General features: G+C 39.9%; 1 pseudogene; it reads right to left on the minus strand.

Moving 5' to 3' along the window:
* Window positions 1-5385: 5385 nt before the first annotated feature.
* LOC118836851 lies at window positions 5386-18210 on the minus strand (annotated as a pseudogene).
* Between the last annotated feature and the right edge of the window lie 53879 nt (window positions 18211-72089).

Consider the following 72089-nt stretch of genomic DNA (forward strand, 5'->3'; position numbering starts at 1 on the left):
GACTAGGAATTCAGTGATTTATCAGGGGGAAAAAGAATATAAAAAGAAAGAAATGAAAAATGAAAATGAAGTTAGTTCAAAAATGGGGGGCCCAGAGAACACAGTGGAAAAGTGACAGAATTGGAGATACTTCCTTGAAAAAATTAGCGAAAGGGACTGGAGATATTTGACCTGGTGAAATGATTTACAATGAACAATACAACTTTATTCAAAATACTTGAAGGGCTGTCATGTGGAAAAGGAATTAGATTCATTCTGTTTGGCCCCAGAGAGCAGAACTAAGACAATGGGTGGAAGCTGGAAAGAGGCAAATTTTAGCTTGCAAATTTTTCTAAAAATCTGGCCTGCTCAGAAGTGGATACGATGTTTAATATGAATGTATATGTAGAGCTTGTATCAGATTGCACGCTGTCTTGGGGTGGAGGGAGGGGAGGGATGGGGAGAAAATTTGAAACTCAAAATCTTATGGAAGTAAATGGTGAAAATTAAAAATAAATTTTTTTTAAAAATAGAGTTCAATTTTACAAATAGAAGTAGATGTGAGTTATATCCATCTCAGGCTGGATGATGCAGGAGAAGAGAGGGATATGTTGCTGAGGGAATTCCTGTAAATTACAGAGTGGTCTAGATGATTTTCTGAAGTCTCTTATAACTCTGAGATTCTGGGACCCTGCCATGTAGTCACAAATATCAGGTCAAGCTAGTCAGAGAGGCACATGCCTATATTTCCTACCTACTATTGGGGAAGCTAATGCTAGTTGATCATCTGTGTTCATATTAATTAAGATTTGTGCCAAAATGGTAGGCCTCCAGGAGCAAGGGGACCATCAGACTGCCTAAAGAGAGATGAACTGATCTTAGGTCAGAAGCAGAACAGGTTGAAGCTTCTGTGCTGATCATTATTGAAATTGGGCCTATGAATTTCAAGTCTAGGTGAGATAGGGAACCCCAGTTTAAAAAAAAAGTCAAGCTTAGTTTCTTTTCTTTGTTCTGACTAGGCCAAGGAAGTGGGGCCTTTTCCTGAATTATCCAAGAAAACTTCACTCTCATTAACTGCTGTGGAACAGAACTGACTTCTAAGACTATTAGTGCTTTAGAAAAACTGGAAGGAAACCAAGGTCCAAAGTTGGTTCATTCTAGGTGAGCCTATAAAACAGATATCCCATTTCTGTGTTCCATGTCGAGATCCTCCTCTAATGTCCTACAGTTCATCCAGTTTTCTGTTTTCAGGGAAATCACCACTGAAATAATTTGGATTATTTTATGTATGGGCCACCTTGTCCCCGCAGGAACAAGGGTGTGTGCACTTTGTTGTTTGTACCTCCCTGGCCTTGAGTATACCTGTCTGTGGTTTCATTACAACCTTCCCCATAAAAGGGACAAAAGAAAGAGAGGAGACAGCTGAACTGACAGTTGGAGGTTACTCTGACACACACAATATGGCCCTTTTCTGATGAGTCAAAGAGTAAATATCATAAAGTGTACGTTACATTCCTGGTAAGAGCATGTAAGTCCTTGGCTTGGGGTGGGGATGGGAGCAGGGGAGGGCAAGGAGAAAGGGATGATTAATGACACACCTGAGCTTTCTTTTGGCTTCAATCATGACTTAAGGGGGTGTGGAAGGGGTAGGGGACTCAATTCTCTTCCATGCCTCAGTTTCTTCAAGGAGTTGGTCAACATTCATATATAAATCAATGTTGGTGGTCTTCTGATTTCTTCCCCATCTACCACATTTAAAAAATATATATATTATTAAAAGCTACTTCATAAGGCTGAATTCATAAGAACTGAATAAATTGGCCTGCAGAGACACTGTTTTCCAGCAACAGCAGCAGTGGGGGAGACGGCAAAGATCACAGGTGAGGTGGTCAGCAGAATTGGGGCATTTACAGGGCTATAAATGAAGTAGCAGCCAAAACAAAGATTTCCTGAATTATGGTAATACCATCTGATGTTCAAATAGCCCTCTAAGGTTTGCAAAGTACCTTCCATACCTCATCTCATTTGTTCCTCACACCTCTGTGGGTTAGATAAGGCCATCTTACAGGTAAGGAAACTGAGACTCAGAGAAAGCATGGTCCTGCAGCTACTAAGTGTTAGAGGCAGGATTCGAACCCAGGTTAAGTCCATACTACCTTCTATACATACTTCCTCTCAAACCATATTCTGTAAAACAATACTACAAAACTACAAGATATCCTGCTCCATTTGGGAAGGATACATTGGAAATGAAAGTGGGTCATAACGACCTAGTTTGGTCCCAAAGAAGAGAAAAGTGAATGCACCTCCTTTAGAGAAGTGAGGTGCTATGATTATGGAAAACTCTACCTAATGTTAGACTTGGGTTATTGTTTTGTTGAACTAGTTTTTAAATTCCTTCTTTATTATAAAGGTTACTTCTCTGAGAGGCATGGGAGAAGGAAAAGTTGAGAAATATGGGTGAGATAAAAAACAAAAGACATCAATAAAAAAGTAAATAAAAATAAATGAAAGACACAGTCCACACAATTTAGTTCTTAATATTTCTGAGGAGAGGCATCCCACATGAAAGGATATGAGAACGATCATGTCTGTCCCTTCCTAGTCATTTTCGCTCACCTAATTCAGATCATTATTACCTATCCCCCTCTGAATTAGTTTCCTAACCACAATCTCACGTCTATTGGTATGAAACAAATGGACAGAGGTGAAATCACCCAGCTGATTTGGAGGAAGGGTTAGTTTAAAAACTTGGATTCAGTAAAGGGAATTCAGGGAAGGGATTCATTTTTGAGGAGTAAAGGGAAACATGGGGGGAGAGGTAAGGGATGCAGAAGAAGAAGTTTTGGGTATCAAATACCTTAGGAATCTCTTAGGCTAGGGGATTTGGATACAATGCAGCTAACAATACAGAATCATTGTCCATGGTCACTGCAGGCAGTCAGACCAAATATCATAGAGAGCCTCCTAGTCAACCTAGTTTGGTTCATGCTTCCTACATTCCAGCCACTGTTCTAAATGCTGAGGATATAGAGAAAGGCAAGAATCACAGTTGTGCCCCTAAGAAACTTACATTTTCCTGTGAGAAACAAGTAACAACTAGTTTGAACCAAGACAGAGAAAGGTGAGGGAAAGTAATTTCAGAAGAAAAGGTATGAGCAGTTGGGAGAAGAAGGAAAAGCCTTTTCGATCAAGTAAATTTCAGCTGAGTTTTGTGTTATATTGATCATACTTCATTTTTCCAAAGAGGAACAATGAATTGGATATAAGTAAGGCATCATCTCGCAGTCATCAGCCTGACTTGAAATCCAGCGGTGAGACCAAAGTCAAGACAACTGTCGATGACCTGGGATGCAGTGGATGACCTCAGGGTCTTTGATGTCTGACCAAGCTCTAAGCACTCCACAATTCCTGCTTTAGTTTTCTTCATGGCCATTGGAACCAGCTGTTCTCATCCATCCATTCTACCGGGGATAGTATTTACATGCTTGGGGTAGACATCCCCCTAACTCACCAACAGGTTTAAAGCCCATTGGTTATCCTCAATCTGGTTTAGCCCTTCTGCTGAGATGGCTTTTACTGGAGTGTAGCTGCTGCACATACTACAGCTTCTTGGAACCATAGGTGAGAATTGGGTGATAGGTGGACAACCAAGGTGGATGAGCAGCCTTGAAAGGGGCTCAGCAAGCTCTTACACCAGAGTCACTAATCTTCCCTGAAAAGTAGTTCAAGGAAACTGAGAGGCAGAGGTAAGGGGGTAGACCATGCTAGGTGTGGGAGACAGCTAGTGAAAAGGCACAAACATACGTAGTGGTGTTATGTTCAAGAAACTGCCAGTGGTACTGGAACAGAGTACTTGAAAGTGAGTAGAGTAGCTAGGTTCTGAAGAGCTTTAGAAAGTCATTTTATCATAGAGGTACTAAGGAGATACTGGGGTTCATTGAGTGGGTGGGGGGTGACATGATCAGACCAACATTTTAGGAAAAGAAAATCACCTTGTAGCTAAAGGGAAGATGGGTTGGAATAGGGAGAGAACAGAGGCAGGGAGACCAACCAGAAAGCTGCTGCAACCGTCCAGGTGAGAAGAGATTAAGGCCTGAACTAGAATTGTGGCTGTGCGAATGGAGGGAAGAGGATATATGATAGCTGCTGTAAAGATGAGAATGTCAAGATCTGAGAATAGATTGGATATATGGGGTGAGTGCAATCATAACTAGAATGGCCTATAGGGATTTATTACATTTTGCAAAGCATCTATTGCTAAATGAAATTGGATTTTTGTATTGTAGGACGTAATGAATATAAAGACCAGTTATGTTTTAAAAATAGATCAAATCGATGTCAGTGTGATAGGGGAGTACATTTAGCAGAGGCTTTTGCTAATTAGCAGTTCCTGTGTTAATTAAATTCTGTGTTGAACAATCACTGAATGTGATTTACAAGCATTATAACATAAGTAACCATTTATTCTAATTCTTTAGTCTGGTGTGGAGGAAATTCTGGCTTGCTGAAGTCTATACCAATAACATATAAGCTAAGGCTGTTCCTGTGCCAAGAAGAAAAGACTTTAAATATGGGTCCAGTTGGCAGATTATGTCTGTTGCCAGAAGGCTAGTGATGGTGAAGGAAGCTCTTTACCAGTAATCTGACCATGAGCTGCTAATATATTTTAATGTTCAAATTTCAAGTGCATCATCTCAAAAGTAGGGCTTTAAGAAAATTAATCATTAAGGTCATGATTATGTCAACACACCTTAGATAAAATGAAATATCCACTCATCTCAAAATGCGTCTATAACTGTTTTTAAAAACACTTTTTTAAACACTAGCATCTTTATCAACCTGATGGGATTTTTAAAGTTGCATGCCAGAGCACGTGCTTTGACACAATGAATACTTTATTCCAAGTTCCCCATTTTTTTCTGTTTGAAGTTCACCTTAAATTTCAAAGTGTGCACCTTTTATTTTCTATTTTGAAAAGTTATTTCTAGGGTATTGAAATCTCAGAAGACATCACAGTACCAGCACATTAAATGCTATTTTAGAAAATGATGGTAAAACAAAAGTTCAAAGGTGGTGTCAAAGAAATGATATTCAGAAAGCAAAAAAAAAAGCTGATTCTAAATCATCCTCTGAGGAGAATTGTAACAATTATTACACAAAAGATAAAAATGCACGACTACAATATTTTAATTAGTGGGAAGACACACAATGCTTTAAAACATGAATAGTAAATATAAAATATAGTTAAAATGGGTGATGAATAGAACTGAAGAACAAATTTCAAGTGGAGAGGACTATGTAAATATTGCATTCTTCCTTTAGTATAGCACCCCTGAATCACATTGCTCTTTGTTTTCAAAATGTCTTCTCGAAAATTCTCAGCACTGTATTGTTCTGGCAAAACTAAGTGAGGGTTATCATACGATTAGGATTCAGAATTTCAATCCAGTAGCCATCAGGATCTTGAATAAATGTCAGTCCTTTCATTTTACTTTCATCAGATTTCTTCACAGACTTTACTCGTAATTCTTCAGATCTCTTACAAGCACCTTGTACATCAGGAACAGCAATTTCTATGTATCCAAATCCCCAAGGGTCTGAGGTGCCATTATGGTAGCCTCGTTCTCATTATTTTTAGTGCCCTAGTTGTGTGTTAACTCAGGTAGGTTACACAATGGATAGATCACTGAGATAGGAGTCAGGAAGACCAAAGTTCAAATCTGGCCTCAAATACTTACTAACTGTGTGATCCTGGCCAAGTCACTTTACCCTATTTGCCTCAGTTTCCTCATCTGTAAAATGAGCTGGAGAAGAAAACAGCAAACCATTCTTTGCCAAGAAAACCTCAAAAAAGAATCAGGAAGAGTCAGACACAATTGAAAAATGACTAAACAAAAACAACCTTTCCTAGAAAAAAATCCAAGCTCTTCTTTCACTTTCATATTTTGGGATGTCATTTTTATCCTCAAAAGCCAAGAAACAGAGTGAAAACTCCATAATGGGAAAATCATACTTTTACATTAGTATCATTCCAAGAACCCTCACACAGAAATCCAGTAACTTTATTCTTAATGTTTTTTTGTTGCAGCAGGAAGTCCTTGGTGGCCTGGGGTGTGGGTCAGAGCAGAAACTCAGGGCAGCCTTTTCAATAAGGGCCTTGAATGCCTTTGGAGGCTCAACAGGGATGATGTGGGTGATTCCAGTGGTGCAGGGTCTAAGAAGAGAACATGCCAGAGTCTTATTAATTTTTAAATTTATTTCCTATTTAATTTCCCAAAGCATTTTTACCAAATCATTTCCACTCTTCTCAAATGCCCAGTCCTAACCCTGTCCACTCACGCTCAAAATCTATGACTCCTCCTTCTACTTGAATGAAATTGGAAAGGCTGTGTTGCGTTATTTCCTTCAACTCTACTGCTTCAGAACCACTAAATGTCTTTGACCATTCTTTCCTCCATCTCTTCTGTGAGGAGGGGTCCCTCCTCTGTTTTTTCAATGCCTTCAGCTGTACCCTTGATTCTATTCTCTAAGACTCTATTTCATCTCTCTCTCTCTCTCTCTCTCTCTCTCTCTCTCTCTCTCTCTCTCTCTCGGTCTCTCTCTCTCTCTCTCTCTCTCTCACCCACCCCGGCATTTTATCCCATCAAACTTAATCCCTGCAAGCTAGTTTATACATACACCATTCTACTGAAATCATATTCTTGAAGGCCACTACTAATGCCCTAATAACCTAATTTAGTGGCCTTTTCTTTTCAGTCCTCCTCCTTTGACGCTGTTGCTTACCTCTCTCTTTCTCAAAATTCTTCTCCTTGCTTCCTAATCCTCCTATCTCTCCAGCTGTTTCATTCTGGCTTCCCTCTTCTTCCTCCTATCCTTTAGTTATAGTAACCTTTTCTCCTCTCCTCTTCTATCCTCATCTCTTCTCTCTTCCATAGAGATATTTCCTCCTTCCACAGCTTCAATTCTCCCTTCTTTGTGAATGATTTCAAACCTGTTTCTTCCTGAAGTCCAAGCACATATTTACCTCTATCTGGAGAATTTGTTAGCAACTTAAACTTACCATGTCCACAATGGAACTCTTTGTACTCCTTCCAACCTGTTCTTGCCCCTGACTTCCTTATTTCCCTTGGTGGAACCACTGTGGGCTTTTATTTTTTTTTAAATCACCCAGACTAGAAATTGCAATGTCATCTTTGATTCTTCTTGCTCTCTATCTCTTCTGCATTTAGTTATCTGTGAAGTGTTATCTATTCAATATCTGAAATACCTCTCACAACCATTCCCTTCTCTTCACTCCCATGTGATTGTTCATTCAGGCTCTTATTACTTCTCACCTGAAAGATCACAATAGACTCCTAACCATTCTCTCAGTCACCCTATTGCCCTACTTCCATCCGTTGTGCCATATTTATCTTCCTAATGAAGAGCTCTGATCATATAAAACTTTTAATGCCTTCTATTAGTCATTTTTCAGTTATATCCAATTCTTTCTGACCCCACTTGGTGTTTTCTTGTCAAAAATGCTGGACTGGTTTGCCATTTCCTTCTCCAGCTCATTTTACAGATGAGCAAACTGAGGCAAACAGGGTTAATTGACTTGCCCAGGGTCCAGACTAGTAAGTGTCTGAGGCCAGATTTGAACTGAGGAAGATGAGTCTTCCTGACTCCAGGCCCAGCACTCTATCCACTACACCACCTAGCTGCCTTCTGTCTGCCCACCAACTAAAGACTAGATTTCTTAGCTTAGTCCCCAAGGGCCTTTAACCCCTAAATCCTAATCTATCTTTCCAATTTTTTTTCTCATGCTACTCCTTTACAACATTCTGGTCTTTTACCAATCAAATTATTTACCTTTTCCCAAACAGGTCTATAACCTTCTCCTATGTCCACCTATTGAAATCCTTCCCAGTATTAAAAAAAAACTCACATTCTACTTCCTTCATTAAAACTTCCCTGAGCTCCTAAGGCAAAAGTAATCTCTCCTTCTTCTGGAATCTCAAGGCCTTTGCTTTTACCTCTCTTGTATGACTATCACATTTTACTTTGAATTAAAATTGACTTGTGCACATGACTATTTTTTTCTCACCTAGATGTAAGCTTACTTTGAGATTACCAGAGGAAAAACTATCAAATTACCAGAGGAAAACTATCAAATATGAATAGAATAGAGGGAAAGGTAGGAAATAAAGATGAAGTAGTATAGAGGATAGAGTGCAAAACCTAGCGTTCAAATACCACCTGAGACTCTTACCCCTGTGTGACTCTAAGTAAGTCACTTAACATCTCTGTACCCCAGTATCCTCATACATAAAATAAGAGGTTTGGACTCAACAACCTCTAGGGTCTTCCTGTGTAAATCCATGATGCTATAGGATCTTAGAGGAAGAAAGGACTTTTTTAAAAAAAAATCATCTAGTCCACCAATCATGATGAGGAAACTGAGGCACAGAGAAATTGAACGACTTGCCCAAGATCACACAAGTAGAAGTTAAGACTAGAAAACTGAGTTACAATCCCCCATTCTTACTCCCTTTTCACATTGAAGTTGCCAGTGAAGCTGGCATCTACATGAGAGAGTAACATGGGGGAATGAGACCAGCTGTTGGGGGATACGTAGCAACATTCCCAACAATAGAAATTCCATTCAAACTCTTCAGCCCATTTGTCATCAGAGGACAGAAAAGACTTCCTTTTTTGTTGCATTAATTTAAGATTCCCAAGAACACACCAAAAACATAAAAGATTAAAAAAAAAGAATAAGGCAGTGCTTTCTGAGACCCATTGACCTCCAAAAATATACACACTTATCTCCTTCGGTTAATCTCTTCTACCTCCCTGATTTTCTTTATTATATTGAAACCCCAGCTTTTGTCCTGATGGCCTCAGTACAGACTAGGCCATTAGCAATTGAACAGCAAAACATGTGGACAGAGGAATTGACAGAGTGAAGTGTGTTAGACTAAATATTGTTTTAGAAAGAAGTCCCAATGCAATTAATCCCCACACTCTTTATGTAAACAGTTACTCTTTCCCTGACTTTGCCGGTACAGGTCTCTTAATACCACTTAGCAGTTCAGGGCCTCAATGGAAATGGCCTTTTGCTTTCTTATGGTTTAAATTTGGTTCCTTAGAACTTGGAAATTTCTCTGAGCAACCATAGCCAACGAGGCCTCTTTAGATGGATGTTGGGTTCTTTAAATAGCCAGGCTAGCTCATTGGGTGCATGTGGCTCTCTTCTTCCCAGAAGCAGTTTTCTGAATAAATCTAGCCAAGATGCTGAAGTGAGGTTAAAAAAATAAAGAGTAAATTGCATTTTTTCCCTCTTCCTCACCTCAACTATCCCTCTCCCTCTCCGCCCACAACTAACTCTAAGTCACTCATGAAATCAGTATTTCATTTTAGAAAGGACCATGGAGATCATATAGTACAATGTCTTCATTTTAGGGAATCTTAAGATCAGAGATGGTTATTGATTTGCCTGAGAACACAGAAGAAGCTAGTTAGAATGCAGGTCTCTTGACTCCCAATCCAGTGTTCTTCCCTTTTCTTCTCCACTTTCTACTTTCCTCCAAACAGATCCAGAGAGCACAAAACAGGATACTCAATTACCACCTAGTTATCTAGTTGGAGTCAGAAGACGTGAACTTTAATCATTGCTCTATCCCATACTAGCTGTATTACTTTGATCCTAGATCTATACTTTTTTAAGCTTGAGTTTCTTCACCTGCAAAATAGGGATAATAGAAATTATACCCACACCCCAAAGCATCCTAGATTTAGAGCTGGAAGGGATTTTATAGTTCATCTTGTCAAACCTTCTCATCTTACAGAGAAAACAAACCCAGAGAGGTTAAGTGTCTTGCCGAGGATTACATAAGTGAATGAAAGAGTCATGACTTGAACCTAGATCCTCTACTCCAATACCAGGCCTTTTCCTTTCTGTATTTCTTTTCTTTTTTCTTCCTTCCCTCTTTCTCTTTCTCCTCTCCCTCTCCTTCTTTCCTTCTTTTTCTTCTTTCCTTTCTTCCTTCCTCCTTCCTTCCCTCCTCCCTCTTCTCCTCATGCTTATGTTTACAGAACTATTACAAGATAGGTCTTTTTAAATTTTTTTTCATATATGAATTTCAACACTTTCCTCCCTACAACACTACAAACTAAGTGTTTCTGGATGACAAACATGAGACCCAGAGAGGTTAAACATTCCTTGTCCAGGATCACACATATGGTAAGTGTGGGAGCTTGGATTTAAACCTAGCTCCTGCCTGACTCTAGTACGGTGTTGTCTTTCCACGGTGCTCTTCCTGTAAAAGACATGTAATCACTTGTGGTAGTCTAGGAGATGATTTAGGCTATGATGTGGCACCAGGCTGATGGCATTAACCAATAAAGAAATCTGTCAAGGGAGATGACCTCAGATTCAGGTAGCTTCAGGTAAGTTATAATCTGATATAGAGGGATCTCCTAAGGGCCGTGTTCCTCTCTGCTAGTAGACTTCTTTGACTTGAGAGAATCCCTGTATACCCATTTGGGCCGCCTCTACCTGGGCTCACCAAAGGAACTTTCTCTGAGGAAGAGGAAGATTTGGGGAAGCTCTGCTTACTCAATGTCCTCATGCTGCTCCTTGAGCCATGTAGAGTTTGGAAACTCTAGTAAGGCAAACTCTTGTTTCCACACCTAGACTTCAGGTACTTCATTATAACAGATCTTATCCCTTCTTGAAATACCAGTACAGTAAAAAGGAGAAAGCAAGGTGCACATAACGGACATTCATATATAATTCTCATTTTTTGTTGTTATTCTACTGTTTGGGTGCAAGAGCTTACATTACTTAAGTTAGTTTTAGTTCAGTTAAGTTCAGAATTTAAAAAAAAAATTAGATCTCACCCTCTTCATCCTAGGTTTTTGTGACACTAGTCTCTCCTGGTTTTCCTTCTGTCTGTCTGACTACTCATTCTATATCTGCTTTGCTGGCACATCATTAATATCCCATCTTTTCTTTTTTGGAGTGGAGAAGGCAAGGCAATTGAGGTTAAGTGACTTGCCCAAGGTCACACAACGCATAAGTGCCAAGTGTCTGAGGCTCTGACTCCAGGGCCGGTGCTCTACTCACTGCGCCACCTAGCTGTCCCAATATCCCATCTTTTACTCCTAATTCCCCTTAATTCTAGTGTCTTCCCCTGTGTTAATCATTTCCTATTTATCCTATATATATAGCTTGCTTTGTATATATTTGTTTGCATGTTGTCTCCCCCATTAGGTTGTAAGGAGTATCTTTTGCCTCTCTTGGTATCCCTAGTGCTTAGCACAATGCCAGACACATAGCTGGTGCTTAGTAAATGCTTTTTTGATTGATTGGTTGGTTGATTGATCATTGGCCCTGAAAAGTCAGTGCCCTGCATGGTTCTGTCCTAGACTTTCTCTTATCTCTCTATATTGTCCGTCAAGGAAACCTTCTATGGTTCCACAAGTTTAATTATCTCCTCTATGGTAATGGCTGCCACGTCTATACATTCAGCTCCAAGCTCAGGCCTACATTATCAGCTTCCTGTTGAATATTTCAAACAAGAAATCCCAGACACATTTCAATCTCAGCATGTTCAAAACTGAAATCATTGTCTGTCCCCACCTGTCAAACTCTTTCCTCTTCCAAACTGCCTTAGTTCTATAGAAGGCACCATCATTCTTTCAGCATCCCAGGCTTATACCCTCAGCATTATCCTCAACTCCTCCCTCTTCCTCATACCACAAACCCAACGTGATTACTAAATCTTGCTGTTTCAACCTGTACAACAGTATTTGCATCAGACCCCTTCTCTCTACTTACACAGGTACTACCTTAGTTCAGACTTTTATAACCTCTCATTTAGATTATTGCAATAATCTCCTAATTGGTTGCCCTTGCCTCAAGGTTCTGATGCAGCTTAAATACTTGCTCACAGTCACACAGGTAATAAGTACCAGTCAGTGAGTCAACCAATATTTAAAAGCACCTACTATGTGTAGGGCACTAGGTAAGACACAGAACTTAGATAAACGATAGTCCCTATTCTCAAGGAGCTCAATGTCTAGTGGTAGACACAATGTGCAAACAACTATTTACAAATAAGATATATACAGAATAAATTAGGGGTAGTCTCAGAGGGAGAACACTAAAATTAAGGAGGACTGGCAAAGACTTCATGTAGAAAGTGGGAGTTGAAATGAGACTTGAAAGAAACCAGGAAATCTAGGAGACAGAGATAAGGAGGGAGATAGCTCCAGTCATGGGAGATAACCAGCAAAAATCTGGTCAGAGATAGAGTGTCTTATGTGAGGAATAGCATGGAGGCCAATATTACTGTATCACAGAGCATACACAGGAGGTGTAAGGTATAAGAAGACTGGAGAGGTAGGAAGGAAGCAGGTTATAAAGGGCTTTAAAGATTTTTAAAAAGGATTTTATATTTGATTTTGGAGGCCACTAGAGTGTATTGAATGGGGGGAGAAGTGGGGAGGGATAGAGACGACATAGTCAGACCTAGTCTAGAGAAAGATCAATTTGAGAGCCGAATAAAGGATGGATTGGAGTAGAGCTAGACCTGAGTGAGGCAAGGAGACCAACCAGCAGGCTATTGTGATAGTCTGGACATGAGGTGATGAGAGCTTGCACTGAGGAGGAGTAGGGAAGGGGTGTGTGTGTGTGTGTGTGTGTGTGTGTGTGTGTGTGTGTGTGTGTGAGTATCAGAGGAAAGAAGGATACATAAGAAAGATGTTATGAAAATGAAAATGACAGAACTTGGTAACAGATGGGATTCGTAGAGAGAGAGGGAGAGTGAATAGTTGGGCATAACACCTAGGTGTAAATCTAAGTAATGGGGAGGACGGTGATGCCCTCCATAGTAAATGGGAAGGTAGAAAGGGTTTAGAGTGGAAATTTTTAAAAGTCCAAGTGTCTATGCCATAAGTCCTAAAATCAAAGTTAAGCTTTCCGTTGTGGTCTGGATACAGTATCCTAGAGACAGAGGAATAGTCAAGTGGAATCCTATATATTTGGGGTTTTTTGGTTCCCTTTTCTTGGCCAGTTACATTTCCCTTACACCATCATATTTTTAGCTCTGTGTTCTATCCCGTGATCTCGAAGAGCCTGTGATCAATTTTTAGAAATAGGGACAATCCATTGATGGCCTTTAACTGATCAACTCCTTCCTTTTTACTCTGAAATCAACAGCAGTTATGTGAAACAATTCTTTCAGGTGGCTATGACATAGGTTTAACACTTCAAAAGACATCATAAGCACGGACACCCTCTGAACCAATAGACCACAAGTCCTTCATGCTTTGGTGGACAGTCATAATGAGTTGTTGTGGTCAGGAAAAATAAAATCATAACTTAGTGGCCAACCTTCTGATGATAAACCTCTACAAACTTAGCAAGGCAGGTTCTCCCACAACAGACCCACAAGCCATTGCTGATCCTGCACCTAAAGTCTTTCCAGATGGATAGGACCAGACAAGGCTTGGACCCTAAGCAATTAACAAGTGTTTATTATGTGCTTACTATGTTGCAAACACTGTGCAAAGCACTGGGGATTCAAATAAATAGCCAAAATAGTCCCTGCCTTCACGGAGCTTACAATCCAGTGGTGGAGAGACCATATAAATACATGAGTATATGAAATATCAATACAGAGTAGATGGATGATAACTTTAGAGGGGAAGGCATTAGCGACTGGAAGGACAGGAAAGGTCTCCTGTAGGAGATAACACCTGAGCTGACTCTTAAAGGAAGCCAAGCATTCTAAGAGAAGGAGGTTAGGAGGGGGAGTATTTAAAGCCTGGTAGAAGGGTCAGTTCACTATTTCTGAGACTCAGTTTCTTCATTTGTAAAATGAAGGGATTGAATCTATCCATATCTAACATTCTTTCCTAATCTAAATCGGTTATTCTATGAAACTTCCATGGGACAATCAATGAGGCATCAAAGTTGGACTTACTGAAAGATGATAAAGACAATTTCTGCATGTGTAGAGACATATACAAATACATGCAAATGAAGCAAGAAAAGGATTAGAGAAAAGTCAGTGCACTGCTTTTATTTGGGTAACCCAGCTCGAGCCTCTTGGTTTAGGATCCTAGCAACTTCCCTCATGCTCCTCAAGGCCAGCCCATGAAAGAGAGCCTTCTAGGGAAAACCCAGGGAGCATTGCAGGAAGTGGTATGTGATGCACAAGTTGGTAGTTTCCTTCTGAGTCAGTACTGCCACAAGGGGGTCCCCAGGAACTGGTATACTTCAGAGGAGATGTAATGATGCAAAAGCTGAGGTCATGACCAACTCTACCTTCACTAAAGGGCCCTCGGGGCTTTTCCTGAATTGGTGATTAGCAAAGTCATGGACAGATTTCTCTCAGGTCCTGTTTCCTCTTTGAACCGCTATGCCCTCCTCAACTCCATCCCTAAGCACCCCCCCTCCACCATTTAAAAAAATGATTCCTATCTTATTGTTGTATTTTCCTATAGATTTTCTGGCATTTTTATTTCCAGAGACTCATTTTAAATAACGTTTTCACAAATTGATAGCTTTCCACCAGCCCCTCTCTGATTAGGGTTGTCAGTGATGGAAAGGTGACTATACCAAGGGGTCTTTGGCTTCCCTTTGCTTATTTCTTATTTGCGCATACGTTTTGGTGGCTATTTCTTCCTGTTGCTTGGCAAAGTTTATGTGCTCAGCATGTGTCACTGTGACTTAAAATAATCCTTGAACTAATAATGGCCCTCCCAGATGCCATTCCTTGGGTGTTTTCCTCCCGGCTCCTACTTTCCCTCAACTTTTACTTATGGACCTTGTAAAAGGTTCTATTCCAGAGTAACTTAGTAACCGTGGACTGATCAGGTCATGACCAGCCTTTTCTTTGCTGTGTCTTCCCTTACTCCCCTTAAGTGACCCTTTACAACAGGGGTCAGGACTGGATTTGTAACTAAATCCAAAAAAAAACAGGCGGCAAAAGGCTACAAGAGCATCGAATGTTTCCGAGCCGTTTTCGATTCTTGTTGTCCTAATGTTACAGTTGGTCTTGGAGTCAGGAGACATGGGTCTTAGATGTGGCTGCTACTAGCTAACCATGTATGCTTGAGCAAATTATCTAATTAAGGGCATCATACTACAGAAGGAGTGCTGTATTTGGTGTCAGAGAATCTGAGCTCAATCCCAGCTGGGTTATTCCACTTTGGCCAAACCAATCTGGTTCTTAGTTTCTTCCTTTATAAAATGAGAGGTTTGGATTAGATGACCTTTACGATCCTTTCCAACTCCAAATCTATGATCTAATGGACTACCCTGGGCCTCAGTTCCCTCATCTGTATAACAAATGTTTTCAACTAAAGGATGTGAGAATTTTTAGTCTGGATAACAGAAGACTTGGTGAGGTGAGGTGTGTGTGTTGGGGGTGGGAGGGTGAGTGTTGATTCCATTCTTAAAATATTTGAAAGGTTGTCATGTGAAAGAAAAATTAGACTTGTCCTAGTTGGCTCTAGAGAACAAAACTAGAATCAAGGCATAGCAAACTACATAAGACAGGTTTTGTATCAATTGTTTTTTAATTTTAATTGAACTTAACAATCAAGAAAAAAACAAACATTCTAATATACAAAGAAGCATAGAAAAGAGGATTTTATATGAAGCCGAATTTCTGTTAACATAATTTATTTTTTCAAGTGTATATTCAATTTTAAATGGTAGCAACAATTTGGAGTCCCTTTCTCAAATGAATTAATATTTGTAAAGCACTTAGCACAGTTCCTGGAACACAGTAGGCACTTAATAAACGCTTCTTTCCTTCCTTTCTTCTTTCCTTCCACCCTTCATTCTTTCTTTCCATCCTTCTTTCCTTCTTCCTTCCTTTCATTTCTTCCTTCCTTCCTTAACATCTTTTTCTTTTCTTCTGTGTATTTGTTTTATTGATATTCTTTTCTTTTTTCTTTTTACATTTGTATTCTATTCCACTAATTCATCATTCCCTACCATAAGCCTCCACAAATTGAAGCCCTTCCTTGTAATAAATAAGTATATTCAAGCAAAAAAAGTCAACACATTGGCTATTTCTGAAGGTGTATACCTCCATTCCATTACCTCTGATTTTGGTTCAATTTGAAGGAAAAGCTTTCTAACACGGCCTTCTTTTCTTCATCTGTAAAGTGATTGGCTCTGTATGATCAATCCCATTTAGCTTTGAATTCTATAATCCTTGGAATTAAGAGTTGTTTAAAAATAAAATGGGAGGCCTTGAGAAGTAGTGAGAAAAACCCTATTGTTAGAAGTCTATGAGTGAAGGCTGGGTGACCCTTTCTCAGCAATGGGTTGGACGATTTGATTTCTGAAATATCCTTTTCTGCTCTGGAACTATGATTTGACAGCTAAAGAGATGATCTCTAAAGGCCCCTCCATCCCTAATATTCTATGAACTTAAGCTATCTATAGTATAACATTCTGTACTCAGGGGGCCATTCTCTGACTGATTGTTGTTACACAGAGGTTTTAACTAGATGTGTAAGGTCATTGAACTCATTGTCCTCTTACTATTTTGAATAGTGACCTTACACCAAGCTGACTCAAACCAAACTTTTGTAAGTGCAAATCACTAAGCAAAGCTGCACAGTCAAGTTTTCCAAATTAGCTCAAGGGTTTCAGGTGGTTTAACTCAAGAGGGCTCCAGATACTGACTCATGTTGCTTGTTCTTTGTTTTAGAAAAGGACCAATGTCATCACAGGGTGATGTCTTGACTCGTGCGTGAATTGGATTTAAGTGAGGCAGAATTGCACAGTTGTCCCCCTCTCTCTCTTTTCCTGAGTCATTGAAACCCAGGGGCAGGACAAAAGTCAAGATGATTAGTGATGGTCTAAGATGCAGTAGATGACTTTGGTATCTTCAATGCCTGACGAAGCTCTAAGCGCTTCACAGCACCTGCTTCAGCTGCCTTCATGGCCCTTGAAACAAATTGTTCTCATCTATCTATTCCACTGGAGGAAGTCCTCACACGTTGGGGGTAGACATCCCCTTAACTCACCAACAGGTCTGAGACTTGTTTACCCTCAACCTGGTTTAGCCCATCTGCTGAGACAGTTTATCAGGGTGTGGCCACTGTGAATGTTACAGTTTCTTGGAGCCACAGGTGAGAACTGGGTGAAGGTGAAAACCCAAAGACAGATGAGCAGCCCTGAAAAGGGCTCAGCAAGGCTTCAAACTAAAGGTTCTGGTCCTCCCTGAGAAACTCATACACCCCACTGACTCATACAATATCAATGTTCAAAGGGATCTTAGAAATCATATAATTCAGTGCCCTTATTGCTCAGATGAGGAAACAAAGGCTTGCCCCATATCCCTTGATGATGTCATAAATTCAACAAGGTATTTCATTCTTTTAATTGAAGACTTTGATCCCCATAAATGAAAATATCCTTTTGAGGGACTAGGACATACTGAAACTCACATTAGTCATTTACACTTTAGTGTGAATTAAATTGCCTGGTGCCAGCAAAGCCAATCTCCCTGTAATAAAAGGTCCTGAGGACGTTTTAAAAATCATTCTATTCCCTGCTCAAGTAGAGGATGTTTTAGTCAGGAGTCTGAGTGTTATTTTGATATATAGTGGCTGTTTTTTCAGTAGCAATAAACAGTAACTATTTGTCAAACCTGAGTTGCCCAGAATGGTTGTCTAGACAACACTGTCATCTGAAGAGGATACCAAAAAGAGAGGAACAAGACCTAATCTAAGAGCTGACAAGGAGACTGAAATAGAATGTCAATGATCAGAAATTATAAACTTCTAGGAAAATGATCAGAGACAATCATACCGGTTCCAGTCATCCAGGAAATAAAGGGCTATTTGTCATTAAAAACAGTAGCCCATATTCATGTCTCCTTGTAATTTACAGAGACCTTGGGAAGTCAACAGTGTAGGCATTGTTATACATGGGGAAAATGAGGCCCACAAGGGGTAAACAATAAAACCAGATCCAAAACCACATCTTCTGACACCAAGATCAGTTCATGTTCCACTGTACCCTATTTCCATCCTTCTCCATAACTGGGATCTAACAGCTACAGAGGTCTGGGAGCCAAGACTTCCTTTAGAACTCACAATTTCCCACTTCAAGAAACAAGATTGGAGTGGACCCATTTGGAAGTGGCATTTGAGCCACTCCTAACTGGCCCTTTCCTCAGCCTCTTCCAACCTGGTTTCTAATGCCGCCATTTGCCCGAAACTTCTCAGTCATTCTCCCTGTCATCTGGTTTTGTAAACTCAGAGTCTTCCTCAATCCTTCACTCTTCTTCAATGCCATTCAATCAAATCACAGTATCTCTCATAATCATCCTCTTCTATATATGCATACAGCCTAGTCTAGGCCTACAATACTTCTCTCCTGGATTACTGGTATAAGAACCTCCTATTTGGTCTACCTACTTCATTTCTCTCCCTGGACAATCCTTCCTCTCTAGAGATACCAAAAACAATCACCTTAAGGTCCAAGTTGTCAGGTTAATGGGGAATAAGATCTTACCCACCCATCAATAGGTCTCATGTGGAACCCATTAAGGAAAGCTTGCTTGCTAGTAGGAAGGTTTACACACCTTTTGTTAATTTCTAATTAGGCACTGAGTCTAAAGAGTATAAATTCTGAGAGGTGAGCTTTTGCTTTGGACGCTTGTTTATGAGAAAGATGTGATTGCCTAGTCAAGACTCTGAGTGGCCATATGTTCAGAACCCTCTGACTGTTCAGAAGTAAAAGTTCTCTCGATTCAGTGGTGTATGTAAAGCTTTGATTCAGGCAGTAGAGTCCTGTATGTTGGTCTTTATTTCTCTTCTTTGTATTTCCTGTCTGTATTTTCTTGCCCCCAGAAGGCAAACATGTTTTGGGGCTGCTAGATAGGCAATCCTCTTCCCTTCTGACCTATATGATCTTTAAAAAAAAACAACTGATTTGGGGAGGGAGGGGTAGAGTGGTTGGCAAAGTCTGTACCTCTTCTCCTCTCCTCTCCCAACTCCCCCAGTCCCGATTCTCTCTCTGAGAGATACACTGCTGTGGATATCCCCTCCTTTTATGGAAGTTCTGACAGCTGAAACTCTGACACCTGACATCACTCTTCAGATAAAATGCCACACTAGGCTAGTTTGCCTGAGAAATCCCCCTCTTCTCATCTAGGCCTGTCGATCAGCTCCTCCCTCAAGCTGCTTGGGTGAATGCTGTCTGTTGCAGGATCTCTCTCATTTCCTTAGCTGCTGCTATCTCTTGGCCTGGGAAAGTCTTCACTTGGGTCTTCAGGCTTAAACCTGTTCTAAATTCTGTGGGCAAGCTCAGCTAACTTCCATGGTCTCTGCCCCAAAGCAGGCATCTGCATCAGAGCACAGGCTTGCCCCAGACCAAACCCTAGTCATCCTACTACTTTCTGGTCAGACCTCTAAATGGGGAAAACACCATTTCCATGTACTTCTTCTACCTCATTTACTACTATTCCCCTCCATCCACTCTACATTTCAATTAAATTGAGTTTTCTTTGCCATGTACCCCCCAAATGGCACTCTATCTTGGCTTCTATGTATTTATACAACCCATCCTCCATACTTCGATTACATTTCTCCCTCATCTTACCCTCTCAGAGTATTTGTCATCCTTTCTACTTTTTCTATATCCTTTTCTACTTAAGCAACTTAAACTTCCTGGACCACAGTTTCCTCATCTGTAAAACAAGGAAATTGGATTTAATGATATTAAGATGATTATTTTTGTCAGCTCTAAGGAGCTTGGATTGCCAAGTGAAGAGACTTGAAGCAAGTATACCAATTAGGAGGTGCTTATATTAACAGTCCAAGAGAGATGTGATGGAGGTCTCAACTAGGCTATACAAGTATATAGAAGAGAATGGTTGTGAGATATGCCATGATTTGATTAGATGGCACTAAGTAACATTGAAGGGTTGAGAGGGACTTTGAGATCACAAAACAGGATGACTGGGAGAATGGTGGAGAACATCCCTCCCAGCTCTAGGTCTCTCAGGCTCAACTCAGGTGTCACCCCCTTCATGAAGCCTTTTGTGATGCTCGCAGTTATGAATGTTCTTCCCCTCTTCGATTTTCTTGGTATTATATGTATTGGTGTACTTGCTTTATCCCTCTAAAACTGGGATTCTTAATCTGTGGCCCATGAAATTGTTCATTTTTTAAATTTTTGATAAATGCATTACAACATAATTCCTTTGTATTCCTAAGCAGTTTCTTTTGCACATTTAAGAACATGATTCTGAGAATAAGTTTGTAGGTTTTTCCAAGCTACCAGAGGGATCCACTGTACAGAAAAAAGTTAAAGATCCCTGCCTAATAGGATTTAACCTCATTGGGGGGCAGAGGCTGTTGTTTTTGTTGTTGTTCTGTTTTGCTTTTTTTCCAGCATGTAGTATAGTGTAGATGCTAGTTAAATGTCTAATTTAATTTCATTCATGTCTAGGAAAGAAACTTTCTAAGTAGATTCTTGGAATTGTTGAAGATTTGATCGCAAGGACCCATCCCTCTGAATTTGGGGGCTTCACAGAAGCACACAGACTGCCCTGGGGAGTGTCTATTTGTTTGACTTTAGGTACCAGAGTACAAAAGCCACTGTGACTAAATGGAGTAGCCCAGCCAAGATAGGAGCAAATGGCTGTAGTGTATGGGTGCCAACAACACTTCCATCTTTACTGGGTGTGCTCACAGGCAGGAGGGCCCCAGCTGACAGTAGTGGGACAAAAGAAAGACAGTCAGAGGTTTGGAAACATAGCCAAAGCACCTGAGATAGTTCAAAAGGTCACCATGTTTTATATTAGACTATTTCTTTCCACTATGAAACTTAGATGTGAGAATTTCTGCTTATTTCCAGATTCAGAAGGTGAAATAGGATGATCTCCCTGGTCTTAGGTTGGAAGCCATCAGAATAGGATTCTATCACTAGTTAAGTTGTCATTGACTAAAGCCACATTGTGCCACAATTTCCTCACCTTTGAAATAATGCTTACCCTTAATTCAATTGAGCAGAAGCTAGGAGAGCACCAGTAGGGCAATAAATTAGGAAATGCTAGTTCACATAGTATTATACAAATTTATACTCCAGATATACAATCTTATTGGTTCATGATTCATGAAGTTGACATCATTAAGTGATAATTACAGATGGTGAAAATATTGTTTCAGTGCTACCAAAAACAAAAGCAACTCTTATTTTTTAAGTATCTTAAGGTTGAATTTAAAGGCACTTTTTTGTCAACAACCTTATGAAGTAGACATCAGATATTGTCCTCTTTTTACAGATGAGAAATCTGAGGCACAGAGAGATTACAGTAACCTCCCCAAGCTCATGTAGTGTAGTCAATATTGGATCCCTGGACTGGGAGTTAGGAGGCCTTAGTTAAAGGGGCAACCATGTCAGCTCCACCATAACTGTCTGAGTGACCTTAGACAATAGTACCCTGACAAGAGAGGTGGATCTGAAGTCAAAGGACTCAGGTTCAAATGTTGTTACTTCTGCTTACTCCCTATGTGAGTTTATAAAAGCTTAAAGAGCATCCATAAAATTCAGAGGGCGGTAAATTAGGTACTTCTAGCTCTGGTCCTACAGTTAACATCTCTGAATCTCACTTTCCTCATCTATAAAATAAAGGTGTTAATCTAAGTCAATGGTTCTCAAAGTCCAGGGTTCCCTAGGAGTCTCCAAGATCCATCGAATTGTTCCACAAAGGCAAAACTATTTTCACAATAATTCTAAGATATTTTAATTCTAATATGGCAAATATTGATAGAACCCACACAAATAAAAGCTCTTCGGGGTTCTTAATAAATTTTAAGAGCATAAAGACCAAAAAGTTTGAAAATTACTGGTCTAGATGGCATATGAGTTCCTTTTCATCTCCAAATCTCTGATCCCAAGTGATTTAATTTTTCTGGCCTTCTGTTTCCTCTACTATAAAATGAAACACTTGGACAAAATAAATTCTTTTAAAAAATCATTTATTGATACTTCATTTTATGTCACCTTTGTTTCTAAACCCATCCCCTTCCCCTTTCTACTCCTAAGAGATTCATCCCTTCTAACAATAACAACAAAAAAGTCCCTTCAAAGCTCTAACCATCTGTGGGCCTATCTTTGTTCTCTATTGGACCCATAAACATGTAAGGATTAGATATAAACTAGGTCTTAGAAAAGTTTGTAGCTTAATCCTATCATGCTTAACTTCCGAATTACAGTAATAAAGAATCTACACTGTATGAAATATATGTATATATATATATAATGTGTGTATATATACAATATAAATCTATATATCTATATAGATATCTAAATATTTAGCTATATCTCAGAGGCATCACTCTTTCACTTAAAGCATACTCACAGATGCCCTGCACCAGGTCTCCAGGGTCACTGAGTCCAACTCCCACTCCATTGCCCTAGGATGATGACACTTATCTCTGACTCAATCAATGACTTCAAGAGGTTGCCACTTTTAGAGAATAGAAGATAGATTTGAAAGATTAGCATGGGGTAGAAGAGAAGGGGGAGGGAATTAATGGGGTGGTGGTGAAACAGCAAAGATATACAAAAAAGGCAGGACAAAGAAAACTTGGAATGTATCTTTCTAGGTTAATGGGGGAGGGAGGTAGATCTCAGTGCTGACTCTTAATGGCAACCCCCCAGACTAGGGGGCTGGATGGGCCTAGAGCCAGCCAAGTAACCTGAGATGACAGCCTGTTGGAAGAGAGCGGGGTACACGGTCAGAATGAAGTTATTCTGCAAGAAGACAGACAAGCATGACAAAACATTTGAGTCTGCCCCTCATAGCCCCATGGCTGATCTTATCAGGCCATGTCAAGGAGGTGGAAGGAGTGGGGCAGCTTGTTTGCTTCGCTGCTGTGGTTATGGGGCAATGCTTGGAGCCATTTGTGCAGAGAATTGCACCAAGGCCAACAGAGACTGCTTGAATATAAGTGGCATTTTAAGCAGAGAAAACACCCACGGCCATGTAGAAGCTGCTAAAGGAATACCACAAGACAACCAAGCACTAAAATAAACCATCACCGCCCAAAATCCCCAGACGACCTAAGTGATGAAAACCCCCATGAGCAAGAGGCAATATGACTGTGGCAGAGACTGCGCTTTGAACCTTCTGGAGCCCCAGACCCTACTCAGAAAAATGTCTCTCCTTTCAGAAAGGAGCAAACTCTTTCCATCTCAATCCCTCATTCTTGGATTTCTCTTCCCAGCACAAGCCCAGCTCACCCCTTTATTCATCCTAAGAGATGAGGCAAGTTTATTTGTCTAAGTGACATCTATGAAGAAATAATTGTCTGATGTTTCAAACCTGTGCTACTTTTGCTGAAGTTTCTCAAAAAAAGGAAAGAAATATTATAATAGTTAGCATTTATATATCACTTTAATGGTTGCAAAGTGTTTTACCTATGTTATTTCATCTGGTCCTCACAACAGTCTTGTGAAGTAGGTGTCATTATTATCCCCATTATACAAATGAAGAAACTGGGGCTTGAGAGAATTTAAGGCACTTGCCCAGGGTCACATAAGTAGTAAGTTTCTGAGGCAGTATTTGAACTCTGGTCTTCTTCACTCTGAGTCCAATAGTCTAGGCACTATAACACTTAGCTGCCTAGGAAGGGAAAGGAGAGGGGAAAGGATAGGATGGGAAGGAAAGGGAAGGAAAGGCAAGTTTGACCACTTACAGTAATTTCTCAAAAGAATCTGCAGGGGCTTAAATTAGAATTATAGAGTACATTTAGAAGTGCAAGAGATTTTATAGGCCATTTAATCCAATCCTTTTATTTTACAGATTTGGGATTTGAGGCCCTGAGAGGTGAAAAGTCTTACCCAAGGTCACACAAGGTTACAAATGGCAGAGCTGGGATTTGAAATCAGGCCCTCAGACACCAAGCTCATGTTTGTTCTCTGCACCAAGGCTTCCGTAGTTAAAGGATCTGCAATTTCATGCTTGTGAATATTGCATCCACCACCCACACAGATTATAGGCCTTCTATTATCTGGCAAATGACCTTTGAGTCTTACTGTGGCTATTAAATTCACTACCCTGTAGCCAAACCAGTGATAAGCATCTTCAAATTTAGCTTGGGTAGTCTCCAGACTCTAAGACCCTTAAAACCAATGGTCTACTAGTATTCCAAGCTCTGCTATCATGGCCGAAGCATCCTGAGCTTCCATCCAAGGGAAATGGCCTTTAGGAACCTGGGGTGGCCTCCAAATCATGATCAGGCGTGGAGGTGGAACTTGAGTGTAGAAGTTTGATAAAACTTTATAAAATGGAAAGGAAACATTAATGGGAAAGTAAAGAGAATGAGTTAGCACAGCCCTATACAATATTTGGCCCCACTTGCAACCTGCAAAAGGATTTCAGGCAGCCCACAAAAAATGTAGAGGATATTAAAGAAAATAAAGATGTAATGAGTGCTTTGCCCATGCCCCACTTAACCTACCTTCCACTAGTCATTACTGCCCATCGTGCAACTTGGCAGGTGGATTGCCACTGTGTACTCTCTCCTGTTTGTCACATGACCCGCAGCAACCAAACATCAGCAGTCTGTCTCTAGGCTGAGAGGAGCAAGATTTATACCTTTCTGCTGTGTTTTCATTCATTACTAAATATAAACAGTGAGAAAATCTGAAAATATATTAAAACTTGTACTGCTTAGCAAAGTAATTTTTAACATTAATGTCATTTCATGATAAATAAAAATCTTAAGTAATAAGTGTAATTAATTGTTAATTGAAATTTCTCTTTTTAAATATGGTTTATTTGCAAAATACTTTTGTCATTAATTATACCTTTACTTGGAAAGTGAGTTGCTAAAAATCTATCTGCAGCCGGAAGAAGTTTAGCCTATTTTAATTTTGGCCCCTACCTACGGCCAAGTTATGCAGGTTGGAGTTAGAAGAAAACATACTTTTGATATAAGTAGTTCTCCATTTTAGAAGTTTTGTTAGTCAATGTCCAATTGAGTATGGCCCTTGCTTGAAAGAATGGAAAACTGTGGAAGAGAGACTGGTATTGGAATGGTATTGGAATTAAGAATGGGATATAAATGAGGTAGTTAATGCTTTTATTTGGATTAGATAGTGGGGTAGATTTAAGACTGAAGGTAACATCTAGGAGCTGAGAACAAGTCCTTGGATAGTATTACTTATGAAAGAAAGTAAATAGGGTTTGATTTGTGAGGTTTATTTTTTTTAACCCAATTTTAGAACTCTAGAATTTTAAAGGTAGCCTGGTGCACTGGAAAGAATGCTGAATTTTGGAATCCTGATATTTTTTTTGAATCCCAGCTTTTCCACTTGCTAGTTGTGTGACCTTGGACAAGTTGCTTTACCTGTGAGTCTCCATGTTCTCCTCTACAAAATGAGAGGGTACAATTAGATGACCCATAAGGCCTCTTCGAGCACCAAGACCATGATCCTATGAATTTAAAATTTTTCATTTAGTCTTTTTAAGCTAAGGGAAAAAAATACTTTCCTCCATTCTCCTTTCTGATCCCCATCATCATCTCACCCCACTCCAATACTCCCCTTCCCCCACGAATAACACTAAGTCATTAAAATTACTCTGAGTCTTGGCCTGCAAGAAAGTCACAGGAACATCAACGGGTCAAGAAAAAGATGACAGTCACTGCCATCAACCCTGCTGCAGCGTTTCCCATATCGCTGTCACACTCTCAGGTTAAGCTCAGACATTCCATTATCCAACTCTGTCTTCTTAATTAGTTGCTCACAAAAGCAGTTAGGGAGACCTAGAGTCAGGAGGACCTGAATTCAAATAAATCTGTAAAATGGGAATTATAATAGCACCTACCTCTCAGGTTTGTTGTGAAGCTAAAAAAGAGTGAGGATTTATAAGGCGCTTTGCAAATCTTAAAATACCACACAAAGGCTAGTTATTATTATTATCAAATGCGTCTTTGTCTTCCTAATCACCTACCTTCACTTAACAAAAGTAGCAAAAAACAAACAAAAAAAAAGACAAAAAAACACTTGTGCCCTTAAGGTCATCAGTTTTTTCCATAAGACTTCATAATTCTTTGTGATGCCTTCTAGGTCCCTCATGATGGATCTTATTTGTCCCTACATAGAATACCAGAAATGGGAAGTAGTCATTTGACTTAGCAAGTCTCAAGAAGTCTTATATCACATCCTGCCTTCATGATCTGGAAAGACAGGAATTCCACCTGTGTATTATATCAGGTTGATAGTTTCCTTGGTGCCCCTCTGCAGAAAGTCACCAACTACCACTATTTGTCCTTTTTCCCCTTGACCCTTCCTAGGTGACCTCCCACCTGATAGGATTTGTGTGTCCACATCATTATTTATTTAGGCACAAATACTATGACCTCCTAAGTTGATAGAATTTTCCCCTCTACTGGCAAAACTTCATGCCTCTTACTTAGTTCAAATGTTCAAATGTCCTGTCCCTCCTACTAGATAATCCTCCCCGCTATTTCACATCCATTTTTTCTTTATTTTCTTTCATGAAGTGCCTCTTTCATTATCTCAAGGAATACTTCATTTTCCCTGATAATCTGGAACATAGAGATGCCTCCCTTCAGCCCTTTCACTTTCTACTTTAGAATAGGGACTAATTTTCACTCTTTCTGTGTGTGTTTATGTATGTGTGTGTGTGTACGTATATGTATACATGTGTGTGTTTGTGTGTGTGTATATATATGTATATATGTATCTATAATTGTATACGAACATATGTGTGTGTTACTAGGTGCTATTAGAAACACAAACATAGCACACTCTCACAAGTCACACATTCACAAGTCTCCTTATCTGTCACCCTTTCTTGAAGTGAGATCCACAATCTATTTTCTTCTTTCTGATAACTCCTCTTCTTCACTGCTGAGACAAAATGCCTGTGTGCTGCTCCTGTTTGCTACACTAGGGCCTCAATCACTGAGGCCTTAATTTATTTAGCTGTCTTTAATTGGTAGTTAGCACATTTCTGCTATAGCCTAACACCCTATTCTGGGCCTTGATGCAATTACCACAATGCCAGATGCAAACAGGGTCATCTTCAGGCTGTCGTCATCTATAGAGAATCCCTCTTCCGGTTTACCAGCCACCAAGCATTTATCAAGCCTCTTCTATGTGCCAGACCCCATACCAAGCTCTGGGGATACAAAAGTTAAAAGCTAAGAATGCTGGGCCTGGTAGCTTATACCTGTAGTCCCTGATGCTGGGGAAGCTGAGCCTGGTAGATCACTTCAGTTCAGAAGTCTGAGTTTCTGTAGTGCTAAAGACAATGAGGTCTTCACATTAAGCACAGCACCAATATAATGATCCCTGGGGACCTGGTGTCCTCCAGGCTGTCAAAGGAGCTCAGGTCAGGAAAATTGAGGAAGTTAAAGCCCATCAGTATTGGAAATGGGCCCATCAGAGACCAGTGCTCTCCAGCCTGGGCAGGGGTATGCTGGTAAATGTTTACGTTTAATCTCATTATTAGCATTCTCACCATTGCTTTCTTAAGTCTAGACAATCAACAAAAAATAAAGCAAGCCCTGATATGTAGTTTTTCCAAGATGTAAATGTGTTCTCCCTGAAAATTATACAGTTAGGCCTGGGGAAGACAGAGAGACCCTGTCTCGATTTTTAAAAAGGGTGAGGAAGGAGGAAGAGAATTTGGAACTAATTTTTTAATGAATGTTAAAACACTTTTTACATGTAACTGGAAAAAAATAAAATCTTACAGTAGAAAAAAATAAAATAAAAAGGAGAAAAACATGGTGTGTGTCAAGGGATTTCCCTTGGCAAAAAAGCAACATCTTCATGTGAAATAGAGGTGAAGGAGGAGTTAATAAGGGAAGATGTTTGATGGGAGGTGATGGATGAGGGTAGAGAGAATAGCTCCCAACCCACAGCTTCCATTTTTTTCACTGAAGTACGAGACAAGGTCCTCAGCCAAGGAGAGGGGAGAAGTGTGTTGGGAGATTTGAGAAGGGATAAAAGGGTTTGGAATCACTTCTGTGGCAAATGGAATAGAGAATCTTTTAGAAAAATGTAACGGGATTGTGTTGAGAAATCCCAGTCGAGGTTATTACGTACGAATCTGAAGCCTAGGCAAAATTATGTAATACAAATTCGTAGTGGACTTAATATGGTTTCCTGATTTTCTCTAGCTGCATTCAGAAACATTTAAAGAAGAGCTAAGGAAGCAGGTGGTGGTTCTAGAAGTCACAGCAAGGAAGAAATACAGGGTTAGAGGTCATACAGCATGAGAAAAGATTGAATGATAAAAGGTCATGATCAGATAACGAAATTTCAGAGTTCATGAACACAAGTGGAATACATGTGGGGGATGGCAGGATCAAGGGAATGCCCATCTCTGTGTACAGCTAAGGTACAGTATAAAACTAGGCAATAGGAATTAAGCTGATATAGGAAATAGGAAGTTAGGGTGCTGGAGGGAGCATGCTTATGTACATTAAAGTCTCCTAGTATGAGGACAGATTTGGGGTGGAAAGAAAGACTGTGGACCAGGTACTAAACTCACTTGAGGAATGAAGGAGAGTACCCTGGGGGTCATTTGTAACAGCCAATGTGATCTAGATTGGATGATAAGTTTGCAAAACGTGGATCTTAAAGGAGGAGAGGTGGCTGAGTATTTGTGGTAGAGGGAGAGTCTAAAGGTGGCAACAGGGAGCAAGGCGTATGACTTCTCCACTACGTCCAGTGAGTTAGGGCCCTGAATGAAACCATAGTGGAAACGGTAGCCAGGGATATAGTATCATCAGGAGGGACCAAGGTCTCAATGAGAATCAGAAGATTGAGGGACTGAGAGAGGAAGAGGCTAAAGATGAACATAAGTTTCTTAATTATGGAGCAGCCATTTTGGCACAGTGGAAGGAGTTGGGAAGATCTAGAATGGAACATTGTGGGCTGGAGTTTTAAGTTCTGAATTTTAAGGAATGCTCTAGGAGGAGGAGAGGAGAAGAGAAATGTAGTGGCCATCACCATGGCACGTCTTTTAACGTTTGCCATTCTCTTCTTAAAGGTAATAAAAGATGACTTCCAAATGGGAAAGAAGTACGTAACTGTTTTGTTTTGTTTTCTAAATCATGGATGCTCACTTGAGAAGCAAGAGTGACGAGAGAAAATAGGAAGAATAAGGGTCTCTGCCCTACCCCTAATTATTTTCACATAATTGTGTTGTCTTTAATTCTATTAAGGGTTATATTTGTCAGATGTTATATATTTCTCAGAAACACCTGTGGCTCGTTCTGTTCTTATCTTGACTGGTGTCTCTTTGCAGCATAAGGGCATGAGAGAGTTCTGGGAGAGACAGGAGAGAAAGGCCTTTCCCAGCACAAGTCTGGGAGTTAACCTCAGCCCACAGCTAAGAGAGTTTTGCTCTTTTACCAGGGACATAAGGAAAATATAAGCACCATCTAAGGCCTTTTCATAAGTACGCTTCTGTGGGCATAATTGCTATGAACATGGGTCATATCTCATAAGTCTACCCACAAATATAAGCCTAAGAGTAAGTATATGCATAGGTAAATATTGTATGTGTACGTATATACACATTTGTAAGTAACTAATAAACATACTCAAATCTTAGGTTTTTCATCTTTCACTCTATTTGTGACTAATTGTTCTTTTGTAGAAAACTGCATGCTATGCTTTTCTCATGTTTTCATCAAGAATAATCTTAATATATATGTCGATCATTTAAGTCACATTAAGTCAAGTATTCTCCACAGAGATTTTTTTAGAGATAAGAAGGGCCTATAGATATCTTGAAATTCAATCCCTAAATCCCTTCAGAATAGTGTCACCTTTAGCATGGATTTTTCTTGGTCTGCACTTGATTTAGATGAGTTTGACCTTTTGTTGCAAGTGCTCTGTCTACTTCCTCATGAAGCATTGAGTCAAAACATGGCTCCACAATAGTTGAAAATAAGAATAGCTCAGTATAGAAGTTGGCAAAAATTTCCATATCTAGTTGGCATCTCTTTTCTTGTCCTACTTTGAGTTTCATGTGCAAATTCTCGTGAAATGATTTGACCCACTTGGATCTCGTGCCATGCTATCTATAGGCTTTTTTCTAGCTCTACTGCTTTTCACTGTTTTGTGATATGATCTTGCTTGTAATTTTTTGCCACCATTCTTTGTAATACTTTGAACATAAGCTGATACTCGATCACTTTGTGTTTCCATGTGTCACTGGCAAAGAAATTAACTCTTTGATGACTTAGATATTGCTAGCTTCTTTGACCTACTGGATGTGGCAATGTGTATCAGGGAGCTGATGCAATCCCACGCATGGAAGAGGCTGGGGAGCCTGCTTCCAAAGAGACATAATATTCTGTGATGAAAGTCTCCTGCTCTATGATTTGAAACATGTGTAGATACTCTGTGGCTGGTTTCTGTCTGCTAACCACATGATGAGGGGATGAACTATGGATGATCTGAATAGCTAGAACTGGGTATATAGAACAGGGCTAGTCTATTGGCTCTAAATTTTTCTTCCCTGGCATGTTCAAGTGAGGAAGAAAGGATTGTGCCCTAAGTGAGAAGAGAGCAAGGAATATTCCAATGCCCCTGCCTTGACCAGTGAGCTGAGGAGAATGTATGAAGATCCAGTCAGTACTGGAAAGGGTGGTAAGGATGACTGTGTCATCTGGGGAAGCCAGATTTCAGTAATAGCTAGTAGAGGGAAGGAGTGGGAGAAGAAAAGATTAAGGATGAAGGGAAGTTTGTTGCCTATAGAACAGGCATTCCACAGGACATAGTGGAAGGTCTGGGTGGCGTTTGTTTGAAACATGGCGGGGAAGAGATGAGGGCAATGGGAATGGAGAATTGGGTGATAAGAGGTGAGAAAAGTGCTTTGGAAAATAACCTAAGGGGTTCAGAATCATTGGGATGTAAAAGATATGACCAGGTATGAGAATGTTCATTATTGAGTAGAAAGTGTCACTCTTCCCAATGGAGGTTGGAGATCAGGCTACCTCAGCTTCCATGTATGGGCAGATGGGTGGATAGGTAGACCTTGCTTCATTACTCTTCCCTCTGAAGGCTGGAAATTAGATAAGGAAAAGGGCCTAGCAGGAGATGGAGGTCCAACATTCACAGCAGAAGAAAGAAAATCATTCTCCACCATTTTCCTCTTTCCTCAGAGTACAGGCACCGAAAGACAAGAAAGGCCTGCAGTCAGAGAGTAGAGTGCTTCTCTTTGCACCAGAGCTTGTCCACATCCCAATTAGGAGATCGAGATGGCAGCATGAGGTGGAAGTTGCCTCGTGGTGGCCCAGATGGTAGTTGTTGCTTTGAGGCAGAAAGAAGACAACAAGCCTGGCCCTTTGCCTCCTTCCCTCAGGGGACATGCTGTACTCAGCAGGAGGCAGAAGGCACGGAATGTGCAATCACAGGAATGTGTGGCTCCTCTTCTCATCTGAGTAGTCTGACAACCAACCTTGAAGAGCATAAGGTGCTCACTCATAAGAATTCTAGACTCGTCCTCCTAAATTCTCCCTCCCTTTTTCTGTTGCATACCCAGATTCATTCTTCTTCATACAAACATATTTAGACACTCGCACATCTAGGGGGCTCACGTCTTCACCACCACACCTACTAGTCCCCTGCATCCTTGAAGCTCCTAAATGAACCTCTAAAATTATGAGCTCCTTAGCATGTCCAGACAGTACACAGCTTCCCTTCTCCATTCCTTGCCACTGTCCCTAGAGTCTAACAAATAATACCTAGAATGCCAATACTTACGTGGTTCAAATCCTCCAGCCAAATCACTGGATATGATCTCATATTTAGAGTTCCAAAAGTTAAACTAATGATTGTGAATGGTCAAAAACCATGGAATGCTGAGCATCCTGTGGACCCATTTATGCCCCACTGGTGTAGACACAGAAGGGAGTTAAACATATTTTGTATGTAATAAATGAGTCACATAGGGACACCCAGAGGTTTCCCTCAGGGTTCTGTGCTGGGTCCTCTTCTTTTCTCCCTCTTTAATTTTTCGCTAGGTGAACTCCTCAGCTTCCATGGATTTAATTACTATCTCTATGCTGATGATCCTCAGATCTACCTGTCCTGTGCCAAATGCTCTGCTGACCTCCAGTCTCTCATATACAACTGCCTTGTAAACATCCCAAACAGGATGTCCAACAGACATATTAAACGCAATATATCCAAAATAGAACTCATGATCTTACTCCCCTCCCAAAGCTTCCCCCTTCCCACCTTCGCTATTACTGTAGAGGACAGCATCATGTTCTCAGTCCCTCAGGCTCACAATTTAAGAAGCCTACTGAGCACCTCACTATCCCTTACCACCCCCATCTCCAATCTGTTGCCAAGATCTGTCAATTTCACGTTTTTAAAATACACCCTCTTATTTCCTCTGACACTGCCACCACTCTAGTGTAGGCCCTCATCACCTCACACCCGTATTACTGTATTACTGTAACAACCTGCTGGTGGCTCTGCCTGCCTCAAGTCTCTCCCCACTTCAATCAATCTTCCATTCAGCCACTGAAGTGATTTTTCCTAAAGTGTAGGTCTGATCGTGTCAAACCCCCACCCCCAAACCCACCCCAATAAACTGCAGTGGCCCCATCTTGCCTCCAGGAGCAAATACAAAATGTTCTGTTTATACTCAAAGGCCTCCAAAACCTAATGCCCTGCTATTTTTCAAGTCTTCCTACACTTTACCTTTGGCCATGTACTCTTTGATCCAGTGACACTGGTCTCCTGGCTTTTCTGAGGACAAGACATCTCTCAGCTTCAGGCATCTTCTCTGGCTGTTCCTCATACCTGGAATGCTCTCCCTCCACCTTGTCATCTACTCACTTTACCTGCTTCCTTTAAATCTCTGCTAAAAACCCTCTCTCTACAAGAGACTTTCTTCATACCCTCTTAATACTAGTGCCTTCTCTCTGTTAAGTACTTCCTATTTATCCTATATATAACTTTCTTTATATTTGTTTGCATGTTGTCTCCCCCATTAGATTGTAAGCTTCCTGAGGGCAGGAACTGTCTTTTGACTCTTTTTGTATCCCCAGTCCTTTTCATAGTACTTGGCACGTAGTAGGTTCATAAGAAATGTTTATTGATTGGTTGATTGACAATGCCATCCCCAAACACTAGATATAGCTTGTCATGAGAATTGTACTGAAAGCCTTTCTATCTTTTAAAACTTGCTAGTTTGCCTTCTACTGATATAAGCTTCAATAAGCCAGCATTATGTTCTTGCCACAACAAGATATCCTATAAGGACTTCTGTGGAAGAAATAATAAGTTAAAACAGTAACAACAATGATGAAAAGTATGATAATTATTAAAATGGGATCTGGACTTGTATAGGGAATTCTTCAGTTAGGAAACTCCCTCCACAAATGCAGCCAGTGAGCTGCCCAGAGCACTAGGAGTTAAGTGACCCACCCAGGGTCACACGGCTTCAAGATTAGCTCTCCATCCAGTACTCCAAGCTGCCTCTCTATGTTAACTATACCTCATGTTAATATAGCCCTTCTAACTTACAGCACACTTTTCCCTGACCCAATTCAGGGTCACAGGATCAATAAACACTAAATCCCTGTCCTAGATCATACATGTCCAATGCCGCTTGAAATAGGGTTCAGAAAAGGAGATGTAATAGCACCAGAATCTACCAGTTCAAAGGGGCCCTGAAATGAGGGTAGCTGAACGTCTGTTGAGGATGACCCTTTGGTCACTCACTCTGGTTCTCACACCTGTTGTTGACTTGTTATTTCATTCCTGATTTAAACTAAGCCCTTCTCTGATGTTTACTGCCTGGTGACTGAACTGTCTATTGGCCTGTAGCGGGCCTCTCCACCCTTAAAGCATGTAGGCTGAACTGTGTGTACTGATACTTTTGGGGTTTTTTTTGTTTTTGTTCTACCATCATAAACAGATCTCCTACCCTTTATTTCTCTCCATCCTCCTCCACCTCCCAGGACCACCATCCCTGAGGGGAACAGAACAGAATCTAACCTTTTTTTGGCAAGTACAATAATTTGGGGAGGATAGAAGGAGAAGCCAACCCATATTCAGAGGCAAAATGGGGTTGGAGGGGGTATCTATTACAAACCAGAATTGTCTTTAGGCTTGGATGAACTCATATGCATGATCCCAAAAGATCCATTGCCACGCCGCTGCCCTCAGATGCTGTAAGAAGGCCACAAACTCTCTCCACCTTGATATTTATCACCAAAATGAGACCTGACAAAGGGATTGTCATTTTCCTGAGATGATGTTAAAGCTCATTTAACCTTTCTCCTTTCTGTGGGCTGGATAGACTGATAATTCCCCCTTCTACTGATAAGCTCTTGAGAGGTTTGCCTAGAAAAGTGACTCAAATTAGCCAGGGAGAGATCAAGAGAATGTAGGTTTTTCTCTTTTAACGTCAGGAACTCATTGCACTACCGTGTCATTTTCAGACTTCTCTCAAGTGGAATTTCCAAGCTTCTGTTTGAAGAAAACATCTTGATTTCTTACAGGTTCAAATCATCAGGAACATCAAAGGCCTGGAGGATGATGAAAGAAGGGAATATTCTAAGCACAGACAGAGCCCTTTCTTTACTGCCATTTAGACTGTCAAGAGCGTAATTGATGTGTCTCCCAGAGCAGCAATCTCTTCACACTTCCAACACCTTTTTGTCCTGTTGAGAATTAACCCTGTCACTTTTGTCTAATTCTCCAATGGTGAAGAACAGTCACAGCTGAGCTCTTGTCATCCAGGGCATTATTACCAGAATTTGATGGCCAATGTAATATTCAATAATTTACCAAATGAGCAGGGTCCTGAGGGGGTCAATTGAAATGGTACAGCAAGGGAACTAGCTTGTAGGACAGAAAAATCATTTCCCATTCCACTGAACCAAAGAAATGGATTTATCCTGGTCTGAAAGTTATATTGTTCAAGGAGAAAGACCCCTGATATAGTGGAAAAGAACTGGATTTGGAACCAGGGAATTAGAATTCTATTCTCATCTCATTCTACCACCTATATGACTATGGACAAGTCACTTTACCTTATTTGGTCCTATTTTTTCAACTCTAAAATAAGGCCTTGGGACCAAATGATTACAAAGGTCCCTCTAGCTATAAATCTGTGATCTTATGATCTGGGTGGAATACACTCTCTGGGATACTACCCCAACATGAACTTGCATTCACACCTTGGATAACCAGAGAGAGCCTGCTACCTTGGGTTCTAAGGGTAACCCTACAAATCTGCCTTCTTAACACTGTAGCTCAGTACCCCCACTAGTGTGCTTTCCATTAACAATTAGTCACTAGACTCAATTTTCTCTTAGCAAAGGCATTTACTCAGATGGCATAGCAATAACAATAGCTATAAGACATCCGCCCCCCCCATATACCTCGATGCATTATCTTGCAGAGATACACAGTGTTCATGGGGAGGAATGGACTTAATCTTAAGATAATTTGGTAATGAGGCACAAATACAGAATGCACATGTAGCAAAGACTACTCACAACTTCTGGTACTTCAAAAGCTGGAAGACCTTTCTTTCTTTGTAAGATCCTCATACAATGGCATGGTCCTCATATCCTCCTCGGCTCATGGGTGGGTTGCCCTATTAGATAGACAGGGTCTGCTCTCATCCTCAATTCTCTTCTCTGCCACCAAGGGTCCTATTTCTTGAAACTCCTTTGTCCTTTTAGCAACTAGCTGTCTGTACCCTTGACTATCTGTAATGTATGTATCTGTTTCCTGGTAAATTCAGTGTGTTCCATTAGTTGAAGATGTCCCCTTCAAAACTTCATAGCCAATATGGAAAGGGTGTATAAAGAGAAATCCCCTCCTCTCTTGGCTTCAGGGGTCTTCTCCTCTGGCAGCCCCTAGCTTGTAATATCTCCCACTCTGAAATTGTTGTAAATCATCTAGGGTATAGTTTACTATCCTTATCCCGCCAACCTCCAGGATGATTAATTTGTTTCCTTAGCCAATGAAGCTGTTTCCCTCTTACTCAGAGAAGTATTCATATCTTTAAAAAGGATCAGAGAGTATTAAACCTTATTAACACATTAAAATCCTGTTTGGCATTTGAAATCCTTCCTTTCCTAGCCTCCTACTGCCTTTCCAGTATTCTTACACCTTACTCCCACCACATACTCTTCTATCCAGTGACAATGACCTCTCTGCTGTTCCACAAAGAACACGCTAGTGGTGCTCTATTGACTAGGAACAAACATAAATTCCTCTGTTTGGCCTTGAAAGCTCTTACCAACCCAGGCCCAAACATTTTTTCCAGCCTCTCATACTCTCCTTGCCAAATTCAAGAAGGCCAAATTGGCATTCAAACTCTTCCTCACATTCATACAAAAACACCTCTAAAATGTCCAAACGTTAATAAGAATTTAAGTCATAATAGTATCCATCAAATACAACTATGTAAAAAAGCATATGGATTTTGTTGAAAATTTTCTCCTGAGATGAAATTTGACATTTTAGTTTTGCTTTTTTGTGATTGCACTGTATATAGTCAATAACAATGCATGGAGAAATATGACTCCTATTAAAAAGTTATTGCATTTGACTCTGACCTTTTAATCTGTTGTTATGCTATCTTTTGATAAAAAATGTATAAAAAAGGAAATTCACTTGCTTAGTTACATTGAACAAGCCAAACAAATAATTAGTTACTTACAAAGTTATTATTTACATATCTTTCCTATCCCTTAGGACATACGCAAGGATTTTTCAAAAATAATGAAGAATATTCAAGCACATTGTTCTCACTAAAAATATTTTGAGGTATACTACCATGCCATGACATGGTAACAATGATAAAAGACTAGCCCCTACATAGATAACTCTACTATATTAAAAGACATTTTGAAAACAATTATTTGAGTTCCTTTTAAGGACAATAAGTTCTCCCTTGGCAGTGATTGCAGCAGATGAAAGTTATATTTTCATATCTGGTGTATGGATGGAATCATCCAATATTTTCCTTTGTAGAAAGCAGGGTGACTGGTGAAGACTCAGAAAATATTTCAGATGAGCTTTCTGTATAAGGAGCTGGATCGAAAATTTGCAGAATTGTTTCAGCCACTCTTTCTGCTGGGAGTGATGTGACATTCAAATTTCAGTGAAGATTTTTTTGGATTTCTAGTTTCAGTATTTCTTTTTTTAATATTTAATTTATTTATTTTCAATTTTCAACATTCACTTCCATAAGTTTTAAATTTTCTCCCCCTCCCTCCCCAAGACAGCATGCAATCTGATATGGGCCCTACACATACATTCCTATTAAACACATTTTCACATTAGTCATGTTGCATAGAAGAATTATAATGAATGGGAGAAACCATAAGAAAGAAAACAAAACAAAAGAGAAAAGAGTCTGCTTTGCACTGCATTTCAACTTCATAGTACTTTCTCTGGATGTGGATGGCATTTTCCATCATGAGTCATTTGGAAAAGTTTTAGGTCCTTGCATTGCTGAGAAGGGCTAAGTCTATCAAAATCAGTCCTTGCACTCTGTGGTTGTTACTGTATACAATTTTCTCTTGGTTCTGCTCACTTCATTCAGCATCAGTTCATATAAGTCTTTCCAGGTTTTCCAGAAGTCTGCCTGCTCATCATTTTTATAGCACCTTAGTATTCCATTACATTCATATAACCACAACTTGTTCAGCCATTCCCCAGTGGATGGGCATCCCCTCAATTTCCATTTCTTGGCCACCACAAAAAGAGCTGCTATAAATATTTTTGTACTTGTGGGTCCTTTTCCCACTTTTATGATTTCTTTGGGATACAGCCCTAGAAGTGGTATTGTTGGGTCAAAGTCGTTTCAATATTTCTAAGGAGATGGGAATTCAGTGCCATGACCAATTTGCATTTTGTTGATACAAGTTCTGCAGTGCTGTGGAGTTGTTCGCTAGGATAGTAAGTGTGCTCTCTATACCACTACAAAGAAATCTTGAGTTCCTCAAGTAATCTTTGAGTATCAATCACTTGCTATCAGAACTGTTCCCATTCACTGAGGAGACCCAGAATGGTACTTTGTTTATCCTGGTCTTTGAAAATATAAAACCATACTAGTGATAATTAGCTCGTCAGCAATAACCCTGGTCGCTAAAATATATACTTTGCGATGGCTTTTGTATAGGTAATAAATTTTAAATGTTTGAAGGATTATTTATCTATTTCAGCTTTTTTCAATCTCTTTCTTTGTGTGTTTTGTCACATACACAATATATTAATGTAGTAGTATGTTTATATAATTTACGAGTAAATCTAGATAAATTTTGTTCTGTTTTTTAGAAAGTGAAAAGTCAAAGCTTAGAGATCACTCATTCCAAGGGATGGGAAAAGCAATGACATTCATAGGTAGGAAATCATAAAAAAATGGAGGAAAAATAGGAATTGAGAAATATATGAGATATTGGGCTAAAAAGGAGAGAACACAGAAACCAGGTCAAAAGATTGGGTTCCAATGGCAGCTTCTCCTCTCACAGAGAGGTGTTTAGGTTGTTCTGACAAGCAAATAACAATAATCCTACTTACATGCCACCTTGACATTTACAAACAGAGGCAGCATGGGGGCATACTAAGCAGGCTGGCCTTGCAGTCTGGACAGCCTTGCTTCCAATCCTACCTCAGATCCTTGCAAACTATCCAAATCTAGGCATTGAGCCTTAGTGTCTTCACCTGTAAAATGGAGGTTAATGATTTCACCTATTTCACCAGATTGTTCTGAGCATTAAATGAGTTATTGAACGTTGCACTTTGCCAAACTGAAAGCGTTATACAAATGTTAGTCATTATTCCCTAGCACTTTCTTCACAACAACATTTTGAGGTCATTAATGTATTATTACCCCCATTTCACAGATGAAGAAACTGAGGCCCGGAGAAGGAGGAGTGACTTGCCCAAGGTCTCACAACTGGTAAAGGTTGTAGCCAGAGTTTGAACTCCTCAACTCAGGTCTTGTACTTTCTCACGATACCATGCTAAGAATACATGACCTATGAAATCTGGAAAATGCTATATAAATGTATAAAATGAGTAAGTGATTGCTCTTTTGTGAGTTTTCCTCCCCCAGTTGTCCTTAGAGGTAGTGGTCTTTTCTGATTCCCCCAGATTGTACCCTCCTCATATCACTGGATTTTTTTAGATTAATATTGTATTTATATATCTGTGAACATATAATAACAATCTCTCTGCCCCACCTTTCTGAGAATATAACTATTTCATTTTTATGAATATATCTTTAGAACCTAGTACAGTACCAGATACATAGCTGATATTTATTAAAATGAGTGTGAATTCGTTGATTAACTGACTAATCAAACAAAAGAATAATGCAGCTTAAATAGCTATGCCTAGCCATAACTGCCTTGAGTAAAGTTAGATGTTGGAGGTTCTTTGTCACAGGGGTGCAGAGATGTTAGTACAGAAGATTGTCCCACTGGAGGTATAGTCTTGCTAGAAGGAGACTGCCAAGGTGAAATTTGGGGATATTGGCTTCCATGAATATGGAGTATACCCTACCAATTTTAGCATCCTGAGGCAAAGCTCCGTTCACCACATGTTAGTTAAAGCACTGGACTTAAAGGCCATTTATCTCTAGGAATATATCTCAGTCCTTATATAACTTTTCTGTATATGTCTTCTCTTCAGTTCGTGTAATCATTAACAAGACGATCATAGTTGAAATTTAAAGATTATTCCCCTGGCTTTATATGGAAATCAATTTACTCTTTATAATATGTGACTTTAAATTCTATATTGTTCCAATTTTCTGCATTCATGCCTTAGTTTTTTCCTTAGCTCTTGATTCTAGGTTGCAGAGGATATGAGTCTCTAGCTTTGGATCTAGAAATGTGGATTCTTGATACAGTAAATGGGAGAAGAAAAGACAGCCAACATATCAGTGAAGGCATTGTACAGGCATTTCTAAGACCTTTCTCCAAGTAAGCTATCTTTCCAAGGTTCCTGTTATTAATTTCTAAAATATTCTGTGCTTACAATGCAGATCCGGCCAGAGTGGGGCAGACCATTGCCTATTGTCATTCCTCAGATTTGCTTCGTGCCTTACCAGGCGTGCTGGGATAGAGACCTTGCCTTGGGAGAGGAGCGGCTGCCTTTCTGGAATCTTAGCAGGAAATGCTTACCTCCCCCTCCACTCTGCCCTGTTAGGCTCACTCCTGGAGTCATGGGTGACAAAGATGTTTCCTGCCATTCTCCACAGGATAAAGAGTCACTTAACCTCAGCTACATTATCAATTGGGTAGCTGGCAGTTAGACTTCTGCCCCTTATAGTGAACCTGAAACCATTGCTGACCCTCTGAAATCATCCTTCTTGGGTTGTAAGTTAGCAAATCTGTTACTTTCCTGTTTCCTTTGACGTTGATTCTTACACTTGGGGCAGGAGGGATTTCTCGAAACAGCTTTTTTGTTGCTCATTGCTAATTCTCTAGGTCTAAGAATTGGCTAGCTGGCACATCCTGAACTCCAAAAGGTTCAAGCTAAAAATAATAGTACCTTGGAATTATCAAGAAATTTTCTTCCTCCCCAGGGCCTTGATAGACATTATCTCATTTATCCTCAAAACACCCCTGTGAAGTAGGAAGCTGCCAAATAATTGTATTACCGTTCCGCAGAGGGTAAACCAAGACTTTGAACTGTAAAGTTACATGTCCTTGGTTCAAGCTACATCCAGGAATAGAGTGCTAGGTCTTCAAGGTCTCAATTAAAACTCTATCCCAAGTATCTTTGTCAAGGGAAGAATAAAATTTAGGATAAAGTATTCAGTATTCAAGGCATTTAGGAGTGTATCAGAGTAGAATGGGTTTATAAATTTATTGATCGTTCTATAAAAATTACAAGTTACAACCTAAGTGTGCCAAGATTTGTCCTTTTGCAGGAGCCTTTTCTGTAAAAATGCAGGTAGCTCTGGTTACTCATGGTTCTACCACCATTTTTATTTTAAACATTTTGTACTTCATATCAGGGATCCCAGATCAGTCAATAGCTGCAGACAGCAATACCTGTAATTAAGGCTTTCAATAAAAAAAAATAATAATAGCATTTAAAGGTTTATAAAAAAAAAACTTTTGTTACAACAATTCTGTGAAGTGGGTACATCTCATTTTATAGTTGAAGAAGCTGAGTCTCAGAGGGGTTAAATGATTTTCCCAGAGTTAATAAGTCTAATACTCTAAGAGGAATGCAAACAAAACCTTCATTCATGATTTTTCTAACTGTTCTTCCTTGAGATATATATATATATATATATATATATATATATATATATATATATATATATATATACACATATATATATATGTATGTATGTATGTATAGCTTTGGTTATTAGTGATTACTTGAATATGTACTTATAAGGAGGCAGCATCTACTACAGGTGCAAACCCCTGCCACCTTCTTGACCACTCCCTCCAACTACTGCCCAGCTGTCACCAACTGGTAGCTGTTACAACCCCTGCCTCCTTGGTAGCCTGAGTTAATGAAGACCTGGGGAAAAAAGATTCTAGATCCCAAAGTCCTTGGCAAAAATGTCAAGTGGTTCAGCATTGGAAACTGGCCAGATTTTTATCAGTGGAAATGTCACTTGAGAAGTGGTGTTAACATCTGCTTTTCCATAGAGCCCTAAGGATTGTGGGATCTTTCTGTCTGACTTGAAGCTGAGCCTCCTATATGTGTTGTCTCTCCTGTTAGAATGTGAACTTCTTGGTAGCAGGAATTGTCTCTGCTTTTTTTTTATTTATACCCCACAGATCTTAGCATGGTGCTTTGCACACAGTACTTAATAAATGCTTTTTATTCACTCATTCATGCATATGCAAACAATTCTTGCAGTAAGAATTGTGGCCATGAAAGCAGAGTTGCTACCACAGGAGCCACTGAAGTGTTTGGGAGACCACCAAGAAAGGATAAACATTGATGGTGAATGGAGTGAATTTCCTTGATTTAACCTGAGACCCAAATGTGAACCTTATGCCACTAGTTGTAGCATGGACTCTTTGTGACTGTATTCTGCCTGGGAGAACTTCTCCAGCAGGGAAGCAGTCCGTGGGTGATAGAGAATGAGCCAGAGGAGAGTTTATAGTTTCCTTTTGGGTGATATTCACTTGCCATAGATACCTGTCCACAGAAATCATCCTCAACTAAAACTCTACCCCTAGTACCTTCGTCAAAGGAAGAACAAAATTTTAGGATAAAGTATCCAGAAAATGCAACCCAGAAATAACCCAGAAAATGTAAAACCATATCTCCATGATAAATTCTCTAATTTTGTTATCTTTGAATTTAATGCTCTGGTACTTTGTCCAGGGATGAGCCAGATGATAACATAATCTGCAGCGATCTACTTGCCCCAGTACTTGCCCCAGAGTTTCCAGAGCTCTACAGATGCAGCAAAATCATAATGGATTTATCTAATGCCTTCCATGTCAATTGCACATGATCCTGTAGATTCTCAGATTGGCCCTTATCTATTACAGATCAGAGAAATCAAAAGTGTAGACAAAATAAGTTGTTTATTCCAGGTTACCCAGAAAGTCACTAGAAAAACTAGGAGGTTCATATTAGAATTTGTCCCAATCCTTTGTACAAAGAGTCTTACAAATAACCACTTCTCTACAATACGTTGGAGCAGGTGGACAACAGAAGGCTGGTGGGACATTGTACTTTCCACATGGAAGATGAGTTTAGAGTAGGTCAGTTCTTGCAACATGTGATTTCATGGATATAAGGGAGCTTCCTATGAGGAAAGTTCTTCAAATGTAGATCTGCAAATGTTCTGCAACTAGTCTTAAAGAACTGCCTACAGCACTGAGTTAAGTGACTTTCCCTGGATCCCACAGCCAATACGTATCCAAGTTGGGATTTGAAGACAGGTCTTGATTCAGAGGCCTACTCTTTTTTCATTTTCATTTTCAACATGACTGCCTGTTCCTCTTCTCCAGATATCTCCAGACAGGGTGGGACTACATTGTGCCCTCCAAGGGCAAGGTACCAGATCCTTTTACCCATCTATCAGATGAGGGACTGTTTTCTAGCTCCTTCTCATGTCCATCAAATGAAATGGATCCTGGGAAATCTCAGGTTGTGAGCGTGTTTTGTTGTTCATCCTTGTTTTCAAAGAGGACTAATGACATCATGGGGCAATGACCTGACTCACACATAAACCGTATTTAAGTGAGGCACAATTGCACAAAGTCGTCAGCCTTACTTCTTTCCTTCAGAGTTCTTGAAGTCGAACGGTAAGACAAAAGTCAGGGCAGCTCGTGATGGCCCAGCATTCAGTGGATCGATCACCTTTGCATCTTCAATTCCTGCTCTACAATGCCAGCTTCATCTCTCTTCATGCCCATAGGAATAAATTATTCTCTTCTGCCAGGTGAAGTCTTCACACGCTGGGGGTAGACATCCCCTTAACTCATCAACAGGTTGAAGGCTTGTTGGTCACCTTCAATCTAGTTTAACCCATTTGTGGAGATGGCCATACCCATGTGAAAATGGGTATGCCTATGGTCCATGAAAATTCCCCTATTTCATTTCTGCCTCCTGGCTTCACTGGCTTCTTTTGAGTCTCAGCTAAAGTTTACATTCTACAGGAAGCCTTTCCCTATACTCCTTGATTCCTATACATAGGTTGCTCATACATATTTTTTTTGCATGTTATCTTCTCTCTTAGACTGTGAACTCATTGAGAGTAAAGAGCATCTTTTACCTTTCTGTGTATCTCCTATACTTAGTACAGTGCCTTGCATGTAGTAGGCACTTAATAAATGCTTATTGACTGACTCATATTAAATGGTGAGCTCATTGAGAGTAAAGAGCGTCTTCTACCTTTCTGTGTATCTCCTACGTTTAGCACAGAGCCTGGTACATCTTAAGTATTTAACCAGTACCTGTTGACTGACTGACTGACTGAATTCTTCCAGGGCCCCTATTCCTTCTACACCAGGATCCCCGAAGAAGTTTTTTTGAAAGTACATTCATTCACAAATGAGAGAGGGGGTTGGAAGGAAAAGTGGGCAAATGGCAACTGCTCCAATCTACCATCTGGACTCAAACACACCCACTGGTGGAAATTCAGTGTCCTTCTAGCAACTAGAATAGGAAGGAGACCCTTGGCCCAGATAGACCAGGAAGAGATTTGGGAAGAGTTCTGGAGGAAAAATTGTGCTTGCAAGTTATCTGTTTACAGCCCTCACTACCTTCTGTTGTTGTTATTGGATCACATAGCAACCCATATTGTTTGCTCCCACCTCCCAGCACCTCTCTACAATCCTTAGCTGCCCTCCGTCGGTTATTGTCAGTCTGATAGAATTTTCCTGGCCTTCCCCCTACCACCTCCACCATCATTTTCCCTATTGTTTGCCAGGTCTGGCCCTGACCCCTCAGTATTTATAAATGCTGCTTTCCGCTGCATTATTGTGTGCTCCCTGGGCCCCCAGCTCCGCAGCACTTCCTGACAGCAAGAGGGAGGGGGAGAGCTACAGCAGCATGTGTCCAGCTCCCAACTTCCTCCATGTCCTGTTTACCAGGCCCTGGAAGCTCCTCTGGCCACTCCTCAAACACAATCCACCAGCTCTGATTTATCCCTCCATAGACAGTAATGGGAGAAATGAAATTTCAGCCACAAAGCGTCCAACAATAGGGTTAGTTTAAGAGAAATAAGTGAGATGCCTGTGTTTGGGCAGGAGGGGAAGGAGCTTGGTTGTAGAAGGAAGAACAAGGAAATCAGATGAGGGAAGACTCCAACACGTACAGTCTTAATTATAGGAGCTGAAAATGTTAAAGGATTGGCACAGTCAACTCCCAGAATGCTGGAATAAGACCAAAGCTGCTGGCCAGAAGAGTGGAGGATGACAAAAATATTCAATTTCTTCCCTTGCATTGCTTAACGGATGGAATTCCTGAGGATTCTTTGTCCATGAGGGTTCTTTGTTTCGTAGGGCTAGAGGCCCATAGGCAGTATTCTTCTAGGAAAAGCAGCAGTTGTAGACAGGACTCTTGTCCTTGAAAGCCAGCTTTCTGTGGATACAGAAAAGTCCTTTAGAAACATTCTTTATCTATAACCCCTGACCTCTCTTCTGCTTATTTTTCTCCTAGTTTCCTCTCTATTAAAGAATCTAGTCTTTTAGGGAAAGGTGCATTCATTAAATCAGGTATACTTTTTCCTACCAAATTCACATACTCAGACTCCCTTCAATTTGACTTGACAAAAGATGACTATGACACCTGAAGTCATCTTGCAATCCAATGCTTCCATTTCCACCAGTAAACATTTATTAAGCTCTTATTAGGTGCCAGACCTTATGCAAAACTTCGGCCATACAAGGATAAAGATGAAACAATTCTTACCCTCAAAGAGCTTACATTCTATGTGTTTTCTCAGTCTCAACAAAAACGACATGCAACAACATGCATTTATTTATCATCTATTATTCTTCAAGTCGGTCTTGAAGCTGGGAAGACCTAGTTTTAAATCCCACCTCTGGCACATACTAGCTATGTGACACTGGGCTCTCCATTTTATTTACTTAACCTATCTGTGCTCTAGGAAGCTCTTCAAGGCTATAAATTGCAGAGAACATGAGGACCTACCTTGATAGAGGGAATTTTCTCATAGAGTTCTCTACACCAATGAAATCATAGATCCAGTCCCTAACCCTATCATTATTCAAAAAAATACATCAAGTAATACTAGATATTACAGCTATTTCTATTGTGTTTATTAGTCTGTAATTTGTAGAGGCAAGGAACATGATCTAACCTAAACTATGAATTGTCCCTAGAACCTTAGTCTAGCACTTAACTAGCTTACTCTGCACAGAGTGATTCGTAAATATCTGTTGTATCCTTTTAAGAGGGACCAAAGCACTTGGGCAAAAATTGGTCCTTCCAGGTATTCTTTAATTCTGTCCTTCTAATATTTTAAGTACCTATGGGTACAACCACTGTGCTTTGTCCTAGAAGAAATAGATCAAATTAGACAATCGTTGTCTTCATGGAGCTAACAGACTAGTAGAAGAATAATACACGAACAGAGATAGAAAGGCACAGAGTAAAATGCTATGTTAGGTCACAGAAGTATTTAGCTAACGGCCTGGGGAATCAGGGAAGACTTTCCAGAGGAGATGGAATAGAGTTACCTTTAGAAAATTGGTAGGAATTTAAAACTGGTAGGAAGAAGGGATAGGAATGCATTTTAGGCATGGATAAAAGGGTGAGCCAGGGCAGAGGGGAGTGCACAGGGCTTTTCAAGGGACAGAGTAGAGTTCAGTTTAGCTGAAGCATGAAATGCATGAAGAAGAGGAATGTGAGAGAAGATTGGAGCTACCAAGTAATGCTAGAGTGTGGTGAGTATTAAATACCAAATAGAAGAGTTTAAACTTTACTTTCAGGCAACAGGAGAGCTCCTAAATTGGTTTTTTTTTTAAGTATAGAAGTAACATAACTAGGTCTACACCCAAGAAAAATTATTCTGGAAAACAGAGATGATTAGTGACAGCACTGGAAACCATACTGTATAAGGATGATTTGAAGGAACTTGCCATACTTAGCAGTTAAATGTCATGGTGGATAGAACACTAGGCCTTGAGTCAGGGAGACCTGAGTTCAGATTTGACCTCAGGCACTTACTAGTGTCTAAGCAAGTCATTTAACCTCTGTGTATCTATTTCCTCATCTGTAAAATGGGGATAATAGTGGGACTTCCCATCCAGGGTGCTTGTGAAGATAAATGTTATTTACAAACTTTAAAGTTTTATATAAATGCTTATTATTGTTTACTACTACTGCTGCTGCCACCACTGCCGCTGCTGTTGCTACTACTACTGCTATGACTACTACTACTACTATATTGGCCTGGAAAAGAGAAGTCTTGGGGGACAGATGGGGTATAATAGCTGTCTTCAAGTTCTGTTATGTGGTGGAGGGGCAGCTAGGTGGCCAAGTGGATAAAGCACCCAATGAAGACTCATGTCCTGAGTTTAAACGTGACCTCAGAAACTTACTAACTGTGTGATCCTGGGCAAAGCACTTAACCCTGTTTGCCTCAGTTTCCTTATCTGTAAAATGAGCTGGAGAAGGAAATAACAAAACACTCTAGGATCTCTGCCAAAAAAACCCCAAAATGGGGTCACAAAGAGTCAAATGACTCTAAAACAACTAAACGACAACAAGCCCATCCTCAGGGAGCAGAATGAGGAGCATATGGAGATATATAGAGGAAGATCCTGGCTATATATGGGGGCGGGGATTCCTAACAATTAGAACCATGGGAAAGTGAAAAGGGTTCTCTGGAAGCAGTGAGTTTCCAATCATTACAGTTATTTGAGGGGAAACTGGATGACCATTTCTCAGGAATACTGTCAGGGGAATTCCTCCTCAGACATAAGCTGGAGCAGGTACCCTCTGAGGTCCTTCACAACTGAGTAGCTGAGCATCTGATTTTGCTTGTGAGGCAATGTCTACTAAATACTTTGAACTCTTCTAAGAAGGGTGTATTGTTAAAGCCACCAAGTCCCAGCTGTTAGGGATGGACTTTCAAGGCCCAAACAGCTGGAATAAACTGCTTGTTAAAACAGGCACCCGCCCCGACTGGCTTTTTCTGATGTTTGATCTCTCCCACTGCAGATCCTGTCAGGAACTGAGATTGTGGCTGCTCCAAGATGTTTATTATTTCAGACAGAGGGCTCTGACTTGAATCACATGGAAGGCCGAGGGAGACTATGATTACAAACTCCCCCTGTGTCTCCTTCCATCTGAGACAAGCATCTCCCGGAGCTACGAAACAGAAGAGAAAATCAAATAAGCCCATTTGGGAATTTCTTCTCTTAAGTCAAGTTGGCATGAGAAACACCTATTTATTCATTCATGAAACAGGCAGTTATTAAACTCCTACTATGTGTCCAGGACCAGGCTGGATGATGGGGTACAAAAACAAAGCAATTACCATCCTCAAGGAATTTACGTCCTACAAGTGGACACAGACAAGAGAGTAGAAACTGGACCTGTGATTTAATGACTGTCAGGAGCTTCCTCTACCAAGGCAGGTTGGCAACCTTTGTGCAACTTGTATGCATCAGATCTCTTTGGAAGAAGTCTGGTGAAATATATGTACCTTCTCAGAATAGTGCTTTGTTCCTGTGTTCATAATTGAAGGAAATGCTAAATTTCAGTAAAAGATTAGTAAAAATAAAAGATTTAAGTTTTCCCCATCCAACTTCACAGACTCCCTGAGATCTATCCATAAGAATCCATGTTTTGGAAAATTGTCTAGATGGAGTCAGGAGGACCTGAGATCAAATCTGGCCTCAGACACTTGACACACCTACTAGCTGTGTGACCTTGGGCAAGTCACTTAACCCCAATTGCCCTGCCTCCCCCCCTGCAAAAAAAAAAGAAAGAAAGAAAGGAAAATTATCTAAAGAGCACAGAAGTTAAATGACTTGCCCAAGGTCACATATTCAGTATGGGTCAGAGATAGGACTTGATCCCCAGACTTCCTGGCTCCAAGGTCAACCCTCTATCCCCTACAGCCACCCTGCCTCTCGTAAATAGATAAGTCAATTCAAAATCGATATGAAATAAGTACAAAGTAATTTGGTAGGGAGAGGAAGAGTACTAACAACCGTCTCATAAAAAGTTATGATAAGACTTGGCATTGATAGAGCACTTAAAAGTTTGTCGAGCACTTAATGACCTAATTTGATTTGACATGACCTCATTTGATCTTCACAGTGACTTTGGGAAGCAGGTGCTACAGACATCACTATCTCTGTTTTAGACCTGAGGTTCAAGGAGGTTAGATGCCTTTACCCAAGACATATAGTTAGTGAATATCAGAAATGAGATTCGAACCCATCTCTCCTGACTCCAAATCCAGTACTTTGGCCATTGCAGTTCACTATAACTGAATTGAGTCACCTCTATGGTTGATTCACAGGAGGAAAAAAAAACCTTAGCTCTGGTTACTCTCTTTACAAACCTTGGACTATTTTAGAGGGGTAAAAGAGAGTCTTATAGCTATGTCCAGCTCCCAGACAGTTTGCTGTTTGAGACAAAACAAGAATTTCTTCCTCTTTGATTGTCTGGAATCCCCTTTCTTTAACTTGCTTTGGACACACAATGGGTATGAGTTAGTTTCCTGTGGGCCTAGTACTGCTTCTGAACAAGTAATCCTGAAGCTATCATTGCGTCAATGGGAGAGACTGAGTCCATCAGCAGTCTGGGTAAGACTCCCTCTATCACTCCTGAGGCATACTCTGTTGTTTGATTTAGCAAGAGCATGACTTCAGACACCTACAATCAAACTGGTGTCTTCCCCTACATCTGGTGGGCACAAGCCAAGGGTAGGATATTTGTTTGTCCGGGACTATATCAAGCCCTTTTGCATCATCCTCCCTCTCCGTCCCTCTCTATCCCTGCCCCCTCATCCCAACAAGCATCCTGTCTTACTCATATGGCAACACTGCTGTCCCAGGCTCCAGAGCTCCCGGATCGGCAGTGGGCCAGAGTCAGTGGGGCTGGTGACAGGGTGAGTAATGCCTCGTCTGACCAGCAGGTCAAAGGGCTAGTACTCCTGAGACTGTGCCTTTCCTTAGATGAGAAGGTACAGTGACTGGGATTGCCCCTTGGAATCAGTTTACGGGAGCTGATGGGCGAGATAAAGCACACTTATGAAATCTGGACTTTGATTCTTTGCCAGGGAGGGGTGGGAGTTCATCTGGAGGGCCTGAATTTCATTACTGCTGCTGCCTTATGGCTAGAGCTCATTATCATCATCATCACCATCATCAAACAATATGGACAAAAATCACCCAGATTGCGAAGGCATGCATAGGTTGCGATCTGAACTTTAGGCGAACCTAGGTGCTGGGTCAAAATATTCTAATTTTGGAAACAATATGAAAACTTTTAAGTCAAGATTTTTCAGTGTCCTCCCCAATTTGGGGTAGAGAAGGGTAAGACTATAAATGTGTGTATACATGCATTCATACTTATATACATGTATGTATATATGTAATACTCATTAAATATTTATATGGAGATGTGTGATTTGGTAACAAGATGAGTGGAACCCGACGGTAATCAAGAACCTCCTGACTGATTAAAAGCCTAGAGAAGCATCAAAGTACAATGGAAAGAGTGATGTATTTGGAGACAGAGAGCCGTATTTCAAATACCATCTCTGTCATTTACTAGCTGTGCTCTCTTGGGCAAGTCTCTATATCTCTAGGAACTTCAGTTTCTTCATCTGCAAAATATAGAGACTGGACTAGACGGCCTCTAAGGTCTGTTCTGGCTCTAAATCTGTTATCCTTTGATTGTAACATGGACACATTTGATCATTCCATAAAAGCCAAAATTAGCTAGGAGTACAGGGGCACAGTCCTGACAGGAGAAACGCAGTCTCAGGAGCCAAGATCCAGACAGCTGGTTTGTCTAAGAAGGAATCACACAGAGGATCCCACGTAGAAGTTTACAGTAAGGAATGTTGTAGCACAAAATGAAGAACGATTTTCTAGCTAGCTAGCTAGCGAGCTATCCCAAACTGTAATGGACTTTCTAATAATAGTGAGCTCTCTGTGAATGGGAGTGTTCAAGCCAGTATTAGGTGAGTCCTTCTTAGGGAACCTTAAGAGCAGATGTGTCAAACATGTAGCTCATGTGGCCAGCACCATTCCCGAGTGTGTCCCAATCAGATTAAAATTTACCTGGGAAACAGTTGACAAAATAAATTTTAAAAAAACGATAAAACATGAATAATACTACATTGTACAACTAAGTCAATATGTGGCCCACAGGGATCCTTATGTATGTTTTAGTGATCCCCATTTCTATTTGAATTTGACACCACTGCTTTAGAAGGTATTGCTACATGGGGGTTGTGGTGATTGTTGTCAACATTCTTTTGTTCTCAAAGAGGACCGTGACATCAGGGAGATGATGCCATGGTATGCAAATGAATTGGATTTAAGTGAGGGAGGGCTGTGCAAAGTCACAAGCCTCACTATCTCCTCCAGAGTCATCTGGATCCAGTGGCGAGATATAAATCAGGATGACTGGAGATGGCCCTGGATACAGTAAGAGGCTTGACCCTTTTAAGCTATTCTCTCTGTCCACCTAAGATATCATACATGGGAGTAGGAGACTGAGCAAGATGATGTCAAAGATCTCTCCCTACTTTATGATTTTTTACAGAGACCATCGGTGTAAATCTGGAAGACAATAAAAGTTAGTAAATTCTATGTACAGATTAGAGGTAAAGAAAGAAAATGTAAGCAACAATGTTCCTTAATGAGAATCAAGAACCCTGAATTCTCCACTCAGTTAAATGAATAGGCTGCTCTATGAATCTTGGGAAGTTTTATTGCTTCAGGACTATCCATTTCTCCAAATGGAATTCTGGAGGATATCATTCATCACTAAATTTTCAAAGGGATTACATGAATGACCCCCCCACACACACACACACAAAAGTAAGTTGTACAGAGCCTTTAATTTGTTTGTTTTCTATGTTTTTGTGGGTACTAAGGCAAGACTTGGGTAGTCAATTTATTATTTCTCATTCATTTTACATCTTTGAAAATAACTTTTATATCACTGTTCACAAATAAGGCATTCTAGGTGCTAAAATATATCCTACTTACACCCACCTTATATTTTTTTTCCTTTATACCTTATATCACATGTAGACAAGGCCACTATTTGTGGCCACACAACCTCACTGAAAAAAATATTGGTATAAAAACTGGGGCTTTTGAAGAGAAACTTGTAATCATTTGCTGTGTAGTTTCCAAATTACAATATAACCCAATCTTCCCGTACTAATCATTTATGGACCTGATTAATTGTTTATGTCCCAAGATAGATATATTTTGGACTCATTCAATGAGCCACCACGTCAGTTGTGAGTCATGATCCTGGCAATACATATTATTCATCTGTTTTGTTTTTCTGTTGTAGGAACTTAGGCACATTTGTTTTAAATGCCATAGATGACACTGAAGAAACCTTGTGAAAGTCTAATGCAGTCAGCACAAAGTCACCATGCTGTAAACAGGGAATCGCTTTTCCATTTTTACTTCATATAAGACATTCTCCCTAACATTCACAAACACAGATGAGCACATACATGTCCCCCTGTTTAGTTCCTCATGAGGGCAGTGGATTGAATGCTAGGCTTGGAGTCAGGAATACCTGCATTTGAACCTCTCCTAGGATACTAGCTGTGTGACATTGAGCAGGTCATCACATTTCTCTGAGCCTCAGTTTCTTCATTAAAAAAATGGATTGATGTTGGTGATCCCTCAACTCAAAATCTATGATCCCATGGTCCTCCCTTTAGATCAGTGTCTAAGATAGGTGGACAAAGTTATCCACAAAATTATCTTTTTAGTTACATCCCTCATAGAGCCAGGTATAATTTTTAAATGTCCATAAAATATACCTTGAAGAGACCTTTCAAGGCTGCATTTTTTTTTCAAACTCAAATTATTTTTAAAATCAACAAATACTCATGGAAGGAATTTTTAGTCTTTTCACCTTTTAGTCAGTTGTGTTCATATGGAGTATTCATGTCCAACCTGTGGAATAACATTCCAAGCTTGCATTGGTCTGATCAGCTACAGTGATGTCATTTTGGTCTTCTTTGAGAACAAAGCACAACCAACCAGTTAAGTGATTGTCAAGATATAGTCTACTGTTAAGAATGAAATAAAATAAAATTCTTCCTGGTACCTTCTCATATGTTCATCTATGATATTCTTGATATATGTGTAAGTCATTCTCATAAGGATTTCATGGAAAGGAGTAAGAATAGTCGCTAATGACTTCCTGATTGGCCCTTTTGCAAGTTGGGGGCAAGGGGACGAGGAAGGGGAGTTACTACTTTTCTGAGTTATCTTGAAAATTGATCTCTGCGGGCCATTGAAATTGGGTTACATTAAGCATGGATTTCCTCTGTACAAATTTGATCCAGTTGAAGCATTTTTTTCTGACTTCATTCTCTTCATAAGTACCACTATACTTCCTCAACTAGTACACATGGTACTGAGTTGATAGAGTTAAAATGTGGTGGCTTTACTACCATCAGTAATGAGAACATATCACTGCAAAAAATTTCAACAGAGATCAAAGAATATAGACAATAAGTTCTTAATATAATAAATCCCAGTTATCAACAGCCATGTGAAAAAATTATCCCAATAACTAATAATAAGAGAACTATAAATGAAAACAACACCATCTCACTCCTATCAGATCAGCAAAGATGACAATAACAGTTGCTGGTGGGACTTTGGGGAAACCAGCATGCTGAGAAACTGTTAATGGAGCTATGTATTGACATTTCCATTCTGGAAAGTGATTTGGAATTATGCCCAAAATGTCACTAAAATATGGATACCCTTTGACCCAACAGTACCACTACTACTAGGTCTATGCCCCCAAGAAGATCAAAGAAAGGGGGGAAATGACTCATATGTACAAAATATGCATAGCATCTCTATTTGTTGTTAAAAAATAAAAGAGCTGGAAACTAAAAGGATATCTATTAATTGAGAAAAGGCTTATGGTGCATGAATGTAACAGAATTCTGCTTTAAAAAAATAATGATGAAAAGGATGGTTTCAGACTTGAGTCAACTGATATTAAGTAAAATGAATAGAAACAGAAAAATTTATGTAACAATAATAATATAATTAGAAAGAAAGCCAACTGTGAGAGAATTAAGAACTCTAATCAGAATTAAGAACTCTAATCTAACTTATTCATCAACATGACTCCAGATGATCAACAACGATGCCTACCTCCTGACAGATAGCAATGAAGATGAGATGAACTTTTTCCAGACACGATCAGTGTGGGAATTCGTTTTAACAAGATTTTTTTTCTCTTTTAAATGAGAGTGGGGAGGGATAAATAGGAGGGAGAGCAGGGCTATTAATAAAGTTAGCAAAAGAAAAAGGAAAGAAAGAAAAAAGAACTGTTGAAGCATTTTTAATACACAAAAGAAAATAGAAAGAAGGCCAGAAGGAAAGAGACAAACAGGACAGCTTTGAAAGTATATGTAGAATCTATTATATGCTTAAAAGGAAAAGCCCACTGTAACAAGAGATTACAGTTTCATATACAATCCTCTTTTTCTGTTTAACTCATTTTATTTGATACTTGCTAGAGTCAGCTAGGTGGTGCAATGGATACAGTGCAAGGCCTGGATTCAGGAGGACCTGAGTTCAAATGTAGCCTCAGATACTTACTAGCTATGTGACCCTGGGCAAGTCACCTAACCACAGTCCCCTCATCTGTAAAATAAGCTGGAGAAGGAAATGGCAAACCATTCCAGTAATTTTACCATGAAAACCCCAAATGGGACCATTAGGAGTTGGGCACAACTAAATGACTAAACAACAACAAATTCAGAATAACTTTCAACAGAAATCCCAATGGATCCATTCTGTTCAACTTCTGTTTGTTTGCCCACTTTCATTTGAAAACGGTTTTGACTTAGCTGTGTCTCATGCCAAGCTTTCTTGGTCTTTTTCCCTCTCAACAACTTATAGATGTCTTGCGAGGAGGCATTATTCATACCTGTAACATTTTTCCAAAGAGTTTGCTCTATAAACCAGTGTTGCTCCCTGTTTCCATTTCTCTCTGCTTGACGAAACAATAAAATTGACTGGTTGTGGTATATTCCAGGCTTTTTTGGATTCCTCTTACTATCTACTCTTTTGTGTTGGTTAACCTTATCTAAGAAAGAGTGTTAGTGTCACTGGATGTATTTTCTGTCAATTTCTAATATTGAAATATTATTTGGATATTTATTTATACAAGTTAATTTAGAAAAACCATATTTGCATGCAGAATCTTCTTTTCATCTTTATCCATCCTTTAAACATTTTAACAAATATACCTGAATTTATAATCAAAATGTACATTAGTCCCTTCAAAGTAATTCTTTGGGGAGGCCATTCACTATTTCTAGGGTGTTGTCACTATTCAAAACATTTCTAGATCTTCTATTTTGGAACATTCTTTTAAATATCCTTGTGCCAAGTCTTGCACTTTTTAAACTGGTCTTGAATGCTGGAAAGTCAAAAGATGTTTGGAGCTGCATCTAGTAAATCTAGTAGGTAACAGATCTAAGTAACTTCTCTTACTAGAAAATAAGCCAGTTGGGAGCAGGAACTAAACCTTATTTATCTTTGTACTTTCTCTTTTGCATAGTAGAACCTTGTATATATCACAAGTGATTAATAGATACTTATTAATTGAATGTTTTGGAGTTTTTTATATTGAAATCATGCAATAAAATGATGAAATGGATTTTCTTGTATGGTTCCTCAACTGATTCTGAAGAGATAGTCATTTTCCTTTTCTTTTTAAGTTTACTGATACACTTTTTTATGTCAAAGTGATTTCCCAATATACCCCCAACCACATTACCCCCTCTACTTCAACAGAAAAACCATTACAAGAACTAGGTCTGACAACCTGAGATACTAGAGTCTCCCTGCTTCACTACTGATCGGAAAGAATTATGTTCCATCCTCTATTCTTCTGAGTCAAGAATTAGTCAGAGTTTAGCTACCTTTTAGGGTAATTTCCATTTATGTTATTGTGGTCTTTGTGAATATTATTCTCTTTACTTAGCTCTGCATCAGTTTATGTCTTTCAATCATTTCAATAATTCTCTGAATTCTTTGTATCTATTTCTTATGGCACAATAATATTTCATCATGTTTTTGGTCAGGTACTCCCCAAGTCAATAGTTATCCCCTTTGTTGCTGAGTTTTTTATTTTTTTTTTACCCCCAGGATTAGAAGTGTTGCTACAAATATTTTATTATGTGTGACTTTTCTTTTTGCCTTTGACCTTCCGGGGATTTATTCAGGTAGGACCACTGGGTCCAAGGGTATCAAAAACTTAGTGACTTTCTGAAGGCAGTTCCAAGGGAGGTTATAGTAGACTCACAGATTCTAAAGCTGGAAGAAACCTCATAAGCCATAGAGTCTAACGCCCCCACCCCACCCCCCCAATTTATAGGTGAGGAAGCTAAGGCCTAGGAAGACTGAATAATTTGCCCAAGGTAGTTATACATGTGGTAAGTCAGAATAAAAGCATTATAATTAGAATCAGTATACAGCCTCCCACAGTGAATTTTCTGAAGAATTAAAGTCATTATCATTACTGTATATCCTACCAGGGAAGAGGTTTAAATACATACTTTAGAGGTCTGTAAGAATTTGTGAGAACAATGTTTAAAATGTGTTGCAGTTATCGCTGTTTTTGTTTGTCCTTCATTCTCGAAGAGGATCATGATGTGGAGAAGGGGTGGTGGTGGTGATGCTATGACATGCAAGTGAATTGGATTTAAGTGAGGCAGGTCTGTGCAAAGTCACCAGCCTCACTTTGTCTTCCAGAACCACTGTTTTCTTAGTCTTGGTACTACCTTTCTCAGAGAAAAAGAGGTACTACCTGTCTTTCTCCTGTTGGCCTTAGGAAAATGTGGAACTCATTCTCTATCTGCTATCACTCTGGGAATTCTACGATTAGGCAGTTGACTGTGTAAAAACATGTCTTCCACATAGCATTTAAGTTTTGTGATCCTTTTTTTTAATATCCAACTGAGTTTCCACCAGGGGGGCAGCATCTTTGGTGTCTTAGTTTGTTTTTGCTTTCAAAAATCGAAAGAGATTTCCGCAAGCTCAGTGTGGAATGTGAGACTGGAAAGAGAACACCAGAAAAGAAACAAAACTTCAGAAATGCAGAATGGAGGAAGGAAGTAAAGAGAAGCCAAATGCATTCAGCTCCCCCAAATTTAACATAACCTGTCTCCCCACCCTGTGGAACCCAGAGACTGGAGGTTTTCCAGCCAAGGATCAATTGGCTCATTTCAATTTCAAAGAAAACCAAACTGCCAGGAGTAGTCCTCAGCTTTGGACCAATGTGAAATAGCCAGAGTTCCCTTGTTTAGCTGCAAATTTTTTAAAAATGCAAACATAGCAGCCAGTGGTGGCTCCCCAGACAGATCATTGAACCTCCAACTGCTTAGATTCCTTTACCCTGTAAACCTGGCCTCAATGGATAGAGAATGGCTCTAGGGTCAAGAAGACCAAAGTTCACATTCTGCTTCTGACACATACTGTGTGGCTTCGGATAAACCATGTTAATTCTCCATGCCACAAACAATTCACCAGGACTGCCAGTTTCAGCATCAGTGACAGTCTGCAACAATTGAAAAATAAAAAGCCTCCCCACCTGGAAGCTCTCTACACCAATGAAATCAGAGGTACTGATCCCTACCTCCTCTTTAAAAAAAAAAAAGTCACTTTAACTTCCCTCTCTGGCCTGTTTAGAATAATAATATGCCCTCCAGACCACAAATAAGAGTATATCTCTCCTTTGTTCCTCCTACTCCAAAGAAAGCAAAAGGGAAAAAAAAAATACTGTCCCCCTCCCTTTTTCTTTATAGATGAACATTCAGAAAATCTCTTCTAAAGGTTTATGTGAACTGGATTTTGCTGAATGAATAAACATTTATTAAGCTTTTATTATATAACTAGTAACCTGGCCCCTTCCTATCTTTCTATCTTCTTACTTATTAAATGCATGTGCACCAGTACACACACATACACTATATGTATGTATATATGTATGTATGTGTGTATATATGTGTATATATACACATATACATACACACACACACACATATGTACTGTGTAATCTAGTGATTACCAGGCTTCCTTTTTGTTCCTTAAACTAGACACTTCATCTCTAAACTTCAGGCATTTTCACTGGCTGTTCCCTTTTTATTTTCACCTCTTAGCTTCTTTCAAGTCTCAGCAAAATTCTACCTTCTTCAAATAGCCTTTCCTAGTCTCTGGTAAGGCCTTCCTTCTATTGATTATCAACAATTTCAGAAGATAGGTGATAGATAAGATACATACTGGATATACATGTCTATGTGTATGTGTGTATATATATACACATATGTATGCCTTGTTTGTACATAATTCTTTTCATATTGCCTCTCCCATTGTTACACCTTCCTTTGTATCCCCAGAGCTTAGCACAGTGCCTAGAACATGGTAGGCACTTAATAAATGCTTGTTGACTATCTGACTGATTTAATAAATGCTTGTTCCTGACTGACTGACTCCCTCTACCAATGTAGATCAGGACCTGCTCTAGAACTTATGTACTTTCAGAGTAGGGGGTGGGGGATGTGTGTGTTGTGGGGAAGGAAGGAAGGAAACGAGCATTTATTAAGCACCTACTGTGTGCTAGGTACTGTGCTAAGCATTTTATAATCATTATCTCATTTGCTCCTTACAACCACCCTGGGAGGTAGGTACTATTACTATCTCTGTACTATAATTGAGAAAACTAAGATAAATAGGCATTAAGGAATTTGACCAAGGATAGACAGCTAGTGAGTATCTGAGACCAGATTTAAACCTGGGTCTTCCTGACTGTGCCACCTAGATGCATCTAAGAGGGGCACTGAAAGTTTAGTCAGCTTATTCAGTAAGTAACAAAATCAATATAGGTCAGGGGCAAGGTTGGAACCCACCTTCTAAATTTTTTTTAATTGAGAGACTGGCTCAAGCTGCCCTTAAAAGTTTATCATTGTTCAGATGGTCAATGTTCGAGTGAGACCTGGACTAATAAAACATGGGCTGAATGCAGGAAAATGCTTCAATCTGGAAGAAAAAGTAAAAGCAAGCTCTGGGTGCAGCATGGGATCAATGAGCAGATACTGAAACCAAGAAAGTAAGCCCTAGATTTTCTCTATGCTAGAGATCTCCGGGAAATAGAATAACTGGTCTTCACTAAATTCATGGAGCTCTTATCTATCAAGCCTCAGATTCTAAGTGTCAAGATGCCAGGAAGTGAGACATATTCAGGGCCCTCCCCAAGGAAAGCCAAAGTTGGTCTAATTTTCCTACAGATGAGAATTAAAAAAAAACCTGCCTTCAAAATCTTGCCAGTAATCAAACTACAAGGGTGGAGTATTCCCTTAGTCAACCCCAGGAAGTCCTCTGTTCAAAGCTATTCATTAGATCAGGGCTGTACAAATAATTAGTTTTGCCTGAATTCATAACCTTCTTAAGCTGGGAGCTGACGGGCCCAGGTGGGACTACCAGGCCAAGAGCAAAGGGAGCAGTCCGGTCATTACTATAGAAACATGAGGGCTTTATTTATTTTATTTAAAAAGCACAGAACAGCTGAACCACTGTCCAGCAGACAATGGGATGGCGTCATCGACAAGCCATCTGGGTGAATAAAGGGTGGCCCCAAGTGACTGGTGAAATCCAATGTGCTTTTTTCTCAGCTGCAAATCCAGATCGACAGCTTGGAGATGAACCACACAGCAAGACCCTTATGGGTCCAGAGTTCAGTTGGGTTTTGGGGGGTGGATACATCACTGACACAGCCAGACCCTCAGCAGATGTTTCCTGGGCTGAGCAGGTCTCTGTCACCTAAGGAAGGTTGAGGCCCCAGCATTTGGCAGCAGAGTAGGACAGAGGGCAGGTAATGAGAACCATAGGCCCTACTAGCTCTCCCTGAAAAATAGGCCAGGATCTGAGTTTCCAAAAGATTCTACAAAACAAAAATAAAAGAAGTTACATAACAATTGAATTTAACAGTCATGTGTTATGCACCTGCTATGTACAAGGTACTTTGGAAGTTTGGAAATTGCACTGAAAAATAGGCTGATTTTAATCACAATATTTTTAAATAGAAAATGATCATTTGAAAGTAAGAAATGATGATAGCTAATAATAATAATAATAATAGGTAATATTTATATCGTGTGCCAGGCCCTGTGTTAAGCACTTCACATGTATCTCATTTGGTCCTCACAACAACCATGGCAAGTAGAGGTTTTTATTATACCCATTTTACAGATGAGCCAACTGAGGACAACAGCGGTTAAGTGACTTGTCCAAGGTCACACAGCTAATGTCTGAGGACAGATTTGGACTCAGGTCTTCCTGACTCCAGGACAGAACTCTATCAACTACTCCACTGATAAACTTTGAGTATCCTCTTTTTTTCCTTTCTTCTTCCTCACTTTTATAGATGAGGAAACTTGACTCCCAAAGATGGAACGTGCCTTGCCAATATCACATGGGTATCAAACATCAGAGGTAGAATCTGAGCCCAGATTCGTGGTGCCTATATAGGATGATCTTCCTACACTGCCTGTTAACCCATCATTCAAACTTCACCTCAAGGCCCACTGCTTCCATGAAGTTTTCTCTAAACGTTGAGAACCATCTGGAAGGCATTGTCTCTTCTCCAAATTCTTGTACTAAATGGTACCCATTCTGGGATTAAATCTGTACATTATTGTTTAACTGCATCCTATGTGCATGCCTGTCTAATCTCACGAGTTAAATTTATAATTCCAGGGCAAGAGGAGGCAAAAAGTTTTAATTTTTTCTCTTTAAACTAGTATTCTTCCCAAATTCATCAGAGTAAATGTTCAATAGATTGCTATTGAATTATACTGAAACAAACTTTACTAAATTAAATTCTAAAAATGTAGCATGGTCTCAAGAGTCCCGGTTTTGGGGTCAGATGGCCTCATTTTGTATCATGTCACCAGCTACTATGTGACCTACAGCAAGCCACTAATACCTTTGAGTTTCTCTTTCCCCTAACCAGCATTGCAAAGTGGATAGCATACCGGGCTTGGAGCAGGGGTATTCTGGTAAATGTTTAACAACTGTCTTTCTGGGGAAAAAAAATGTTCTCATGACACACTTTTAATCCAAATTATTTACATTTTCTTCATCAGTTTGTTAATTCTAGATAACGAATGGAACGATAAGTCAAACCCTGAGTTGTAGCATTTGCCAATTGTAGAAATTTAAATGCTCCTATAGGACGGCTCAATGGCACAGTGGGGAGAGCACTGGGCCTGGAGTCAGGAAGACCTGAGTTTCAAATCTGACCTGAGACATTTACTAGCTATGTTCCCTGAGCAAGTCACTTAATCTTCTTTGCCTCAGTTTCCTCAACTATAAAATAATCTAGAGAAGGAAATGGCAAACCACTCCAGTATCTTTGTTAAGAAAACCCCAAGTGGGGTCATGAAGAGTCAGGCAGGGCTGAAAACAACTAAACAACAACAAATGCTCACACTGAAAATTTAACAATTGGCTCTCAAGGGCTGGTAGAGAGCTGACACCAGTACCCACCTGACTTAAAGGTAGGAAAACCTGGGCTTAAATGCTGCCTCCAGGTACTCCCTAGCTACAGGAACCTAAGCAAGTCATTAAGCCTCTGCTTGCCTCAGTTTCCTCATCTGTAAAATGAGAGATTGGCCTTGACGGCCTTTTAAAGTCCCTTCCAGACCTAAATCAATAATCCCTTATAAAATAAAGGAAATAATACTTATATTGCCTGTCTCCCAGTGTTGTGGTAAGGAAAACCTTTTTTTATGTAAAGCACTATATAGAAATATAAGCTAGGGAGGCTTTTATTACCAACATCTCTTTGTGAAGATAAGGTCCTGTCATTCATTCCTTTTCTCACTGACTCACTAAATAAATATTTATTGGCTTCCTACCACATGGAAGATACTGCACTGGTGACTGTGAGGGGGTAGCAATAATCATGACGTACTCCCTGTCCTCAAGCAGTTTACAGTGAAATGGGGATAATGACGTTATACTGAAATTCATTACCACCCAACTTGACCACATAAATTATAATGGGACCCCAGAGAAAAGAGTTATTCCTTTTCATTGGTGACATCAAGGAAGGCTTTATGGAAGAGGCAGCATTCTAGGTGGCCCTTGAAGAACAGGTGGAATTCGAACAGATGGAGACTAAAGTAGGAAGACACTAAAGAGATAAAAAGAATAAACAAAATAGGTAAGTACGGACTGTATGGGAAGACTAGCAGACTGGTACAAGATAAAGCTATGAAAGGAAAAGTAGCATAGGGGCAGGTCGAGTCACGTATTAAGATAAGGACCCTGTATTTAGAAGGAGGGTAACAAAAGCAGTGGTAAGCAAGTTAGACTAGATCAGCTTGAGAGTAGTGGCAGAGAGATCATTTAAGAGGCTGTGTGATCCACAATGAAATCATCAAGGTTTGAACTAGACAGTGGTGACAGTAGGAATGGGGAGGAAGGAATGGATGAGAGAGACATTATGGAGGGAATATCAGCAGGGGCCCGGTCGCATTAAAACTGTGTGGTTTCCCGACGGCCTGAGAACAATACTCTGAACACAGAAGCTGTTTAATTGGAATGAGTTGTTGAATGTCTTTGTGACAGATTGGACATGGAGGATGAAAGCAAGGAAGAAGGAAAAGATTTACTCCCCTCCCTCCCTCCCCCGCCCCCCTACTCATCCCAAAAAGTTAGCAGCCTTGGCAACTGGGAGAACAGTGATGCCATTTCTAGAAATAGAGGAATCATATGATCAAAAGCATAAAATGGAAATAATCTTTAAGGTCACCTGCTAATTTTATAGATCAGGAGACTAAGATCCAGAGGAGTTGCAATGTTGCCAAGGCCGTTCAGTTAGTGACCGAGTCTTATTTAAACACAATACAATAATCTTTATATCACTTTACCATGCTTCTCCAGTATTGCAGTATTGGTTAGGCAGAAAGTTATTGAGTTAAGTTTAGGACATATTGAGTTTGAGGGATCGGCAAGGTATTCAGATGATATCTATCGGGCAGCTGGGAATAAAGGACTAAATTAGAGAGAAAGATTTAGGACTAGACCTAAAAATTAAAGATTCAGCTTCATGGAGATGATACTTTAAAGCCATGAGAACTTAAGGAGAGGAGATAGAGAATCTAACAAATCTGATCTCCTACTACAGCATTGTGGCAAAAAAAGAGAAATAATTAATGTGATATCCCTGGAATCAAACAAGGCTGTTTATTCTTTTCTGCATGACATAATCCGGGATGTGCTAGATTAAAGTGCTTTTGACCAGACAAGCGCTAAACGAATAGAGCCAAATTCTCCCCGCTTCGTTTTAGGAGCTCAGATGTTCAGGTAGCCCTGGGGAAAATAAGAAATCATAAACTCAAATGTACTAGACCAGGGGTAGAAGGAGATAGATTGCATTTTTTAATGCTATGCATTAAGACAACTTCAAATGACTAACTTTTCACGCCCTTCAAAATACCATAGCATTCTTTCTCTGTTCCAATTTTCTCATACTTTAACAATGCAAAAACGGGGTATCTCTTTCCACTCCAAAAGGAAGAATGAGTTGTTTTCTGTCCAAATGGCATTATTAGAAGATTTTATTATTCTGTGACCTGTTCCTCCTATCTCAAAGGCAGTTTCTAAGAACTGGTTGGCCTGGTTTATAGATAAACAGGGTGAACGCTGAATTTGGGACCCCTGACCCCAAACTGGCAAGTAGTATTTATTTACATATATATGTGTGTGTGTGTGTGTATGTGTGTGTGTGTGTGTGTACACATACAGTAAATGGAATTTCCATTTTTCTTTCTTTTCAGGTCACTGTTCTAAGAAAGACTTGGTGCAATACTGAAGAATATGCAGTGGTTTCTGTCTCTCATGGTTCTGGGGAGATAAAGGGATGGTTGCACAGATAAATAAACAGGCAAACACAGTGTAACCACATTGCCTTTGATGCTTCTCTTCAAAAAATTTCCATTCGATACTCGTTGCCTATTGGTTTCATTTGTCTCCCTAGCAAAGACAATTGACCTGCATTCTCACCCAGTACACAGATCAAATTGTTTTAGAGATTCAATAGTGCTCCTTTCACTAATTCTTTCCCTTTTTTCTCTTTCTGTTGTATCTTCACATTTCTTGTTTCCCTGGGTAGGTGAAAAGCAAAACAGAATGAAATATTGTTTTTCCCAGTCCCGTCTTGAAGGGTTAGTGATGGAACTGACAGCATTGCTGGTTGCTTAGCACCTGAAAGGTACACATGATTTGGTATTGTGAACTCTCACTTTACAATAGTAAAAATGAAGGCCCAAAGAAATGATAAAGACCTTGACCAAAGTGGCCTTCCAGACCTGGGCCATAACTCCTATTGCCTCCGAGAAAACAGTAAGGGGAGACAATCAATAAAATTCTCTTCTTTTCATGCTCAACTTCAATCAGCCATGTTTCTTGTCTATTTTGGTGCATCATGATTCAAAGGGCATGAAGAATTTGGAGCTGAGTCACAGATGAACAACTGAATATGATTATAAAGCCAGGGGAAAAGGTTGGAGTAGAATTTGGGTGATTGAGTCTAGAGAAAAGAATACAGGCAGGGCAAGCCCAATAAGCCTCTTCATATTCATGAAGGCTTATTGGGTGGCATATGAAGCCAGTAATTCAGCATCTTCACAGAGGAAATTGCTAAAGGATGTCCCATGAGCATCTCAAACTCAACAGGTCTGAAACAGAGATCATTATCTGCTCCACTCCCAAACCTCCCTTTTTTCCCCCTCACTTCCATATTTTTATCAATGGCACCTCCATCCTTTCAGACAGCCAGCTTCAAAAGCTATGAGTTATTTGCCTCCTCATTCTCCCTCTGTTCTGTTATCATAGGTATGTATAACCATGTTGACACTTAATGAGAAAGCATTTCCATTGAGCCTTCCCCTTCCCCACAGTACAAAGATGAATGGGAATGCTCTCCCATGTTGTGCTGTGTGCCCAGCCTACCTTCTATGTACACCCATGATCCAAATCCAATCATTTGCCAAGTCTTGTTAATTCTACCCTGACAACACCTCTTGTATCAATCTTGTACCTCGTAACAGTCTCCTCCTTGGTTTTATATGACTCCAGTCTCTCCCCATCCCAATATATCCTCCATGCAACTGCCAACTTCATAAGCATATATCTGACCATGTGAATGCCCTGCTCAGACCTTTCAGTGACTCCCTTTTGTCTCTCTGATAAATTGAAATGCTCTTTGGCATTTAACGTGCTGCATACTAATCTCCCTCTCTCCCCCTCTCCCTCTCTCCCTCTCTCCCTCTCTCCCTCTCCCCCCCCCTCTCTTTCTCTCTCCCAGCATAACCTCAACATTCCATTTCTTTTCCTTGTGAATGTCATTTGGTTTCCTTTCTCCGACCCTTTGCATTGACTCTCCATCATGTTTGGAATGTTCTTTTTTCTTAACTCTAGCTTTTGGAATTCTAACTCCATTCCAAATCTAGCCCAAAGTCTGCCCTCTATGTAAGATCTTTACTGATCTGAATACTTGTAAGTGTTCTTCCTCCATCAAAATTACTTTGCATCTACTTTGTATGTATTTGTACATATATTATCTGTGGGCATGTTGTTTCCCATGTGTTGCAGCACTTCCTTCTGAATTCTTCTGAGGTAGCCAGGTGGTATACTGAACAGAGCACTCCATCTGGAGTTAGGAAGACATGAGTTCAAACTTGACCTCATGTGCTTACTATCTACATGACCCTGGGTAGGTCACTTAACCTTTGTTCTCTTCAGTTTCCTCAACTGTAAAATGAGAATAGTAATAGCACCTACCTCCCAGGGTTGTTGTGAGGATCAAATGAGATAACATTTGTAAAAGCACTTAACACAGTGCCTGGCACATAGTAGGTACTAGATAAATGCTTATTCCCTTCCCTTCACCTCTCTCTCTCCCAATTCCAACTTGTAGGTAGGGTACCCAAAGATTGATAAATACTCTCATCTCAGGATTCTGCAGGTAATCCTGAGGAGCTAGAGACTTATAACACTCATGAGCACTCATCCGATGTACCTCCCAATATAAATTTATTAACTACTGTCTCCCAAATATCAATAGACTAGTTGGTATCAATCAGCATTTGCAAAGGAATAAATTACTGAGAAAGGATAATAAGGATAGAAATCACAAAAAAAAAATTCCCCCAAACTGGGAAGTACCCTCTCCTCTCTGCACCTACTCTGACCATTTAGACTTAGCCTAAAGTGTTGATAAAAAACAAAACACTTTCCCTCCCTCCCACCATCCACCCATTCCCCTGGTGGGGATACTTCTTAGACCTGGGAGTCCTTTCTGCCCTTCTCAGAGTCCCCATCAAGTTCACTTCTGGGTTTGGCATAGTTGGACTAGCTGCTCCTTTGCTCAACTGTCTTGGCTTTTGGGTTGAATCAATACAGCCCAAGTCAAGCAGGTCACTTCTCAGGGCTTTGCTGGCTCCTGGCCAGTCTCCACTACTGTTGCCCCTGGCTCTAACACTCTGGCAATAGGTGAGATCTCAGATGACTTTGATGGATCTCTCAGTCTCATAGGTCACTGGGGTGCATCAATCTCAGAATACTCATTCAGCTATGAAGTGGAAAGAATAAATTCAAAGAAGCCAAAAGAAACAGGGATGCCATGGATTCATGCGCACACAGTGGCCAGGTAAGAAATAGGCCAGTCTATGCTTCCCCCACCCTGAGGAATACAGCAATCTTCCCTACTCAAAGACTATCTGAGAAGGGATTTATCATTCTCTTAAATCATGTGTATGCATATTCAGATGTGGTTCAGCAACCAAATAAAAGGCATTTTTTTCTCACCATGCAGTAAACTGACAGGAAATAGAGAATATCTTTGTAGGCTCTGCAATGGGGGGAGGGGAGGGGAGGGTAGGAGAGGGCATATTACATACACCACGAGGTAGGCTTATCATGCCTTTACATGCATTGGAACCAGGCAGGACATATTGTGCATGTTCTAAGGTCTGTGCCTTAATTGGCCAGTCCAGTCTTTACAAATAGCTTTTATCCATTCATTTTTTTCTTTTCTGTAATATCAATGTCTGAGACAGTGCCTAGCTTGTTATAGCTGTGTAATGAATGTTTGTTGAATTTAAAAGAACTTCCTTATGAAAAGTGTTGATAAGTATGGGACATAACCCAGAGATTCTCATTGTCCTCCCTGTCTCTATTCTATCCCCTCCCCAAGCTGCCCTCCACCTTTTGGGCCTGGCTATCTTTGCTGTCCCCTTAGGGTTTCTGAGATTTTCCATCCATCCTGGAGGTGAAGTTTCTTGTGTATGTTGTCTTCTCCATTTGAGCTCCTCAAGAGCAGGGGCTTTCTGCCTTTTCCTATTTGTATCCTTAGTCTTTAATACAACGAATGACATCTAACAAGCAATTAATAAATACTTCACTCATTCAGACACTCAACCATTCATTCACATAGAATGTTAGTTCATTAAAGTCAGTTACTGTTTCATTGTTGTATCCCCAGTGCTTGACACAGTCCCTGGCACAAAACAGGTGCTTAAATGCTTTTTGGTGGGTTAGTCGATTGATTGACTAAATGATAGGGGGTTGCTTTTTTAAGGGAGCCTGGTTCACAGTTTTGTTTCTAAACAGGGAATCAGAGTAGCAAATGACTTCCCAAGGTATGTTCCAACTTATTGATGCTCTACAGATGTATTCAAACAGACATTGGCAAATGTAGATTACATCTGTCGGCATAAATGAGAATCATGATAGGCATCATATCCAAACATACACACACATTGTATGTTCATACATATGCATGTGTTGGGTACTGGTGTGAGAAATGTGTAATAAAAAGGAGCACAGAGTCAATGCTAAATATGTCATGAGTTATGAAGAAATGGATAATAATAGCCTGATGTGCTAATATATACACCAAGTGGTCAAGATCCTTTCTTGCATCTCAGAGTCTCAGTGTTTATAGAAGTGCTGGCAATCTTTCTGCATTTCTGTGACACTCAGAGCCCTTTTCCAGGGGTTATGGAGGAGAGATACATCAGCTGAGAGTGTGTGTGTGTACGTATGTGTGTATATACATACACGCACATATATACAAACACACACATTGTGTGTGTGTGTGTGTATATACATAAAATTAAGGAATTTAATCTTATCAGTGGCCTGGAGAAGCAGTATAGCATAGAGAAAAGAGAGCTTGGTCTATCAATATCAATCAACTGGCAAGCATTTATTAAGCACCTACTGTGTAGCAGATACTGTCCTAGGAACTAAGGATACAAGTACAAATAATGAAACAGGCCCTACTTACAAGGGGGCCTGGCCTTGAATCCAAGCTCTGTCACTTAATTCCTACATGATGGGCAAGTCCCTTAATCTCCCTGGGACTCAATTTCTTCATCTCTAAAATGAAAGTGTGGGACTAGATGATCTCCAAGGTACTTCCCCGCTCTAGATACTCTAAGTGCCATGCTGGCTCTTTGTTCCATTTTTGCTGAAATTGAGGTTTTCCCCAAAATAAATATTTTTGAGGTTCCAGTTCAATTTCTAAACACAAGACTAGGTCCAAGCTCATTTCTTGGTCTGTTTCATAAGAATTTCCATAGTAATAAACAATCATTGGTTTCTATTAAACAATGAGGTATTGTGGTATAGTGGAAAGATAACTAACTTTAAATCAAAAAATCTGAGTTTGCTCTGTGTGGCCATGGGCCATAGGCAAATCATTCAACTTCCCTAACCATTCCTCCAACTAGCATCTTCATCTATAAAGTAAGGATAATGGGACTGATGTTACTTATCCCAATGGATTATTATGGGTAGTAATTTTATAAGCTTTAAAGGGATCTATAAATGTGATTATTACATTGTATATTACACTTGCACATATAAAACTGAAGACTAAACAATATCTTGCCATGGAAATATAATTGGAATAATCTACTTTTAGGGGATGTTTATAGTTACATTTTCATAAGGGTATTTTTTTGGTTTGTTTTCATATTAAGATATTTGGCTTTCTTTCTTGACCATGGTCAAATGATAGTTTAATTCTACGAAGGACCTCCAAAGGTCAAATCTCAGCTAAGTGGTACAGCAGATAGAGCACTGGGCCTGGAATCAGAAAGATGAGTTCAAGTCCAGCCTTAGATACTTACTAACTATATGACCCCTAGTCACTTAAGTTCTGTGTGCCTCAGTTTCCTCAGCTGTAAAATGGAGATAATGATAGCATCTATCTCACAGGGTTGGTATAAGGACGAAATGGGATAATAATTATGAAGTGCTAAGTGTCAGACACATAGAGGGTACTTAATAAATGATTATTTCCTTCTCCACCATGATAGACCACCAAAGGTATAGAGAGCAACCTACCTATACTTCCTTATCATGGGTGACTCTAGTTCATGTCTTCCTGTATATCCTTTACAGAGGATATGCCCAAGATGTGTGAAGCTTTTTTCTAAAACTTTCAATGTGGTCTATCCATCAGTTATCCCTTGTTCTTGTTATGTAATTGAACCTCTTCCTTTTCTAGTCATGGATCTCTCTGATGAAATCCTTGATACCATTCCTCATAAACAACTCTGTGTTGTTAATTATGCTACCACCTCTTCATGCCCACCTGGTACCACTCCATTGTCCTTTGGGTCAATTCTATATGGCATTCCACAATGTGTGGCCATACCATATCACCAAAGATGGGCCTTTGTTCCAGGGTCAACGTTGTATTAATTAAAAGTACATGCAATTTCCAAAGTACAATACTATGCTTTCTTCCTCTTCCAATACTATTTTCTTACTCTTACAATTTAATGGCAGAATAATGATGCATGTGAATTTCCACAAGGATGTCTGAATTTAGATCATTTAGCCTTTCACACTGGGGTCCTTGGTCTGGTCAACATTTCCTTAATCTAGCAATGAACAACAAGTACTATTTAAGGGCCTACTTTGTGTAAAGTATTATACTATGTGCTAGGGGGCACAGAGACAGAAAGAAAAAATGATCCTTACCCTCAAAGGGCTAACATTCTATGAGGCACAGGGTCACTAACAAATAATTAAGGATACTGTCCAGATATAGCCCTACTGCATGAATTTCCTAGGTTTTTTTTTCTCCCTGCTTAGAATGTCAGTTACATATATATATATATATATATATATATATATATATATACACACACACACACACACACATACAGACACGTATAGATACACAAATACATGTTGTATATATACACACATATGTATGTGTACGGATATAGACACATACATATGTTCACACATATGTGTGTGTATATATATACATATATAGACAGACAGACAGGCATCTATCCCTAAAACATACCTAGCTAATGTCTGCTTTTGCTCTTAGTAGGCTACTATCTCTAAGTTGGGTTACTTCTAAGTTAATAGTAAGAAATTTCTAGTTGCATGTAAGACTTTTTCCTGATTCACATCCCACCTCCAGTCACAATACAAAGGACTGCACACTTACACCCACACCCACATGTATACTCACAAGTATTCAATTTAGAGTAGCCAAGCAGGAAACTGATTTTGCAGCAAACCTACGAATGGGCCAAAATGCTGTTAGTAGTCCAGCAGTTTTTATTAGCACAGATATTTCAGCATTCTAGGCCAAGTACCAGTAGCAGGTAACACAGGCAAGAAGAATAATTCTTTGCAGAAAGGGGGCTAATTAAGGGAACTGGACTATGCTGGCCCAGATGCCCAGGTCTCCTTAGCTGGTGAGGCAGAATTTGGAATCTAATTTGGCATTCTTAGGCAAGATTGTCTTTTGTAGTGTGTGTGTCTATGTAGATTTATGAGTCTATAATATACAGGTGTGTAGTATGTCTGTATTAACATATGCTGCCAACACAGGTAATCTACGTTTTCCTAAAAGTATTCGTGCAATTTTTTGTTGAATCATAAGCCTGAAATTATGGAATCCAGGCACAAGTAAAAACAATAAGAGTCCAACCCTTATGCCTTGAATCTGGATGAAGTCACAGAATCTAAGAGCTGGAAGAGACCTCAGAGGCTATCTAATCCAACTCTTACTTGAACAAAAATTCCTTCTATGACATAAATGGACAAAAGAATGAATGAATGAAAACACATTCGTCAAATGCTTACTATGTTCCAGGCATTATGCTAAGCACTAGGGATGCAAATGTGAGCAAAGAAAGATAGCCATTGCCTACAAAGAGCACGTATTCTTGTGGGGAAAGATAATACATAAAGGAGAAGAGAAGAAGGTTAGTAAGGAGGTTATATACACAGTGCCATAGTTTGGAAATGACCAGAAAACAGAGTGGTGGCTCAGTTCTGGAATGTAGAAGACTCAAGTTCCTCTATCAGAAGTTCCAATGGAAAGGCAATGAGGAAGATGGCCAGAGTATGGGAGGCATGGTTTGAAAATGGACAGCAAGTGGTATGGTGGCCTAGTTATGAACAAGATGACAAGTGCTCATTTAGTCTTTGCTTACACCCCTACAGAAATGGGGAACAAAGCACTCCCCCCAATACAGGCCATTCTACTTTTTAATATCTCTAATTGTTGTGGTATGTAGGGTATTTAGGGAGAACTAACACCTCTGATATGAGGGCTTGCCAAGCCCTTTTCTGGACTGCTCATCTGCTTTTAGTATGTACCTGACACTCAACTCTAACCTATGGCTCCAAGAAGCGATAGCATGTGCCGCAGCCACACCCTCGTAAACTATCTAGGCAGACAGCATAAACTAAGTTGAGGGTAACTGATGGGTCATGAACCCATCAGCAAGTTAGGGAGGTATCTACCCCAAGCATGTGAAGACTTTCCCCAGTGGAATGGTAGATGAGAACAATTTGTTCCAACAGATATGCAGCACTTAGAGTTTGGTTAGGCAAAGAAAACACCAAGGTCATCCACTGCACCCCAGGATCCTGGGCCATCACTCGTCATCCTGACTTTTGTCTTGCCATTGGACTTTGATGATTTTGGAAGACAGAGGGAGGATGATGACTTTGTATAACTCTGCCTCACTTAAATCCAATTCATACACGAGTCAAGATGTCACCTTGTGATGTCATTGGTCTCTTCGAAAACAAAGGACAAACTACATCTCTAATTGTTAGAAAGTTTTTTCCTTTCATCAAGCTGATTTGCCTCTTCACAATTTCCAGTCATTACTCCTAGTTCTTCTCTCTGGGGCCAAGCAGGACACATTGAATCCCTCTCACAAATGACAGACCTTCAAATACTTAATGACAGTTATCACATCGCCACAAAGTCTTCTCTTTTCCAGCCTAAACATGCACAGTTGCTGCAACTG

Source organism: Trichosurus vulpecula, chromosome 2 (genome assembly GCF_011100635.1).
Source record: "Trichosurus vulpecula isolate mTriVul1 chromosome 2, mTriVul1.pri, whole genome shotgun sequence".
NCBI lineage: Eukaryota > Metazoa > Chordata > Mammalia > Diprotodontia > Phalangeridae > Trichosurus > Trichosurus vulpecula.